The 72,089-nt window shown below is 35.9% G+C and overlaps 1 protein-coding gene across 2 annotated transcripts; it reads right to left on the bottom strand.

Annotated features, from left to right (window-relative positions):
* Positions 1 to 7,685: 7,685 nt before the first annotated feature.
* On the bottom strand, positions 7,686 to 59,908 carry LOC131153330 (sucrose nonfermenting 4-like protein). 2 transcript variants are annotated; one of them, XM_058105557.1, is made up of 14 exons: positions 58,860 to 59,905; positions 58,608 to 58,695; positions 38,143 to 38,319; positions 37,172 to 37,264; positions 35,260 to 35,367; positions 35,084 to 35,143; positions 32,885 to 32,974; positions 16,600 to 16,734; positions 10,794 to 10,938; positions 10,551 to 10,724; positions 9,912 to 9,975; positions 9,724 to 9,793; positions 9,265 to 9,382; positions 7,686 to 8,217 (listed from the first exon to the last, which is right to left on the bottom strand). In XM_058105557.1, the coding sequence occupies exons 1-14, from the start codon at positions 58,982 to 58,984 to the stop codon at positions 8,126 to 8,128; spliced, it is 1,539 nt and encodes a 512-aa protein (XP_057961540.1). In that variant the 5' UTR covers positions 58,985 to 59,905; the 3' UTR covers positions 7,686 to 8,125. The 2 variants fall into 2 exon arrangements, with proteins under 2 accessions (XP_057961540.1, XP_057961541.1); XM_058105558.1 differs by lacking the exon at positions 37,172 to 37,264 and having other exon boundaries at positions 58,860 to 59,908.
* Between the last annotated feature and the right edge of the window lie 12,181 nt (positions 59,909 to 72,089).

Below are 72,089 nucleotides of genomic sequence, written 5' to 3' on the forward strand. Positions count from 1 at the left end.
TGGGAGCAAAACAAATTTTGGATGGATAAATGATCAGTTGCAAATACTTCCCTCCAAGAACCCTATATGAACCTTTTTCTTTTGGCTAGGCAAAAGGAAGTTAGGGTGGCTGAAACTTTGAGCTTCTCCAACAACAGTATGGTTTTAGATTTATCATTTGTAAGACCGGTCAGAGAAAAAGAGGTAAATCAAATGATTGAATTTCTTAACTTAGTATATGACACACATTAAATAAAGAAGAGCCAAACTCTCGCTCATGGGGCCTTATTAGTTCTCATGTTTTCTCGGTGGCTAGTCTTTATAATTTTCTCTCTCACAAGGATTTATATTCCAAATCCAAGGCTGCCTATAAAAATTATGTGGAGCACTCTCATCCCCCGGCCTCAAGGATTTAATTTCTGAAGGGTTCCTCAAAAATCTCAAACTTGCAATTCTGCTAGCCATATGTTGACAAATTTGAAAGGAGAGAAATATGAGAATCTTTTGGGGGAAAATGCTTAAATGCATTAATGGTAATACCTTTCAAACCTGTTTCAGTGAAGCCAGACGAATAAAAATTTGTCTTCTTTAAGCTGGGAGGAGTTCTTATGTCTTATTAGATCTACGAAGTAATAGTTATCCTATTTTTGTTTAAGCTTAATTTTTATCATTGTTATTTACCCGTAAATTTCAAGCTCGTGGCTTGTGACTTCCTCTTTTATCATTGTAATGATATCACCTTTTCTCCAAAAAAAAAAAAAAAGCATTGGATGCCAAAAAGTTACACACGATAGATGGTGGGAGTGGGTAAAATATGTGGTGGTGGTGGCAGCAGACCACTCTGGAGAAACGTTAAAAAGCTGACCATTGATGGAGACATGCACATGCATGAAAATTTTTCCGCCAGCTAATTAAACTATTCATTCAGCTTGGACTACTCGCATACTAGCCATACAGAGAGAGAGAGAGAGAGAGAGAGAGAGTCGCATACTAGCCATACAGAGAGAGAGAGAGAGAGAGAGAGAGAGAGAGAGAGAGAGAGAGAGAGAGAGAGAGAGAAGCAGAGATATAAGCTTTAACAGTGGACGAAAAATAGAATGGGGTGTGTTCATCATCATGGCTTCCTTATTCCATTAATACTACTTATTCGGGTGGCAAAACTAATCAATGCATCGAGTTGTCATAAATAGATTTGAATAAGAATTAATTTATTTATTAACGGATAAATGGTACATAAATCTAAATCCGTCTGTAACAGATCATAAATAGATAATCCTTTTAAAAATATAATTTCTTTTTTTATATTTAAAAATAAATTTGACTAATCAGAAGCTAAGCTTGAGGCTCTCGAGTCCTAGTAAGGTGAATTTGTGCTTTTCTCAGGAGAGGAAAACAAATCGCTCATTGCAAATAAGCTCGAGCTACACTTGCCCTTCTTTCACATGTGTGGGCTAAGTCCCAATAGCAAGGTCAACCATGAGAGGATTACCTCACTTGACTAGAAAAGCAACGACCTACATGGACCACGACCTCCGAGCCCGCCACTCTGGCGAAACATGAAAAAGCTGACCATTGATGAAGACATATATGGGGAGGACACTCTTCATTCTTATCTGTAAATAACTCGCCTAGCTGCCCTGCCCTTCTCGCATTCTAGCCACACAGAGAGAGAGAGAGAGAGAGTGCAGTGGAAGAAAAATATTTTTTGGGGGGGGGGGGGGGGGGGGGGGGTGTGTGGGTGTTCATGATCATGGCTTCAATCCATTAATACTACTTGTAGCTTTGGCCCTTCAAGATTTCTGTGTTGCTGTCTCCACACGTTGCTGGCATATATTTATATATGAATTTTAAATTTTGAATTTATATATACTCTTGTAATCCTTGTAATGTATGGGAATTAATAGAGAGAATTATTCTTCTCCAATTTTAACATGGTATCAGAGCTAACCTAATTTTTTTTCTTCTTTCTTTTCTTTCTTTCTTGCCGCGCCGCCCCCACTGTTGTGGATCTCTCTTGCCGTCATCCTCTCCGGCCCCTTCTTCTCGACTATCTTCTACAGCAATTTCGGCGTCTCTCTACTGCAACGCTAGGTATCCTCTCGTCACTGTCTTAGCTTTATCCTACTTGGCCTTTCTCCGGCGCTCAGTTCCCCCGCTCCGACGTTAGTCGTCTTCGGATGTCCAGTTTTTTGGCATCAACAGCGTGTTAAATTGTAAAGTCATTTCTAACATTCAAAGTCTAACATAGGGGTTGTACTATTCATATGGTAACTGTACTATTTATATGGTGGCTGCACTATTCATTTGGTAGCTGCACAAGTCTACAAAGATGGTTGTACTATTCATTTGGTAGTTGCACAAGTCTACAAAGGTGGCTACACTATTCATTTGACAACTTTGAAAAGGAGGCTTACAAAACTCCTATAAATAGGGAAGTGGTGGTGAAGAAAAAGACATCATCTCAAGCATCTCCAACTCCACCTTTAGAGAGAGAAATCAAGTACTCTCCTGCAAAGTGTCTTTGTTGTAACCTGTGTTTCAAGTTTCTCCTAATTTGAGAGAAGTTGTATCATAATTTTTCATAGTGGATTCCTTTTACTCTTACCCGTGGTTTTTCTCTCGATTTGTTTAGGGGTTTTTCACGTAAATCTTGGTGTCAATTCCTATTTTCTCATTTCTTATTTTAGTTGTGTGATACTGTTCCTATCCATTCAATTTCCTAACAGTGGTATCAGAGCCGGGGTAATTTCTCCCTTTGGAAATTGAAGATGAAGATGGTCCTGAGAAAGGACAATTGCTTAGCGGCAATTGGAGACAGACCAACAAGGATAACTAACGAAAAATGGAATGAGGTGGATGACAATGTTGTGGCTAATTTTCATCTAACATTAGCAGATTCAATGTTATCAAGCATTGTAGAAAAGAAGTCGGCAAAAGAAATTTAGGATGCGCTAACAAAGCTCTACGAGGTAAAGTCACCTCACAATAAGATCTTCTTAAAGAGGCGACTCTACACTCTTCGAATGAGTGAGTCCACATCAGTTATGGATCACATCAACAATCTTAATATGTTGTTCTCCCAATTGACAACGTTAGGCTATAAGATTGAGCCAACCGAACGAGCGGAGCTTCTACTCCAAAGTCTGCCAGATTCGTATGATCAACTCATCATCAACATTACAAATAATATTCAGTCAGATAATATAGTATTTGATGATGTTGCGGCAGTTGTTCTGGAAGAGGAATCCAGGCGCAAAAACAAGGAAGACAGATCGTTTAGTTCTTAACAAGTTGAGGCACTACCAAGACGAGAGGAAGATCAACAGAACGTGACTCTAGTGGGATTCACAATCATAGTAGATCAAAATCAAGGAGTAAGAAAAATTTTAAATGCTATAATTGTGGCAAAAGGGGGCACATCTCAAAGGATTGTTGGCATAAGAAAAGAATGCAGGGAAAGCTCCTGAAGAGAACACTTCTCAAGGATGCACTGCGAGTACTTCTAGTGATGGCGAAATCCTGTACAGCGAAGCGGAAACTATCTCTAAAGGTGGTAATAAACTTACTGATGTATGGATTATGGATTTTGGAGCAACTTGGCATATAACCTCTTGCCGAGACTAGTTCCACTCTTATAAACCTGTTTCAAGCGGATCTGCATTCATGGGTAATATCAAACTGAAGATGAATGATGGTACGATTCGCACTATTCAAGGGATACGACATGTGAAGGGCTTGAAGAAAAATTTATTATCTCTTGGACTATTAGATGACCTCAGCCATAAGACCCTCATTGAAAATAGGATCTTGAAGGTTGTCAAAGGAGCGCTTGTATTAATGAAAGTAGAAAAGATCGTGACAAATCTATACACACTGCTGAGAAATACTATACAACAAGGAGACGCATGAGTTGCATCAACCGAGGAATAATCAACGATAATGTGGCATCGTAAACTTGGCCACATGTCTGAATGTGGTCTGAAGATTCTTTCCAGAGCGTAATCTTTTTCCCGGATTCATATTAGTAAGTCTACCTTCCTGTGAGCATTGTGTTACAAGTAAGCAACATAGACTAAAATTTGAAAGATCTATTACCAAAAGCAAACACATTCTAGACTTTATTCATTCTGATGTATGAGAATCAACAGTTCCATCCCTAGGAGGAGCGCATTATTTTGTATCATTTATTGATGACTACTCCAGGAGATTATAGGTGTATCCAATCAAGAGGAAGTCAGATGTGTTTCTAGTGTTCAAAGAATTCAAAGCACAAGTGGAAAAAGAATCAAGTGCTTAAGAACAGATAATGAAGGAGAATATAAAGATGGCAATTTTATTTTATGTTTCAAGCAAGAGGGTATTCAAAAACTATTTATTAGTTTACCATATATTATAGAATATTAGTTATTATAATTCAATTATGTTTTGAACAAAGACTATTTATTAATTTAAATTAACATTAAATAAATTAAAATTTTGAATTTAATTAATAATATTATTTTTATCATAATTTAATATAATAGTAATATGTTATAAATAAACATTAATAACAAGATTTTTTAATAGAAAATATTTAACTTTTAAGCAAAACAATTAAAATAATTATTAATGAAATTGTCAATTTAAAAATATTAACATTTATAATCTATAATATGTTTAAAATGAATCATATAGTATCTTATAGTAAAAGTAAGTATCCAAATATCATTTGTTTTAAACACAACTAAACACCACTTATAACTTTTAGTACTTTTCTAGTTCAGCACTTATTATCAGGTATTTATTAAATTCAACATTTTTTTTTTTTTCTGAAAAGCACATCTGCATATATGGTTTCAAATAAACTCTTAAATGGTTTTAACATTTGAAGCATAGGCAAAGTACTATTTTGGTGAGAATGAGTGAGTTAGTTATTGTTACTAGTTGTAGAAAGGGTAAAGGTAGGCTTAAATTAACATGGAGGAAAGTAATAAGAAAGGTTTTTATGGCCTTTAAGCTAGCAAAGGAAAGTGTCTTTGATTAGATGAATTGATGAATAATGATTCATATAGTTGACCCTATATAGTAGAACTTAAAGCTTGATATTGTTGTTGTATTATTTTTCTCTTTAATATTTTACTAAATATGAATTAATTTTTTTTAAAAAAAAAAACATTAGTAGATTAAAAGGATAACCCATCGAATACTGGACCCAAGCCCACTAAACTTGTTAAACAAATGGGTTGACCTCATTGTAAATAAGTGACTATACTTTAAATCTAAAATTGATTTAAATGGGAGGGTCATGATTCACTTCTTGGACATTGTCTTGTTTTGCCACCCCCTATTGCCAAGTTTTTGGTGTCAATTAGTTTTTTTTTTTTTTTTCTCTTTACTCTAATGATGGATGAACTTACTAGGAGTATCAAAAATGAAGTTCTATGGTCCGTGTTGTTTGTAAATGATAGTATCTTGATTTATGAAAATAGGGGTAGAATAGAATTTGAATTAGAATTATGACTAGAAGCTTTAGAATCTAAAGGTTTAGAATAAGTAGAAATAAGCCAGAATATATAAAGTCATGGCAGAAGGAATATTAGAGAAAAGATTAAACCTTATGGTTAGGAAATTAATAACAATAATAGATTTCGAAACTTTGAACCTATTATGCAAGTTGGAAAAGAAAATGAATAAGATGTAATACCTAAATGGAGAAGTGTTTCAAGTGTGCAGTGTAATAGTAGAATACATTTAAAATTAAAAGGAATGTTCTATAGAACGGCTTTAAGACTATGTTATATAGATCATAATGTTAAATGATTAAGAAACAATATATCAAAAAAGTAAAAGTTATCAAGATGAGAATGCTAATGTGGATGAATAGTATTACATTAAAAGGCAAACTAAGGAATAAATATATTCATTGTAAGTTAGGTGCAACTCTTATAGAAGATTAGATTAAAGAGGAAAAACTTAAATCGTTTGGACATCTGCAGCTTAAGCTAAATAGTATGTCGGAAGAGGAGTGAGTTGGTATCATGAGGGACAATAGAAAGGATAGAAGTTGACCTAATAACTTAGAATGAAAGAGTGAGCAAGGATTTAATATTACCGAATATTCGGACTTGAGAAAAGAATGACCACGTAAATTGGTAGAAAAGAATTCATGTAATTGACACCACTAGGACTTGAGGTTTGATTTTTTGTTATTGTTGAAGAAAGATAAGATGAATACATTTGCTCAAAGGAAAAAGATATACAAAAGAAATAGAGAGGAATGCCCCAAAGAACAAAATTACATAAAAGAGCAAGATACATACTTAAAAGGCCACAACATCTACCATGAACATTAAATAGAACTTTTTGGAAAATGATTTGAGTATTAAAGCTTGAGTTGTTGAATAAGAGAGTATTCCTACCTTTCCAATTGCGACTACAATGGCATTTAGGTCAATTTATCTTCGTTGCATAAAACCCTTAAGAGTAGATGACCAATGAATTTCCTGCTCCCATGTCTTAAATTGTTCAATGCAATTGACATTTTTTAATCATGACAATCAAAGATAATGCGACTTTCAATTTCCTAGACCCAAGAAAAAGGCATAATTTGAAATCACCAAGAGTCAATAATTAAAAACACATTACCTTTAGATGTAGGAACTGGGATTTCATTAGTCATATTTTTTTTAATCACACTGCTAAAAAATCTTTTTGGTCATTAGCATTCATGGCTGTCAAAAATTTCCAGAACTTTTATTAACAACAATAGGTTGATGACGAGCTTGACCTATGTTATTTGCAATTTCATACACGAAGACGGCCTATTTTCTCTGATTAATATAGTTACCCTGTGTTGGTCTGCCTCTTGCTTTGCCCATTTTTCTAATATAATACAATTAGAAAGAGCAGGCAAGAAATGACATGATAAAAATGTCTCTTCGGAATAACTCAGGGATGTTATTTTTCTACCTAAGCGCTTAAGAAAGAAACAAAGAAAATCAGACGGACGCATGCCAGGACATTAATATTCCAGTCAATAAATTGAATGGGGATTAGGCCCAAGGATTTTTAAGCATTTATTTAGGCCGGCCCTGATTGCTAAAATCAGGGTGGAAATTTTAAACTGGTAAAAACATTTATTTGTAGAGTGCTTTTAAAGGACATATTTAGAAGACCTAATCTTTCGTACGTAGTGCAAAGCTTCATGGTCCTATGATTTGAAAAGGTAGTTTTGCCTATGGAGAAGCTATTTCAAAGGAACAAGATGGCTGGGGAGAGCATCAACTTCCGATCATTTCATGCAGTCCTCCAAGAGCATAATTGGGTGCCAATTTTGAAGATTGCGGCCTAAAGATGTCTCATTTTACTCTGGAATGACATAATAATTAAAGATTACACTAAAATTTGTTCAAATCCCCTTAAATTCAAATCCAATGTCCAAAATTGATGCTCCCAAATGTAACATTTGACTCGAGGTCAGCTAAGCCCACGAGTTTTCATCTCTTACCTCTTCACATATGTACCATATTATATTAACATGCGCTTGCAGCTGCAATGAGGCATATAATGTAAAGCAGGAGGGCAAAACCTAAAAAGTAACCTTCTAAAATGAATAATAGACAAGGAAATCTAATCATTACTGAGGCAAGGTGTGGGCGAGAAACACCCACCCCAACAGCAGCTACAACAGCACAAATAGATGATATGCAGAGAGCACCAGCAACCCAAATTGAAATATCAACTCACATTTTTCAAGTACAGCCAACACCATGTGGGAAGGGTGCCTTTTTAACAGTAAACTCCCCTTCAGCCTCCTTTCCATCACCAGTTGACACAAACAATGGTAGCCGTACAGCAGATCAATTGAGAGTTGACAATAATTAGGTTATGAGGATGAAAAGAGAACAAATAAAATTAAAAAAAAAAACAAAAGCAAATCCTCTCAATTTACAGATTTTTTTTTCCTTTTTTTTAACCTTTTTAAACTTGTGTATCCTAGAAAGGTGAGGCTCATGTATGTGAAAGCACTCCAATCAAAGACTAAGGAGAAATGAGATGATCCTACCAGGAGGCCAAGGCACAAAGGGGAGGGGGCTGGAGAGAGCAAATACAACAAATGGGTTCTCTCCAAAGCCACCACCGCTGTGCCCTTCATCCTAAATGGTGGCTATCCGAGCAAAAACCTGAACACATCACTCAATGAAATAATGCCTTCCACTCGCTTGCTGCCAGCCTCCACAATCACAACTCTCCTAACCCCTGAAAACAAGCAGCAACACAGCCTTTTGTTAAATTCCAAGACGAGTGTGCAAGCACATGGGTCAGAACTCTTCGAGTTGCCTGGGTGTCAATTCTAATTGCTATCACCAAAATACATAATGGGAAAATAGAACCACAGAACTTTTTGTTAGTTACAAATGCCCCCATAAACTTTTGAAAGTGGCATTAAAATCCGTTCAACTAGCTTTTTAATTACAAAGGGCAACCCATATTAACAAAAACTATTAAATCTAACAAATTAGCATCACCGTTTATGAATAATTAATATTTTATTCAAACAAAATTGTCCTTATAAGTCTATGGAATATTGTGATTAATTAATTTTACTATGAGCCAGACAAAGAAGCCTACTCGTAAGTTTGTAACATGTCTTGCACCTATCTATTCTCTTCTCTAGTTTTTTTAATGGAATTAAATTACTGATCTATCAAAAACCAAAAGTAATAAAATTACTTACTAGCTTATCTTAGAAAGAGAGAGAGAGACAGCTCAAAATGGTTAATCCCCAAGATTATTAGCATAGAATAGAATTAGATAGTTTGCAAAAAATATAAAAGGTTTCAATAATTATATAGCAAACTAAATGAAAATACAGTCAAAAATATTAAATTAGTATAAAAAATGAAATAAAATGACATCTTGCCACTAAAAATTGCAAAATCCAACAATTTTTATTTTGATTAATGAATATAAGACATTCAAAAACAAAGCCAAATATCACATACTCCATTGAAAATTCTTCATATCGTACACTCCTTTTAAATCAATTGTATTGTAGGATACTTGTGTCTACCTTAAAGCTTATAAGGCAATTTTGTCAAAAAAAAAAGTATTAATTATTCATGTCTCATGCCCATAATTCTAGTATGTTAGATTTGAGGGTTTTTTTACTTTTAATGAAGGGGGTCTTTTGTAACTAAAAAAATTTGTTCAAGGGGTTAACAGTCACTTTCAAAAGTTAAAGGGGCATTTGGATCATGACAGATAGGTGTGGTGTAAGTATATTCTTCCCTAGAAAATATATACCTGGATTTGCCAATCGCTCCATCACTTTGTGCAGAGGATCAGTTCGCAAGCACATCTGACATCTCTGTCCATTAAAGAAGCCATGAGGAGAATTTACATCTTGTCCAAGTTGCAAAGCCTGCATGCAGAACAAAAGAAGGGGAAGGCAGTTATTTCAGTCAATCATTTCACCACAATACAGAACTTAATACATTCCACGTAAAAATTTTTAAATGAACCCACAGCAGGAATAAGAACTGAAATCTTAGCTATCAAACTAGCACTGGAACTCTTTTCTCAAAAATTTGAAGATAGAAAAGAAAAAAGACATGAATTTAATTGGATAAGGAATAAAAAAAATATATTTTTGCATTGTCTTTTCTTCATTCAGAAAATGTCATGATGTTCCAAAAAATCTGCCAAAACAATGAACAAGTGCAAAGAAAGTTGCACCAAACAAAGAAGTTTTACTAATTTTACCTGATGAATACTCATTTCATCAAGACGAATCTGTGCATATGCTCTGTCCTTTGCCAAAGCAGTGATATCGCTGTTGAATAATATAACAAGCAAATATCAATGGATTAACTATAAAGTTGAAACAAAAAGAATCACAAAAATTTATGAAGGAAAACAATTATATACATACAGTAGAAATTGGAACTTACCTTCGTGAGTATATATCCAGCAAGGAATCATTATCATCAACTATTGGTATTGAACTAACTTCAGCTACAAAGGGAAAAGTTTGATGGAATGAGAAGTTGTGGGACCCGAACTATGAAATAATACAACTTAGTAACATAGCATGAAGTCATTTTCTATCTAAAGAGAGAATAGTAATGCTTCCAACAGAAACCATGGTGCCCAAAGTACCCATAGGAGAAAAGGTTCCTTTCACCGATTGTTCATTCATCACAATATAGTTTGCACAAAATACACAGAACAAAAATATAAGCCCATTTAGCCAATGCTGGTCCCACTGCCCCTAGTGGGGGGTTAAAATATTGCCCTAAACTTTGGCCTTTTGCAACCAAGTGACAGACTCAAATTTTTACATTTGCAGTTATTATGTATACCCACAAAAAAATTTAAAAAGTGGTTTCCTAACACAGATGGTCCACACAATAATTGCTCAACTAAAAGGAATCCACCAAAAGGAATGCACCAAAATGACAAAAACCAAATACAAAGACTTAAAAGAATTCAGCCTTAAAACTGATACCCGCAATTAAAAGATTGATCTCATCTCAAGAACACAACAACCAAAACAGAAAGCATCCGATCAGGGAAGACAAGAAAGGCACCTTGGACCAGCAACAAGAGAGCAGCACTGAGTGAGGCATTCGGTCTCAACATTGCAAATGGCCGCCTATTTGACTCCCCAATTTTCGGAACCCATGTACCCAAAGGAATTGAACAAATTGGCTGTTGAAGAATCGGTAAGGAGCTAGAAGAATGTTTGAAATTCCTGCAGATACCTGATTAACAAATCAATATGTTAGTAACACATCAATGCTCAAAACTACTGAAGCAAGATACAATCTTACATTTTAATATTCCAGAAAGAGAAGCAAGATGCAGGAGCTGGGGAAATGAACCATCTGCTGAAGAGGAATGGATAATGGGAACTGTGGCAACCTTGTTTTGCAAAATTTTCAAAGCAACATCTTTCAAGGAATCATAAGGCCCAGCCTGTAAATAAAAGATACCATAAATATTAAAAAGCATACAACAGATTCCAGCATCAAAATATCAACGCAAGTACTTCCCATCGAGCTGCAATTAAAGCAAGTGATCTTCATAACTAAAATAAAAATAACCAAAATAATCGCGCGCACAGACAACAATGAAGAGTGTATCATCTCAACTACAATCATTAACCAAAATATTGCATGTCAAAGCCCTAACACTCTGCACCAAACAACTTCAGACTGTAGCCAAACAAACAGTGGCAAACCTCTGCATGTCTGACATGGAGACTTTACTTTCTGGAGGTAACTAACCAACTTCAATTAGATGGCAGAAGAGAAACTGAATCAGTCATGGTCATATAGCGCAATGTAAAAACATCATATATGCATTTGACATTTTCTTTTCCTAAAAAGTTATATTCTACTCTTTCCACCCACCAAAAAAGGCCAGGAGGCTCCCCTCAAGACAAGGCATGTGTAAAATGTCTTGACGCAAAGTCTAGAATACCAAATCCCAAAAAAAGCCAACACGTTACGCACTAAGACATATGTTCCTTTGTGCCTTTTTTGTCAAGGCTTAGGCATTTTTGGTGTATGGATCTTAAGTTAGATTTGGCCAGAAAATTTTAACGACATGTTCATATGAAACGAATGTTCCAATACGAGTTCATCTCCAAATCTATTTAACCTCAACCTTTCCAAAATAATTGAGTTGCATCCTAGATATTTAAAACAATTTCAATATTTATAGTTAACCATCTCAAGGCATGATTTACTCAATGAATACAAGTTAGTATTTTTTTTTTTTTTTTTTTTTTGAATGGCCAACAAGTAGTTTAAAAATTATATTTTATTTTTTTTATTTACATTGTATTTGAATATTTATAGTTAACCATCTTTAGGCATGATTTACTGAACAAATACAAGTTCTTTTCTTTTTTTTTTTTTGAATGGCCAACAAGTAGTTTAAAAATTATATTTGATTTTTTTTATTTACATTGTATTTGTAATTTTCTTAATTTTTTAATTTGTTTTAATTTATTAATATATTTTTATCTTAAAAAAAATCTCAAAAGGCTTACGCCTTCACTTTTATAACACATTGTTCCTCACTCTTCTTGATGCAAACCAACACTTAAAACATAGTAAAACCTCAAAGTGGTTCCCAGGATCCCAAAAACGAAATAAGAAAAACAGCCAAAGTAAACAAGATAGTGGCCAATACAACATTGAATGGTCCACAGTTTCTTCAAATCTCTTGCACATGATACAGTTAAAGCAACTAGGCACTGCCTAACCTCTATTCATCAATGGATTTACTATTACAATCTTGTTCCTCACCAATGTTCAACCAAAGATTCATCAATTGATTTACTATTACGATCTTGTTCCTCAACATTGTTCAACCAAAGACAACATCTGAAGGTGTAACCACATAATCATATACCATACCACCTTTAAAAGAAAAGAATAAGCATTCCCCACTTTTCTCTGTCTGAATAGAAAGGCTCCAAACCAGAAAGGATTTTCATCTAGTCCCTTTCAAACAAATCTTTTCCTCAAAGCTGCACTTTCTAAGATACATTGTAGTCCTCCCATGAAGTCGGAAGACCATCAAATTCCTATTCATTGAAATGTTTAATAAATCTCAGCTCCCAAGTTACCATTCCAACCTCTACCATATGAAGTCCAGTTATCCCTTCTTTTTTTTTTTTTTTTTTCCATTGTGTGGAACAAGTCCACACCACCAAAACCATCTAATTGCAAGCAAACTCATAAAGACCGATGAAATTAAATCCCATCTAACATTGTGCCTGCGCCCATCTACCCACACCCCACCCCCTTCCAAATACCCAGTGAGAGAGAGAGAGAGAGAGAGAGAGAGAGGTTTTCTTCCATCTCCTACATTGAAAGAAATGCCTTGGACACATGTAACACATTCATTTGTCAAACATGCTCTCCATAAGGTCCCCAAACTTCATTACACAAGCAACCTCCTTTTGAGCACACCTATTTCTAGACCATCACTTTCTGCCCGCTCAAATTGCTAGCGCCCATGAAACATTAAACTAGTCAGCTTTTTAACCTTTGATTTGAATGTCTCACGCCCAACCCCCACCCCAACACAGCCAAATTAAAAAAGGCAAACAAAGAGCCATCAAAGTTTGGAATTCGGAGAAGAGCATTAAACACATTTGCAAGGAAGCAACTTTTACACACTTTTGGAAAAGGAGAACAAATGGATTTCCAATCCATCAAATGATATTATGCACCCCTTCCAACAAAAATCTATTAAATAATCTGATTTTAGTGTCAATCTTTCACAACCAAATCAGACAAGGAACAAACGTCTCTCTTGGAAGTCAAAATGGAGAAACAAGGTCCCAAAAAAAGTGCTATTCACACTTGAGAGTCTAGGAAGCCATCTTAGCATCTGATATCTTTGGAAAAGAGAGGTCATTTTGATTTAACTGGTGCTATGTGTGTAAGACGGCAATAAGACCTCAAAGAACCTTCTTCATGGTGCCTTTTCTAGAATTATGGAGTCCGGTCTAGCAATGGTTGAACATCAGGTGGGTGATGCCTAAAATTATGTCCACCCTTCTTTTGCACTGGAGAGAGTGTGGCATCAATGAGAGTGCTTAGGAAAATCAGATGAATGTCCCTTATTGTTTGTTTTGGAACATTTGAAGGGAGAGAAATAGGAGAGCATTTGAAGGTAAAGAGCTGTCTGTACAGAATATGACTAGTATAATTCTGCAAAATATGCATTTTTGGAGCCCAGAAAATTTTATACTGTCTCCCTAGCATGGTTTTAAGTAACAGCCGTGACCGTTATCTAACGCCGTTACATAACGGTTTTTTGGGTTACCGATACCATTACACACTGGGAAATCGGTGGGAAGAAAAATCACGGCTGTAGCAGCCGTTACGGACCGCAACCGTTACGTAAAGGCCACTACGGCTGTTACGTAACCGCTACAAGATTGTAACACCAAAAAATTTATTTTATTTTTTACTTTTTCTTCTCACTTTTTCCCTCTCTTTCATAAATCATTCTCGATATACCATGTGGCGAGAGGGGGAAAAGATTATAATAAGGATGACAATGATACAAAATTTACTATTTCTTTAAATACTCGCAAAAGATGCATTAATTAACAATTTGAAAATACTAACTTGTTAGGAATATATTTTATTTTGATAATATTAGTGTGATATTTATGTTCTATATTTTTCAACTTCAGCCTTCTTTCTCTTCTAACTATTTTATATTTGTATTATTCGTATGTCTTATGTGTCTAATAGATTAATGGAGTGTATAATATATTTTGTTTTATTAATTAATTTAGCACACATAAGAATTTATCACGGATGTCTTATGTGTCTTATAGATTAATGGAGTATATAATGTATTTTGTTTTATTAATTAATTTAGCACGCATAAGAATTTATCACAGATAAGAATAATGAGAAGTATAAATACGCACACACGTAATTTTTCTATCAATGGTGGTTTAAAACAAACGTAAACTTGTTGCCCTTACCAAATAACTTAATTACTCGAACTAAAGGATCCAAAATACACAAACTCTTTCAACTCTTTCTAAAAAGGGCTAAAAGCTTAAAACATGCACATAGGCTAATATACAAAAGGTTGTGCGTGCTTCAAAAAAATTCACGGCCGTTACACCTGCTTCCCGTTATGTAACATTCGCTACTCCCACGTCCCGTTACACCCATTACCATTATGTTACCCTACCCACTACTACAATTTAAACCATGCTCCCTAGTGGCTGGAGAGTTTTTGGAAGAACAAAATGCTTTTTGCCTTTTGTATGTCCGTTTGGCACACCTCTTAACACAATTGTTACTTTATTTAATATATATATATACCTCTGTGTGTGTGAATAAGTATACGTTCATACACATGCACAAGTAACCCAAGCACCAAATCCAGTCAAAATTAGGGCTACAAATGAGCCAAGTCAAGCCAATATTTACCATTCTTAAGCTTGTTTATTAAAGTTCTAATTGAGCACATGCTCAAGCCAAGCTTGAATATACTAGCCCAAGCTTGTTTATTTATGCAAATGAATGCGCTAACAAGCCCTTACTGAGCCAAGCTACCAAGATGCTCACGAACGGCTTGGTTCTTTTCAAACCTCTCATTGTGAGAGGTGAGAGACTACTAGAAAAAAGTGAAAAAGGAGCTCTTAATAATAATGTCTAATGCCTCTGGCCATGAGCATTGACCCTATCATTAAATTCAGGCTATGGAGTTTGAGCTAAAGAAGCCCATGCCCAAACAGTCCCTACTTTTAATCCCAGCCTAATTTAACCTTATTAAATGAGCCCATAAACGAGCCTAATCCAAGCCTATTTAAAGAGACCAACCAAGCTCGTCAAGAACCCACTCACGAGCCAAAATGATTCAATCCCATTCATCTTCAGGTTCAACTCATTTATTAAACGGACCCCAAAATATGGCTGCGCAGTCGCTCATTTACATAATTAATGAGAGCTAAGCCAGCTAAGCTCCCAAGCTGCTGATGAGTAGGGGTGGCAAAACAGGTCAAAGACCCAAAGGGTTACCCATTACCGGCCCATTTAAAACAGGTTTCAGTTTAGGAGGAGGTGACCCATTTATAAATAGTTCAACCCAAACCCAACACAATTAATAAACGGGTTAACCAGGTTCGCCTCAAGTGCCTGCTAGGTCAATCATTAACCTTCTAAAAATTAATAAAATTTATTTGATAAGCATTAAGGAGTATAGCAGATACAGGGATTCTGAACTCATATTTTGGCTAGGGCTTCTCAGTTCTCTTCTTCGCAGCTGCAGCTCACAGCCACAGCCTTCACTTCTCTTCCCTTGGCAGCTGACTGCCATCTTCAAGCTCAAGAGCCAGGGCCACAGCAACTCGAGCCTGCGAGTTTCTCTTGCCAACTCTCTTAGTCTCCTCATTCTCTTGCCAAACTGCCGTCTCAACTCTTCAAGAGTCTGCCACAGCTGTGAGCATCTCTTGCCTCAAGTGTGTGAGTTGTGACCTGGCCGTATCTTTCTCAAATCTCAGCTCAACAGGCTTCACCATTGCAGCAGCCATGCACAGCTCCTTTTTTCAATTTTTCCATCTAGCTTTCTGCCTTTCTCTCTATATTGGTAAGGGTCGGGTTCAGGATTTTTTTGTAAAGTATTTTTTTTATTTGTTCATTGTCCAGACATCACATTTAATCATCAAAACAATTGAAAAAATCAAGGGAGAAGTACACCGTACTTAGCTGCCTGTGGAAGCGATCCTTAAGTTCCACTCATTTTTAGTAAAATCTTTTTTAAAAAATTAAAAATAAATATATTAAATATTTTTAACAGGTACACATTTACAACCTATTTATTAATTGGGTGGATTAAAATTTAGAATTTACTCGCCCATTTATAAACGGGTCAACCCAATACCATTTAAGCCTCATCCAATAATGACTCGCCAACCCATTTTAATACCCCTACTCATAAGTGGCTTGGTTCCCTTGCAGCCCTAGTCAAAATAAAGTCAATTCTTCCTTCAAGGTATGACAATAGATAATTGGTAAATATATAGAAGTTCAAATGTGAGCAAGTTGCCCGGGGCAATAGATAGGCAGAGCATCAGAGGGTACTTACATGGACAAGACGTCTCGGATATGATCTGCCATTGCCATCAATTTGCCTGTTGAGATGCAAATTTCCTTCTTTCCAAGCAGATATAGTGTGTGTCTCAAGCTCTTCCTCCGTCAAGTTTGATCCATGATTTCCAAGCTAAATTTTAAATAATTATATAGCATTACAACAAAGAATCGAGTACATGTAAGGAAAGATGTAAAACCTCATCCAAATATACATGAAATCATAACAGAAAATTTGAAATACTTATTAGTCACTTACACAGCTATTTAATTTCATTTCCTCCAAAATTGAAGGAAATATAAGTTCTACATTTATATATTTTGGTCTGGTACATGACCAGGTGGAGGAAGAATACCAACCAACCAACCACAGGGAAAATGTTCTACTCGAGAAAGGAACAAGCAACAAACATGAAAACAACATAGCTATATCAGTTGTTGAGGAGTGTTTTGATAAGAACATAGAAGTATAAACTATAAAATATGGGATGCCGCTAGACTAACAGAACGTCCGAAACATGCACAAACATTTTGAAGGGCAAGGAGAAACCTTCCAAAAAATGAAGAATTCAGCATTTTCATTTGAGAAAGGGAAGGGCTGAAGGGGGCAATTAACCAAGTTTTAGTGCATCTGCAAGGGAGGGATTAAGAAATTGGCATTGCATCCCTCAGAGTATTCAGTTGGACGCACAATCTGATCCCTTGTCACCTTTGGGTTGTGGGTGGGCTCATAAAGAGAGACTAAAATGTGTGAACCGCTCATGGATCACATTTGGGTACAGAGAGGATGGTCAAATTAACATGATTTTCAGTCTGATCAGGTTCAATTGAATTGCTGGATTAGGTTTCCCAGAATCAGCGACTCAAATGGGTTGATCTGATTGAGCTAAATAAACATAAAAATTAAAGATCAGGGTGAGAATTGGCTGCAAAAGGCTTGGGCCTTGAGCTCTTTCTTTTCTCTTTTTTTATTACTATTTTTTTTTTTTTTTTACAAAACTATGAAACAAAGGTATCAACCTAACAAAACCACCTAATCATTCAATCCCACTAGACATTCATAAAACAAACTCATTTTAAACAACCAACCAAATAAGCCCAGAAGGATGCAAGAAAACCTCTTCTCTTCAGAAGCAACAGCATAGAAAGAAATTGGAACTTAAAAATCCAAGCATCCCTCTTTAACCAAATGGCCCAAATCATTACAAAGACAGAACAATTCCATAAAACATTAGCATTGTTCTTCATCCAAAATTCCGAAAGGAATAATCATTAAAGCCTCCAAAGAGCTGAGACATACACAACATTTTCCAATGCCAAGAATCCAAACACTAACACAGTGCAAGAAAAAATGAGGATGGGATCCACTACTATCAAAGCACGTTACTATAATATCAAGGGACAAAGCTGCAGTAAATTGTGGGTGTTAACTATCTTAAGGACTGCCAAGCAAATCAAAACCTTGACCTTCAGTGGAACTTTAACACTCTAAATGCAATTCCCAAAAAGATAAGGAGTAGAAGAATAAATAAAATAAGAGTAGCACAAAGATGGAAATTCTAAGAAATCATGTCTCTGTAATATTCCAAGAAGAAAGAAATAGGAATGTCTTCATTTGAGCTTGATTAGGATATCAAATCCTGCTTCTTTAGCTGGTTGTGGCATTTTGAACAGGGATAATTACAACAAAAGAGGCAGATTCACAGGTGTTCTTAGTAGTGTCAAATGAAGCTTCTTGAAATGTCCAAGGGGTAGGGGGAGGTGGCAACAAGATAGTGGACAAGGAGTTAGTTAATAAAATCAACCATGATATCTAGTTTCTGCAAGAGGTGAGGCCAGGAGAAGTAGATACTTCCTTGATCAAAATTATTTGGGACTCCAGGAGTAGAAATTGGGTCCTCCCTTTTTTAGTGCTTCTAGAGATCAATTAGTGATGTGACACACAACAGCTGCCTCTATAAGGATTGTCTAGTAGGGCCTTTCCCTCTGCCGATTTCACTAGAACTTGGTGATTTCAAGGACTGATGGTTTACACCAGTCCATGAATCAAACTTGTCCTCCTTGCAAAACTCTTTCTTAAATGATTGATTAGTATTTTTGGGCTACGAAATCCATGTTGGGTGTTGGTGAGGGAAGGATTTCAACTTTAAACATAGCTCTAGAGATAGATTGGGGGGTCAAGGGTCCCTATCAGTGTAAGGAATTTTGATTCCTTTATACGGGAGTGTGAACTTGGAGAATTCCTTTAAGCAGCGGTCAATTCCCCCAGGTGCAGTGGTCTTGTGACAGACGGGCTTCTTCTTGCGTTAAAAAATTCCTATTCACCCTGCATGTGAAGGGGTTTTTTTTTTTTTTTTTTTGCATGGGTGTAAGACACACTTCCTAGGCCCGCTTCACATCATTGCCCTGTGCTTTTAGATTCTTCCTGGTGCATAGGATCTAGCCTTTTAGATTCAAGAACATGTGGTTAACGCTCTCCTCATTAGGGATTGTGCAAGGGACCAGTGGGGGGGAGTGCTAGGTTCAAGGCTGGAAGGGTCATATATTGATGAAATAGTTAAATTGAAGTTGAAATAATGGAACAAAGGTTTTTGGGAATGTCAAAGAGGAGGAAATTTTTATTTTGGATAGCCTAGAGGAGTGCGGTTTGTTAGATGAGGAGAATGGGGCTAGACAAACTACTCTCTATAATATTTTGGAGGTGTTGCTATTAGGAGAGGACATAAGTTGGCACCAGAGAGGATGAAGTGGGTTAGGGAATAGGATTGCAACTAGGGCTTTTTCATAGGGTGGTTAATCGTCGGAGGAGGAGGAGAGGTTTTATCAAGGAGTTGGAATTGGATTCAAGGAACTTTGTGAGATTATACTCAAATAGGAGATGAAGTTACAAACTTCTACCAGCATCTATGTGGGAAAACGTGTTTAATGACTTGTATTCTATACGTGTATAGTTAGCTATTTTAGGAAATTTTGTAACAGCCTGTATTCCTAGAATTAGGCTGATTTGGTTAGTTTCCTATTCTGTTAGAATATCCCATAAATCATGGGATATGATACAACCTAGTTAATTTTCCTTTTCTGCTGCCAGGGTTGATGTATATAGCTAACATTCTGTATATTATTCGAACAAAAATGAAGAAAATTCTTCCACGATGTGTTTCTCAGTTTGTGTCATGGTATCAAAGCCTAAAGCTTTTTTCTGGGATTAAAAACCTCTTCACACAGGCCTTCATTGCCGAGACCATACTGCTGCTTCTTTGTACCTTGTTTTACCCTGTTTTACAGTTCAAAAACAGAGTATTTTCGCACTTTTTCTGTTCAGCCTTCATTGCTGAAACTTCTTAGAGCAGTTTCCATCCTCATTTCTACATTTGCAAGCCTTCATTGCTGGTGGTTTCCGTTTCGAGTGATTGGTCTTAATCGCCAAGAGATCATTGTTCGTGAAGAATGACGGAGGTTGCAGAGATGACCGCTACAGCACAATCGGAAGGGATTGTTCGATCCCAACAACCTGGGGAAATGCAAAATATCCAGGCAGCATATAGTCTGAATGGAAAAAACTACCCCAAATGTTCTCAACTTGTCCGCGTGTCACGGTCCGCCTTTTTCACACCGTTGTGAAGGGCCGTGCGGCGCTAGCTAAAGCACTCTTGCTTAACTAGCCAGCCTTTTGTTTACCAACATCCATCCACGAAGCACTTTCATTAACATTCAATCAGATAGCAGCGGAAATTATAATCAATTCATGAAAGCCGTGGCAACCAAGCAGTAAATATTGAAGCAAACGTAATTCATTAACAAATCCTCCGTTGACATGTTGTACTTAGCGAGGGAGGCAAGTAGGCTAAGCACGTTGACAATTGCTAGTGAGTTTTACAATGATTGATGAACACTCACCCTCCCCTAAAGAGCTTTCTAGGCCATTCTCACTCTAGCACTAGGAAACATCAAAGTGACCGAGGAGTCATACTGCCTTATTTGGCTTACAATGAAAGAAATACTAGAAAATAACCCTACACTAGTATTTACATGATGGAAACCCATCCCAAACACACGAGATAAGCGGTCATAGGCAAGCATAATGCCCTGAACAAGCTTAGCCCGTGACATTCTCCCCCACTTATGCGGTCGACGTCCTCGTAGACTTTTGGCAGTAGGTACACTTCAAATTTGTCCACGAACAGTTGAATATCTTCCGCAGAAATCCAGCTGATTTCTTTGTCATCAAGGCGCTTCCACTTCACTAGGAACTTCTGCCGCTTCTTCCTTGAGGATATGAACTTTCTGCCTACAAGGATCTCTTCAACATCATGTCTGTCAGGTTGCACTGTCTTCAACTCTGCGCTGTTTGACTGACTTCTGCTCAGGTCGTTGGTGTTGGCGTTGAATGGCTTAAGGCAATTGACATGAAATTGCGGTCTTCTCTCCTGAACTGCCCACTTCCTCATCTGCTTAGAAGCTTTCTCCAGATAGGCTTGGGCAAAGTCTGCATTCTGTCTCCCTTCACTGGTGAAGATGTACGCCATAGGACTCTTTCGTCTGTACGGCTCGCTCACTGTGTGAGGTAACAGCGGCAGCTGGCCTATAACAAGCTCAAAAGGGCTCTTTTTGGTTGTTGAGCGCCTTTGGGCGTTGCCACAGAATGGAGCCACATCAAGTAGTTGCACGCCATTCTTCTGGTTGTCCTTGACAAAATGGCACAAGTACTCATCTAGCAGCTCTCTGAATCTCTTCATCTGTTCGTCTGTCTGTCGATGATAACTCGAAGAGATGTCAAGGTGTGACCTGAATATCCTGAAAAACTCTGTTAAGAAGTTGTCAGTGAACATTAAATCTTGGTCACAAATAATAACTTGGGGAAAACCCCAATGTTGCACAATAGTCACAAGGAACAATTGTGTCGTCCCCTCTGCCGAATAGTACTTTGGTGCGGCCATGAAAGTACCATACTTCTTCCGCTCCCCCTTGTCTTGTTGGCAAGTGAGACAAGTTTTGGTATAATCAACCACATCATCCCGCGTGTGCGGCCAATAATACCTCCCCAGTAGTCCTGTCATTGGAGTCATTCTCCGCGAATACCCCTTAACGAACTTCCTGCAACATCCAGTAAGGCCAAGAAAGGAACGCAACTCCTTCACTGTCGTGGGGATCTTCCGTTCTTGAACCATCCTTACCTTCTCCATACCCCTCCGGATACGACCTTGTTCAACGACTTGACCAAGGAATTTGTTGCTCCGCCGAGCGAAAGAGAAATTCTCCTTCTTCATATTCAGACTGTTTCCCTTCAGCCTGTCGAACACCTTCCGTAGATGCTCTTCATGTTTCCTCTGAAACGACACCGATGCTCCCAACGGTGTTTTGGAAGGGCGAACACATCCCACTTCCACTTCATCAAGCTGTTTCCCCAACTCTACTATCTCTCGAGGCGCAATCCGACATGGCCTTTTAGCAGGTGGTTTCACTCCTGATAACAACTTGATCTCTTGCTCCACAGTCCGTCGTGAAGGCAAATTTTGAGGCAGCTTATCTGGCAACACCTCCTTATCCTCATCCAACACCGCTTGGATGGTCGTAGGCTCTAACTCTTGGCCTACTTCTTTGTCTACCACCACCGTGGCTAGACGTGTCTACTCACCCTTACCCAATCCTTCATTGAGTTGTATGGCTAAAAGGGACTTCCCTTCGTCTCCTTTCGTTGCAACGACTTGCACCATGCACGAGTGATCTCCCATCAGACACAGGGAACCAGCCGAAGGCATCAGCACTGCCCTCGTCCCCATTAGGAACTCCGTTCCTAGAATGACTGGATAGTCATCCAATGGCACCGCTGTGAAATTCGCATGACCTTCCCACTGTCCAAGCTTTATAGCCACTTGCTTGGCTACTCCCAGAGTAGGCTGGGCTACAGAGTTAACTGCTTTCACGCGTCCTGTATCCTTCTCTAAGGATAAGTTGAGTCTTCCTGCTTCCAACTGCGAAACAAAATTATGAGTAGCTCCCGTATCCACCATAGCGCGAGTACTCTTCCCATTTATCCTCAAGTCCACAAACATTAACCCTTTTGCTCGTGTAACTTTCGGTATTTTGGCTTGCTTTTCCAATGCGTTCACTAACCGCACTGAACCCACCCTCGGGGCATCATCCTCTTCTCCATCGTCTTCCACTGCCTGTTCTACAATGGAAGCCTGTAAGGCATTAAGTGATGCTTTGTGAGGGCACTCAAAAACTCTATGAGGACCTCGACACAAGAAACACTCAATTTTACTCTTCCCCTTTCCATTGGGTGTGTTAAACCCTCGAGACGACGAAGCTTCCTGTGAGGTTGATGAACTAGGGTCGGCTCCCCCACTCTTGGGTTTGCCATTCTTGAAAGACTTTCCACCGTTTCCCTCTCCGCCAAACCGTTTGGACGAAGTGGTCTCATCACCAGCGTAGTCTGTCAAGCGTTCTGCAGCCGCTTGTGCAGTTGACAAGTCTTGAACCCTTTGTCTATGAAGTTCAGTTCTTGCCCATGGTTTCATCCCCTCTAGAAAATAGAACAACTTGTCCTTCTCCGACATATCCCGAATATCCAACATTAAAGCAGAAAATTGTTTCACATAGTCACTGATTGACCCCGTATGCTTGAGATCTCTCAGTTTTCTCCTTGCATTATACTCAACGTTCTCAGGAAAGAATTGGGCCTTGAGCTCTCTCCTCAAGTCTGCCCAACTATCAATCACACAGCTTCCATTTTCAATTTCTCTGTACTTGGTACGCCACCACAGTTTGGCATCACCAACCAAGTACATGGTCGCAATATCCACCTTTGCCTGTTCTGAGGCCATCCTCACAACGCGAAAGTACTGCTCCACATCAAACAAGAAGTTCTCTAACTCCTTGGCATCTCGGGCACCCCCATACGTCCTGGGTTCTGGCACCTTGGTCTTGCTAACTCCCGGAGTGTTGGAGTTCCCCATAGCAAGAACCATCACATTTACCTTTGCATCCAAATCTGCCATCCGGGCTTGCAAAGTTTCCACCGTGTGGCGAAAGTCCTCTGACATGTCGCCTATCAAACCTGCTTGATGTTTTTGTGATCCCCTCACTTCATCAACAAGTTCTCTCATCTGGGCCACCTCCGCGGCCATAGTGTTGGTTGACTCTTCAACCTGTGCTTCCAGCACGCTGATCCTCTCAGCATTGTTTGGTGCCATGGTCACTTACCAAAGCTTTCCAAACCCAACAACGAAGGCAATCGAATTCACGTAGCAACTCAACCTTGGGCTCTCACCAAGTGTCACCGACTTGGGCTCTGATACCAAATGTCACGGTCCGCCTTTTTCACACCGTTGTGAAGGGCCGTGCGGCGCTAGCTAAAGCACTCTTGCTTAACTAGCCAGCCTTTTGTTTACCAACATCCATCCACGAAGCACTTTCATTAACATTCAATCAGATAGCAGCGGAAATTATAATCAATTCATGAAAGCCGTGGCAACCAAGCAGTAAATATTGAAGCAAACGTAATTCATTAACAAATCCTCCGTTGACATGTTGTACTTAGCGAGGGAGGCAAGTAGGCTAAGCACGTTGACTATTGCTAGTGAGTTTTACAATGATTGATGAACACTCACCCTCCCCTAAAGAGCTTTCTAGGCCATTCTCACTCTAACACTAGGAAACATCAAAGTGACCGAGGAGTCATACTGCCTTATTTGGCTTACAATGAAAGAAATACTAGAAAATAACCCTACACTAGTATTTACATGATGGAAACCCATCCCAAACACACGAGATAAGCGGTCATAGGCAAGCATAATGCCCTAAACAAGCTTAGCCCGTGACACCGCGCCATGCTGAAGGGAAAGGGAAAGATCAGCCATCTCATGCGTATGGGGCCAAAACTAGGAGATCCTCGTTTTGAAACATGCGATGAAGAAGATTCCATGATTATGGCGTGGCAGTGGAATTCTATGATTCCTGAGATTAGTGACACATGTATGTTCTTGGCTACTGCCAAGGATATTTGGGATGTGATTCAACACACATACTCAAAAGCTAGAGATGCGGCTCAAGTATATGAAGTGAAGGTAAAGACGATTGCAGCAAAACAAGGGAGTAAATCTGTTACTGAATATGCCAACCAGTTGAAATCTTTGTGGCAAGAACTTGATCATTATAGAGTGATAAAAACCAAGTCTCCTGAAGATGCCGCTGTTATAAAGGATTTCATCGAGCAAGATAGAGTCTATGATTTTCTTGTAGGCCTTAATCCAGAATTTGATCAAGTGAGGATTCAAATTCTCGGCAAGCAGGAAGTTCCGTGTTTTAATGAGGTGGTAGCACTGATTCGATGCGAGGAAAGCAGAAGAGGTCTTATGCTTGAACCACAGAACACGGACAGCTCAGCTATGGTGGCTAGTGGTGGCAATAATTCAGTCGCAACTGTGGAACGAGCACCAGTTTTTTGAAAATGGGAGACCTGGTCAGCCAAAGGCCCAAAACCGTGATTACAAGGACAACTTATGGTGCACTTATTGTAAGAAGGCACGCCATACTCGTGAACAGTGTTGGAAAATTCATGGTAAACCTCCAAGTCGAGAGTGGGGACAGAAAGGAGAGGAGCCGAAGAACAATGGTCAGGATCATGTTGCTTCTGTACAGAAAAATGAAGCAGCACCACAGGAGTTAGGCGGTCTCAACCAAGAAGAGGTCGAGAGGATGAAATCTCTTATTGGCAATCTTAACAAACCTTCAAACTACTCACTCATTGGCATATTCAAGTGAGCTTCCTACCTCTATTGGATTAAATGTCTCGGGTGAAACCTTTGCCAACTCCTAGGTCGTGGACTCAGGAGCTACCGACCATATGACCCACTCAACAAATGGTTTTTTCACATATTTGTCATGCCCAAGCAGTAGGGAAATAGCCACAACCGATGGTTCCTCGACCATTTAGCAGGTGTACGAGATGTCAAAATAGGCCCATCACTGATTTAAAAAATGTTCTCCATGTTCCTAGATTATCCACAAACCTTGTCTCTATTCAAAAACTCACCCAAGATTTACATTGCAATGTGGTTTTTCATCATAGTTATTGTGTATGTCAGGACGAGAATTTGGGGAGGATGATTGGACATGCTAGAGAATGGGATGGACTCTACTACCTTGAAGCACCAAGTCAGTCAAGCATTACCAAGGGCTCTTTTGTTTTTTAGCATTTTTCGTCCAATAAAGAGAAAGTTTGGCTTCACCATCGCCGACTTGGACATCTGTCATTTAGAGTCATTAAAATTTTGTTTCCTTCTTTATTTAAAGGTTTAAATGTCAAGAATTTTCATTGTGAAGTGTGTAAACTTGCTAAACACAAATGTGTATTTTTTCAGTAAGTAATAAAAGAAGTTCTATTCCTTTTTATCTCATTCACAGTGATATTTGGGTCCTAATATTCCTAATATTTCTGCGGCACGATGGTTTGTGTCATTCATTGATGATTGTACTCATGGTACTTGGCTTTTCTTGCTCAAACATAAATTCGATGTCAGTACTATTCTCCCTAATTTTTTATTCTATGGTTAAAAATCATTTTGGGGTCGATATCAAAAGGTTTAGATCAGATAATGCTAGGGATTATTTCAATCAAGTCCTAACTCCATACTTTCAGAAGGAAGGGATAGTACATGAGTCATCTTGTGTCAATACCCCACAGCAATACGGCGTAGCAAAAAAAAAAAATGGTCACCTCCTTGAGTCAACCCGAGCTTTCATGTTCCAGAAAAATGTGCATAAATCCTTTTCTTTGGGGGGGGGGGGGGGGACCAGTTCTTACAGCTGCTCATCCTATAAATCGTTTGCTTTCTAGAGTCTTGGGATTCAAAAGTCCAATGGAAATGCTCTCAACATTCTATCCTTACCTACACACTACAAATAATCTTGTCCCTAGGGTATTCGGGTGTGTGCCATTTGTTCATATTCATAGTCAAAATAGGGGAAAGCTAGATCCGAGGGCGTTAAAATGTGTCTTTGTGGGTTATTCTTCAACGTAGAGGGGGTATAAATGTTATCATCCTCCATATAAGAAGTTCTATGTCTCAACGGATGTTACTTTCAATGAACAAGAGTCCTATTTCACCACTCCTTATCTTCAAGGGGAGAGTTCAACAATGGAAGATAAGGATAGGGATGTTTTACTTGATCTACTGTCACTTCCCGTATCTAAACCAGTTTCTTGTTCCACTGTGCCAAATCCTGTGTCTGAGTCCATGTTTGAGCCTGTGCCAAATCATATGTCCAAACTCGTGCCCAAAATTCCCCAAAAAAATACTGATTATGCTCTTGAGAATGTGAGATTTGACAAAGTGTTTTCAAGGAGGAAGGTGGCCGTCCCAGAATCTGTGCAAGTCCGAGACTCCAACTTGGATCCTGAGAATGAGGTGACAATTTCTAATCCTTCATTGCAAGTTGAAACCAAACCTCAGGTTAATGACCAAGAATTTCCCATTGCTGTTAGAAAAGGAACTAGAGAGTGCACAAAACAACCTTATATCCTCTCTCACATTTCTTGTCCTTCAAAAATTTTTCACCATCCCATAGATCCTTCCTTGTTAGCTTAAACACCATTGCCATCCCTACTACCTTACCCGAGGCTTTATCTAATTGAGAAATGGAAATAAGCTATGAATGTGGAGATGGAGGTGTTGGAAAAAAACATGGGAGTTGGTGAAATTGCCGACACGAAAGAAACCCGTGGGGTGTAAATGGGTTTACACTGTGAAGTATAGAGCAAATGGATCAATAGAGAGATACAAGGCAAGGTTAGTGGCCAAGGGTTATATTCAAGCCTATGGAATTGACTACCTAGAGACTTTTGCTCCAATTGCAAAGATGAACACTATTAGAATCTTGTTGTCTCTAGCAGCTAATTATGGTTGGTACTTGCAGCAATTTGATGTCAAGAATGCATTTTTGCATGGAAAGCTAGAGGAAGAAATTTATATGGAAGTCCCGCTAGGTCATAGGAATAATTTGGCTGCTCATACTGTGTGCAAGCTGAAGAAATCCTTGTACGGTCTTAAACAATCGCCACGGGCATGGTTTGGAAGGTTTTCAAGAGTTATGAGGTCGATGGGATATACACAGAGCCAAGGAGATCATACATTGTTCATTAAACATTCACCTTCAGGGGGAGTCACAACCCTCTTGGTATATGTCGATGATATAATAATGACAAGGGATGATGATAAGGAGCGAGAGATTTTGAGTCAGTGTTTGGCTAAGGAGTTTGAGATCAAGGTGTTAGGGAGGCTGAAATATTTTCTTGGGATCGAGGTGGCTCACTATAGACAGGGCATTCTTATATCTCAACAGAAGTATGTTACGGATCTCCACAAAGAAATTGGCAAGACAGCATGCAAACCAACAAGTACTATAATAGATCCTAACCTTAGACTTGGAAAGGCAGAGGAGGATGTTGCAGTAGATAGAGAAATGTACCAATGCCTGGTAGGAAGACTCATTTATCTATCTCGCACACAACCGGATATAGCTTATGCAGTGAGTGTGATTAGTCAAATTATGCATAGCCCGAAGGAAGTCCATCTGCAGGCAACTCACCGAGTGTTACAATACCTCAAAGGGGGACCAAGAAAAGGTATTCTGTTTAAAAGGAACAAAAGCTTAGTTCTTGAGGCATACACGGATGCCGAGTATGCTAGGTCGATTGTTGACAGGAGGTTGACATTTGGATATTGAACCTTTCTTAGCAAAAATCTTGTGATGTGGAGTTGTAAGAAACAAAATGTGGTGGCTCGATCCAGTGCAGAGGTAGAATTCCAAGCAATGGCTCAAGGTGTATATGAACTACTTTAGTTGAAGATTATCTTAGAAGACATGAAGATTAAGTGGGATGGTCCGATGAGACTCTATTGTGATAATAAGTCCGCAATCAGCATAGCTCATAATCCGGTACAGCATGATCGAACAAAGCACATTGAAATTGATTGACACTTCATCAAAGAAAAGTTGAAGAGCGGATTGATTTGCACACCTTATATGTCTACACATGGCCAACTTGCGGATGTACTTGCCAAGGGGTTAAGTAGTTCAGTGTTTCAGAGTATTGTATCCAAGCTGGGAATAGAAAATACCTATTCGCCAGCTTGAGGGGGGGTTTGGGAAAACGTGTTTAATGACTTGTATTCTACACGTGTATAGTTAGCTATTTTAGGAAATTTGTAACAGCTTGTATTCCTAGAATTAGGCTGATTTGGTTAGTTTCCTATTATGTTAGAATACCCCATAAATCATGGAATTTGATATAACCTAGTTAATTTTCCTTTTGTACTGCTATGGTTGATGTATATAGCTAACGTTTTGTGTATTATTCGAACAAAAATGAAGAAAATTCTTCCACAAAGTGTTTCTCAGTTTGTGTCAATCTATATATAGAGAAGCACCCAAATTGACTAATGCTAAAGGAACTTGATTGGAGTCGCATCAAGACAAGCTCAACTTAGTGGCTTGAGAAGCTTTTTGAAGAAGAAATAATCCAAAAGAGGGGAAGGGGGCTAAAATGATTATGGAGAAGGATAGGTCCAGACGAATTCACGATGACCTTTTTCCAAGAGAACTACGAGGTTTTGTAGGGGGTATTTTGACGTTTTTTGAAGAACTTCATCTTAAATGGGATGATGGGTAAAGTATGAATTCTAATCTTTTCAGCCCTTATCCCAAACAAGGACATAAGGGATTTCATGCCTATTAACCTAGTCGATAGCCTTTACAAGACTCTTTATAAGGTTTTAACCAAGAGATTAATAGAGATTCTAGGGGAGAATGATTACGGCTCTCTCTCTGTCTATTAAAGATATATACAAATTTTAGACGCTACGATAGTGGCTAATGAGGTGGTAGAGGATGTGAGGAGCAAGAGGGGGCTAATCTTTAAACTAGATTTCAAGAAAGCTAATGATGTGGTGAAGTTGACTTTTGTTGGATAGAGTGATGATCTGGTAAGGCTTTGGAGCTATGTACAGGAAGTGGTTTAGAGGCTGCTCAAGCTCAATCAAGTTGTTGGGTTATTTTCAATGGTCAACCTAGAGAGTGGTTCAAGGCCTCCCAAGGGCTTAGGCAAGGGGATCCCTGGTCTTTGTTTTTGTTTACCCTGGATGTTTTGAGTCGGATGCTCTTGAACACACATTGGAGATCTTTTAGTTGGGCAGAAGGAGGTCTTTTAGTTGCGCAGAAGGAGGTGGAGGTGTCTCCTCTTCAAACAAACTCACTATCAGCATCACTCTCTCCCTCAAGACACATTACCCCAAAAAAAAACAACTTGATCATAGCAAAGATCCCATATACATTTCCAACTTGATTAAACATCTCTCTCTAATTGGAAAATGGTTGTGGAGGTTCCCTTTAGAGGTTGGCCCAAATTGATTAAAAGTACAAAGTCCATGAGCATGGGTGGGATTCAACTGGAGCTGTTTCTCACGCAAGTCCCTAGAAGTTCCTCTCTCAGGTTGCTTGTTTCTTTCCCTTCACCCAATTCAAATCAAGTAAATGGAAACAGGTTCAGTTTTGATAGAATCCTTGGATGGGTGAAGGTTTGTTGGACTTGATGGTGCCTGGGTTGTTTAAACTTTCCCTTTTTTTAAAGTAAGTACAGAAAACTTTATTGGAAAGGCATGAAGAGGATGCCAGCCCGAGGAACAGTAGGTCAAGCACCCTGAAGGGTGTCATAAAAAACAGTCCACTAGGCTATCTGTTGACCGCAGTAAACCAGTGTTCTTTGCTGATGTGGATTGCTGAGAACACTTGCCTATTCCTCTATTTCCAAATGCATCAGAAAATTACAAGGGGAATGAGGGGCATAGCCTTTCTCTTCTCCTTTGTTGCCTGAATCTCTTTCCAGGCCCAGAGTTCCCTTCCCGCGGAGTTAGTGATAACCCACCATTGTCCAATCAGAGACAACTCCATATTCCATAGATTCCCAGACCAAGTGCAATGGAGGAGGATTTTATATACATAGTAGAAGAAGAATTCAGCAATAGAAAAAGAATATACAGCTAGGAGAATAAGACATCTTCTTAACTCCGCCTTTAATGCACATAATGTCCCAATCTTTCACACACAACTTGTCCCAAACCTAGGAAAAAGGAGAAAGGTTGCGTTAGGTAATTGATTGCCAGCGTAAAACGTATTAGATCACTATGATATGAAACCTCACCAGTTATTCGTTGGGCGCCCCCAACGAACTTATACCACCCGAATGTAGCAAAATTGTGGGCAAGGATGGGCTAGGTCATTGCCCCCAAAGCCATGCACCGTGTTGGCACCCAAATACGGTGTCAAATATGTGAAGGTTCCCGCATCATTTTGGACGTGGGTGGGTAAGAAGTTAGTTCAGGAGACTAAGATTAAGATTAGGAACTTGGAATATACGGGACACTAATGGGTAAAACCATGGAAATTGTGGATATAATGATTAAAAGAAAAATTAATCTAATCTGCCTTCAGGAAACTAAGTTGAAGGGGGAGACATCTAGATAAATTGAAAAATCCGGATTCAAACTTTGTTACACTAGAAAACAAAAATATAAGAATGGGTAGAACAAAAACTTAAAAGATAGTGTTCCAAATGTAAAAAGAATAGGATATAAAATAATAAAAATCACGATGGTCTTAGGGCAAAAGATAACAAATGTCATTAGTGCTTATGCTCCTTAAGTAGGCTTAACAGAACCTTAAGTTACAATTTTGGGAAGATATGGATAGTATTATACTAGGAATATCAAGGCCTGAGGAAATATTCATAAAAGCATAAATGAATGGACAGATTGGAAGAGTTAATAAAGGTTATGAGAGGATACAAGGAGGATTTGGATATGAAGACAAAAATAGCCTATTAGCTAAAACTTTAGTGATGATTTTATAAACATTGGAAACTAAGCTGATAGGTCTAAAATTCAATATTTTGAAGGATTTATCCTAGCTAATCGTGCAATGACGATGAATGTGCTCTACAAATTCTACATCAGCCATGCAAAGGGGGCTTCTGTTGTCAACTAATAGGCCCCGTCTTTACAAGTTATCCTGAGTCAGAATCTTACCATGTGTTGCCTCCCAAGCAAGGAAGGCAACTTTTGTGGGGGCAGCTGTCTTCCAAATCTGAGTCCAAGGGAAACTAAAGTTGCTCAACTCCAAAGGGAAGAGCTTCTTGTAGAAGGATCTAACAGTGAAAACCCCCTTCTCATCAAAGGCCCAAACAGGAAGATCAGTACTATTATGGCACTGGAAGCTGTAAAGAGCTGTAAAAGTCTATGAGCTGGTTAAGTTCCCAATCTTCCACATTTCTAAGGGGATGTTCCAAAAGAGTCCCTGATCTGAGGATTAACAGCCACGATCTGTTACAAATTAGAAGGCCCTCAATCCTATTATGTGTTTGATGGGCCATGACTCCAATGAAATGAATGCTAACCTCTTCCTTCATTGCAAGGTGGTATCCTATGTATGGAGTGCCCTCTTTTCTTTTTTTGGTGAAGCTTGGCTGCACCTTGGGTAGTGGCAGATTTTTTTCTTGTGAAATATTTGGGATTCAGTGAGAGTAGGAAGGGGGAAGTTTTATGGCGCAGTGTAGTTTATGCTATATTGTGGAACATTTGGATTGAGAGGTAAGCAAGAACTTTCAACAGTCTCACAACCTCTCCTTGTCTATTGTAGGTTAGAGTTGTATTCTTACTCTCTTTCTGAGCCCATTCCTTCAGGTTCTTTTGGGGTTTGTTGCTGCCTAAACTCATTAGAGATTGGAAGAAAGCATAATGGTAATTTTTCAGTTGTTTTCTTTTGCTCTTTGGAGTACATCTTGTCCTCCCAATCATGTAGTCCGCTGTAAATATGTTTTTCATTTCGAAAAAGTCCAGTCAACCAAACATCAATCCATGAATAGGAAGATTTGATTAGTTTTTTTTTCTTTATCTGTTATTGCATAAAAACTTAATTTGCCCAATTTTCTCACACTCAATTTTGCAAAATCTTCTAGTAATGGCAATCATAGGTTTTGAAGTTTGTCCACGAAAACATTCAAAGACAGAAAATTACTAGCTGCTATAAATGGTAGATGACAATGAATTATCAAGAAAATATCTCATCTAGGTTTTTCAACTTGATTAATTTATCTGATCAACTAAACATCAAAATTTTCATGAATTATAAAGAGCAAATTAAAACAGTTTTGTTAATATATGTAACCATACATACTTGCAACTCAAAGCAATGCCACTGAAAAGAGAAAACTGCCCCAAACATACCTCTCTCAAAATTAAAATAAAGTCTAATGCACTTAGAACTCCAACAAACTGACCCTTGCAAAAATCCCAGAGAGGAGCCACAGGAATTCCCTGAAATCAGCTTGAATTAGAGAAGGCATACATCTAATCCAACAATCAGGCATTAAAAATGATGATATCAGAACCTTACAAATATATAAAATATATATATATATATATATATATTAAAAAACAAAAAATCAGGCGGGATGGGGAGCAGGGGGGTTGGGAAATCGGCACAAAAAGCCTAAATGTACTGCTTCAAACAACATGAGCTCAATAACTGATAAACAAAAACAAAAAACAAAAAACAAAAAAGACTAATCTACTATAATGTGACAAACGGATGGTCTGCATAAAGAACTCCTAGAAAAGAATATTAATATAATCCACTAAAAGACATGGATAGCCTGCATAGAGAAATGATATAAAAGGATACTGCTCTGATCCATGGTCTTAAAAGCTAGACCAGTGACCAAACCAGTGACGCTACTGGATTGGTTGGACCAAGTGTGTTAACTCAACCTGGTGGTTCAACAGGGGACATGATACATACATCCCAGTGGTTCAACAGGGGATATATGATACATACATGAATATATATATATATATATCCTAGTATATCCTACTATAGCTGGATGACCAAGAGAATTATCAAATACCAACATTTAATAATGTAAAAGAATATTTCTCAAAATATTTTCTCCATGACAGTTTAAAAATTTTAAATGATTGGATGTTATGTTAGCCTCAACTCATTCTTATCAGGTCTGAGCCTCCCTTATTTTTTAAACTTCCTTTATCATTTATGATTTCTCCAAAGAAAACTACAATACACACACTTGGATTAGTACAAATAAATATATTTTGTTAGAAATAAATCAAATAATATTGCATTAAGTATGAAACATTTGCTTTTTGAATTCTGTAGAAAATGATGAAACAAGTCAAATAACATTTATATATGTTTTGCTCAATATAATACCTCAAAATGCTAGATTGCTCAATCACTATTACCCTCAGTGCTTAAGAGGCAGTTCAAGACTCAAACTTTGCCCACAGCATTTTTGTTTCAAAGACTTAAAAAAATCAAAGTCAATGGACTGAGTCAAGTCAGCCAACCCACTGGTTCAGGCTGAGTCACATCAATTCACAACATATCAGCTGGGTTGATCTCAGGTCAGAAAAAACTGGATTTTCCTTCTATCAGCTCTGGCCAAGTGACAGTTTCAGTCAAACATAGTTTGAGCAGCAAGCTACAATCCAGGTTTTAAACAATGCACTGATTTTAATCCCAGAGGGTGACCAGCATTTAAAAATCAAATGTCACATAACCTAAATCATGAACTATTCTAAACTTCCAAAAAATTTAATATCTTATGTTTTGGCCCAAGAATTTCCAATTTTTCAACATTCGTATTGGTTTAATATTTATCCAATACATAGCCTCAGATAGGTAGTATACCATGAATCGTGAGAAATTAAGCATGATATTCATTCAACTCTTGTTTAAATTTGCAACGAAAAAGCTCTTTAGGCTCCATTTGGAACTTGGAGATCATTGGGGAAAGGAAAGGGAAACAAGATGAATCCACTTCTTCATGTTTGGTTATCTAGGAAAATGAGAGAAAGAAAAGGATTTCTTAACAAATCAATGAACAAAAATTTAACATTTAGAACAAATTTTCATTTTGTTAACATTTAATTTTTCTTAATATTTAATCATGTTAGAAATTGTTTTCAGTTTGGATAGTATTTGTTATAGAGAGAAAATACATTGGAAAATGGATTTCTTTCTTGTTTTCCTTTCCTCAAACAAAATCCTCAATCCAAATAGAGTCTTAAAGTCAAAAATGCAGGCATGTGCATCTTTCCAAAGAACCTAAGGATGAACATCGCCTTACTTCAACAAGGATTTTTTTTTTTTGGTAAGTTCTTTTACTTTTTTAAAACAACAACACACTTTTGATTAGAAAAATCTTATGCTTTACTTCCTACTGTCTATAAAACACTGTGAGTTGGACTCATGGAAGAGAGGCAGACGTAAACCCATAGGAATAATGAAAATTGATACTCTCAAAAAAGATAGACAAACTATCAGTCAGGTTGCACATACTGCAGCAAAAATGGACTTGACATGCAGACTATGCATACCATGGCCATTCATGGCCTAACATATACCTGCTCATAAAGAATATGGAATGCTTGCTTCACTGGTAAATTAACATCCAAGGCAATGACCTGAAACATTAGACACAGTTGAGGCGCAGAGCAAGTGAGTTCATCATATTGAAACAATGAATCCAGAAAATTTTCCAAAGAAACAAGCATACAAGAAGGGTGTGAAGAATCCAAACCTTGCCCGAGTCAGGAAGCAGTTCATAAGCAGTATGTGTAGATAAGAATACAGATATACGATGACGAGAGGCCTCTAAATCAGCTTCTGATATTCTTTGAACAGAATCCTAAAGAGCACCAACATATTACCACTTCCTCGAAACAAGAATCTATACTTTATAAAAGATAAAAAAATAAATAAATAAATAAATAAAGAAAAGCCAGCCTATTTAGCATTAACATAGACAGTGATAAATAACTAATTATGCTACCCTAACCGTTCTTTGAACAAAATCCTAAAGCGCACCAACTGACATATTACAACTTCCTCAAAACAGGAATTTATACTTTCTTTTAAAGGGGAAAAAAAAAACAGCCTATCTAGCATTAGCATAGTGTAATGGATAACTAATTATGGTACCCTCACCATTCAATGTCCTAGCTTGGGGCAAACCTCTAGTGATCCAATTGTAAGCAATAGCATTTTTTGTGTATGGAGAACAAATTTCCTCGCCTAGGCCACCTAGCACCCACCTAAGGTGAAGCACCCAAGCCTGTACCCAAGCAAGGCCATGTTATTAGGCATTGCCAAGATGCTTGCCTGGGCCCAGCTACAGGTATCTCAGGCACTTGCTTCAACTGTTTTTCTTTTTCTTATATTACACAATTCCACATTATTCTCCCGACTATATGCATTTCAAAGTGGGGTACTGTCAAAAAAATAGAAAAATTTGGCAACTTTGAAGATGCATTTAGGGCTCGATACTTCCACTATAAGATACATAATAGGAGCAATGGAAGAGATAAAAGTGATGACATATGGTAGTGCCTAGGAGTTTTGATTTATTAAACTGTTACGCATCTTAGGACATTTTGCCAAATGCAACTTCGGATTTTTTTTTCATTTAATAATTCTGAGCATCCTAGGACTTATTACTGACAGTATTTTCAATAAGCCATTATTTCATCACAAGGAGATCATGTTTTGAAAGATAGCTTTTTCTTATGGTGTGAGAATTATATTTTTAGTGCTTGTCTTTACCTGTTGATGACTATTGATTTTTAATGGTTTCTACATCAGTTCTAACTTTTAGTGTATTTACTATCTTTTTAGCCAGCACCCCACTTTACTCGGGCAAGACCCTAGGGTGGCACTTAATGCCTAAGGCAATAGTAGGTCTCAGCGCCTTGGACTTCTTAAGCTTTTGACAACACCACGATACAATATTTGATTTGGAAGGAAAACATCTCTTTTTATGACCACTGGAAGAACTAGAGGTTCAAAAAACATTGGGTCAACTTTTTTTTTTTCTCCCTCTTGAAAAAAGTAAATAAAAAATCAAATCAAATCAAATAAAACTTCACAAAGCAGGGAGGAAAGGCTAGTATTGAGAAGGCAACAATTCAGCAAAAATATAAAGAGAAGAAAAGAAAAGAAAAAATGAACATAGAAAGCAATGACTGCAACAAGAACAGAAATAACTCAAGGGAAAAAGTTGACCCAAAAGTTTCAAGCATGAAACCACTTTTTTTTTTAATCAAAAAAGAAGATTTTATTAAGAAGAAGAAAAAGTACAACAAGGAGCATAAGCAATCCTCCTTAAAAAATATAAGCAAAATCAAAATAAATCAAAACAGCACAACCAACCAATTAGATAGCTCATGCTTAGTTTAAGAACTTGCATCTAAAGAAAATTTCCATTCATAACCCCAACCCTAAAATGATATTCCACTATTATTATTAATGTTTTAAAAGGCAAACAAGTAATACGAAGGGTTTAAACCATAATGAGGTGAGACAAGCCTTTTGGGAATTTGATTTTTAGAGAGAGAGAGGGGGGGAAAAAAGGGCAGCTCGATGCACAAAGCTCCCACGTATGCAAGGTCTGAGGAAAGGGCGAACCACAATAGGTCTATAATATACAGCCTTACCTTACATATTTGCAAGAGATTGTTTCCACGCCTCGAACCTGTGACCTCCAGGTCACACGGCGACAACTTTACCATTGTGCCTAGGCTCCCCTTCTGATTTTTATAGAAAATATATAAACAAATTGCATATATGTTGAGAAAATATGGGCAAATCAAGAAAGTTATAATAAAATTTGAAAAAAAAAGAATTGAATATGATTTGTAAACTACTTCTTGGTAATTCTAAGCCCACAATCTTAAATAAATTCAAGAAAACCATGCTAAAAACCTAAGACATAGTCATAATATTATAAAATTCAAATTGTTTTCATGATCCAAGGTTTTAACTCTTGATTGTTGACAAAATTCACTCTGATTAGAGCATTCATTAATCCTTCATAAATACATCTAATTAAATTTTTTTGGCCCTATTTTAGTGACCAAATTTAACTTCAAATTCACAAACATAAAATATGTAAGCCTCAACAAGCGCAAAAGACACATTTTTTAGCAAATGTGCACCACTACTGTGTTATGCCTTTATACCTCAAAAGTTTAATATTTTAAACTACGCCTCAAAGAATGTTAGGAACTCCTCAAGGCAACCCTCATTTGAACCTTTTAAAAACATTGATTATTTTAGTCACTGTTTGACATTTTAGATACATCCACAAATAGATTCAACCAGAAAAGTTGATTCTTGTTCAGAAAAGAGGGGGTCTGAACAAAACAAATTGAAAGATCACTCAACAAAATATGTTGAAAAAATAGATATAATTATAAATCATATATAAGGAAAAAAAAAATAGGTGCACAAAATGAATAAAGACGGTGTTATAAGATTAGTGATTAAATGTTACATAAAGATATGAAACAACAAAATAAACACCACAGATAAATATAATCCAATGACAAAGGATAGAACAAAAAATAGGTCCTAGAGCAGTAGATTGCAATTATAATAGGAATTTTATGTGCAAACACACACTTACCAAGCGTACAAAATTATCATCCACGTCCATGTTGGATCTATCATGTGTGTCCGGTGAAATCGGATGAATCGTATCTGATTCCCTAGCTAAGAAGACTGTGTTCACTATCCCATAACTACCACTTACATATGGTTGGTGTTCATCGTGCCGCCACTCTCCATCAACCAAAAACTTGAACTGTAAAAACGAACCAACACAAAATTATAATATTTCACAATCTTTTTTGAAATTACAAAAATGCAGAGAACTGAGAATGGTTCTGGAACAAAATTAACATGGGCGATGATTGGATGACGTTTAGACATTCCAATTGGGCCATTTCATTCTCATCAAGGTTCCATTTGGTTGGACAGAAATATCTTTTCAACAAAACTAGGCAAACTATTTTCAAATAAAAAAGTAATACTTTCCTAATTTTTCTTTGTTTGCTTGGAGAGAGAATTACTTTCACCCTCAGGGAAGTTGTTTTCTACTCTTTAGATGGAATAGAAAATATTTTCCATTAAAAAATATTTCTATTTTACATGACGCACCGAATAAAAGAAAACAAGAATAATAGTTTTCACAAACATGTATTTCACCCAACAAAATGGAGCCCAAGGCTCTGTTTGTTTTACTGACTGCCTGGATGCAACCCCAATCCAGCTTGGTGAAGATGAAAATTTCCTTCTAAATCACTGAAAGTTGTTCATATCTGCTTCAAAAACAATTTTCTCACAGGGATACTTTCCAAGTCAATGCACAGTGCAGGATAAATATTAGACAAAATTTCCATGTTTTTATATCAGCAAAATTTGAATATTTCTGAGCTATATCTAAATATTAAAAATGGTGACAAAATCTTCATATCAACTAAAAGATCTGACTGACTCCACATAAAAATTGAACTAAATCCTTATCCTTCAGTGAAATTTTGTACTACATACTCAAAATATTTTCCAAAAACAAAATAGAATCTTTCCCAGTTTCGAAACTTAAAATTAAGAAGTCCAGACAAAACTTCACAAAATTTAAGCACGTGGCTCTGTCTACAAATATTCATATTTCCAGAACCCAGACCATTTATTTTCATAACATTGAGAGGGCCAAGGGCAAACTATTTTGGTGACAATAATAAAATAAATATCTTTTGAAAAGAAAAGGGGGGAAAAAAAAAACCAAAGGCATTACAGTGCAGGGTAAAAGATCCTTTGCAAAGGAAGAAAAAAAAAATTACAAAACATGTCCACAGCAACCCAAATCCCTTCTAAATACTCGAGAAGGATAGAAACAACTCCAAAAGGAATCAACCACACAAGTTCATAACACGTCCCTTAGCCAAAAATCAGCTGGCCAAACATTCTGGAGACCAATTTATAGTAACCCAAACACTACATCGTCACACAAACAGTTGGTATCGACGCATCACCTTGAACCCAAAACTGCTTCAAGCACAAAGCTTAAGCTTCTTGTATGCCATAAAATATAAAAAATAAAAAGATACAACAACCCAACAAGGGTAAATCTATTAAAAATACCTCCTATACCAAGTTGCTCTAGATTCTCTAAAGGACATGTATTGAAGTTAAGCTAAATTTTCCCATAAGGGCAGTCTCTAAGGACATGAGACTTTCGGAGAAAAGACAACATAAACATAATTGAACCTGGTATTAATACAACAATGATCAATTGCTCACAAAGAAAACAAAAAAACAAAAAAAACAATAAAAAACGATCGTGTTCTTTTGGATGCTCCCATACTCTTTCACTACCAATAGGTTCAAAAAGAAAAAAATACATTTTCAGGGAAAACCAAAGGGCAGTTCCCCAAACTGTTTAAAAACAAAAATCATCTTTTTGCCTTTTCTTTTTCATTGGATCTTTATGAGGGGCTCGTAACTTAGATCTGTGCCAAGATTTCAAACAGAAAATAAATAAATAAAGGAGGCCAGAAAGAACATTGTATCTTAGAGCATCTCCCTTTAAGGGAACTAACCCCAAAAAAAAAAGTCCAAAAAATAAAATAAAATAAAATAAAATAACATAAAACTAACAATTGACTTGACTGACATACAGCCTTCCAGATGTCCAAATTGACTTCACCAAAACTCATTGAAAGCAAAGAGGAAATGGCTCAGCACAATCCAAGGTGCAATGAAGCAGAACTTGATCAAAAGGCTGTCCATCACTCCTAGATAAGAAGCACAAAGTAGGAATGCTCGATCACCTCTTGACCAAGTTATCGATTGCAGGAATCTTGCCTGTCACTATCTCCTTGGCAAAAGCCAACACCTTCAATGGAGAGCTAGGATTTCAAACAACCTAAAAGAAAGAAACTCACAGTAATCCCAGATAATTCCATAAATACAGATTTAACAGCATCCTACATTTGGTTCACTCTGTGTTTTAAAAGGCTCAATCGAGGCTCGCCTGAAGGCAAAGCATGCTTAAAACGCCTTGAGGCTCAATCTAAAATACCAAATTCCAAAAAGGCTAACGCATTACATGTTGAGGCTTATGCATTTTTACAAAAAGCACACCTTTTGCGCCTTTTTAAATGAGGCTGACGCATTTTGGGTGCGTGATTCTCAAGTTAGAATTGGTTAGAAAATTTTAACTGCATGTTTGTATAAAGGGAATGTCATAATATGAGTTTATTTGTAAAAATATTGAACCTCAACCTTTCCAAAATAACTGGATTTATATCTTACGTCATAAAATAGTTTGAACTTTGTAATGGTATAGCTATCTTTTGTCATGATTTATGTTATATTCAAGTTAGCAATTTTTGAATGGCCAACAAGTATTTTTTGAAGTACAGCTAGTTTTTCGTTTTTACATTATATTTGTGATTTTCTTAATTTTTACTTTATTTTAAATATATATAATTTATTTAACAAATTTTTATGTTAAAAAACAAATTCTCAAAAGGCTTACGCCCCAACGCCTTAAGGCTTATGCCTCGCCTTATAAGGGTTAAAACGCCTCGCCTTACGCCTTCGCCTTTTAAAACATTGGATTCACTTAATCAGGGCTGGAATGGAATTCAGGTCTTGATTCCAATTCCAATATTTGTTTCACAGAAATACGTATGGAATCACATTTCAGGTGGAATGGTAACTCTCCCATTTATTGGAATGGTTATTCCCCCTCTAATGACAATTATAAGCCTTCACTAAAAAATTCAAATAACACACAAAACATATGCATGAACAATTTTCTGTATGCACAAAAATGTACACACACTGATACTGCCCATTGAGCTCCATTTCTGTACTCCCCATTTGTGTACTGATATGTGTGCGTGTGAAATGTGTAAACAAACATGCCACCCATCGCTGAAACCCCAAAATCGTAACCACCCTCCACCCCCCCCCCCCCCCCCAAAAAAAAAAACTCACACACACAACACATGCAAACTCATTCCTTTGCAGAAACCCAACAACTATGCTGCCCAAAGCATCACACAATAACATACATACATAAATACATACATATATATGAATTGTCATTACATTTGGGTGATCACAGCTTGATATATACCATTGGTGACACATGATTGGCAGCTATAAAAGATTGTAATTGTGTACCAACAATGTTCTTATTTCATCATTTGTTATTTAATAATGTTCCTATAGGTTGAAATGAAATATCTCAAGTCACCTCCATTCAATGAACATCCCCATTTCTTGGTATACCATATAGGCAGTAGGTAGTGCAAAATGCTTGAATGTAGGTAAGCCATTAAGTTGTATCGATCAACTACCTAATTCTTTTCTTCTTTCAGTATATTTGTGCATCACGCACGATAAAGTGGTTAAGTGTAAGTTTTGGTACACATTAGATGGTTCATATAACTTAATGTTCTCTTTTTGCACATAGTTTCTGATCTATAGCCCAAAGTATTCAGTTCAACGCTTAATCCCTATGCTAGTAAAAAGGAAAATTATTTTCAACTATATTGTGCAGTCTCCCTATGCTATTGATATTTTAGGCAACAAAAATGGAATACTTAAATAATGGAAATCAAGATTTAGTGAAAATACAACATTATTTTGGTTGAAAATCTTGTAAGTGCTCGAACTTTTTTTTTTATATGATGCATCATGTTTCTGAAGCACATGCTCAAAGAAAATCTTTAAATTGGAGACTTTGACTTTGAATAACAGTACTATGTTAGGCATTTAGCTTATGAAAGTGACACCATCTACAAGAACCAGCTTAGGTCAAAAAGCATATCCATTCATGGTGTTGTGTTCAATAATTGTGGTTGTGGGGCTACAGCCCAAAAACACATGCTTGTGGATGAGCAAGTTGCTATGCTTTTACATATTCTTGCACATCATCAGAAGAATAGAGTTGGTATGCACATATTTGGGAGGCTGACGAGCAGCATTAGTAGACATTTTAACATATATTGAATTACATGGGGCAGTTACAGAATGACCTTTTCTAAAAAGCAAGGACATATTCTAAAGCTTCAACAGATGGAAAATGGAGAAGGTTTAAGGTAAAGTTATAAATTTAATGTCAAGTGTAATTTTTTATAGGCAACCATAGCCAATACATATAACCCAATTTTCTTTTTAACAAAAGAGAAAATTTTATTAAGAACCGAAACAATGTACAATAGGATGAGGACAAGGTGACCTCTGGGAACAATGAGCAACAGCCAAAAGGACTACAATAGAGGTGCCTTCCAATGAATCCAATCCCTTTGAGGGTTGGACAGCGATAAACCCCCACCCAAAAAAGGGAAAAAAATAAATAAATAAAAACAACAACAACAAACAAATGACTGAGCCCAAAAAGAAGCCAAAAACACCACTCAATGCCATAATAAAAAAAGGACAAGTACTGCAATCCTTGAAAGCACTCATTTTCCTCTCAATCCAAAGAGTCCATAAGATAGGTGAATACTATGCCACTCCATAGAACACAGCCTTCTACTTCAGCCAAAACCCCAATGCCTCTATGTGCAAGAGATCTCCCGCGTTCCAAGGCACCACCCAAGCTTCACCAACATAAGAGAACAAAGCATTCCAAAGATGGGATGCCACTTTACACTGTAAAAAAAAGTGAGCACTCATTTCGTTGGACTCGCAGCACATCAAGCACATGCTAGAGAGACATGTAGAGCTTTTTTATCTGTAACATATCATGCTTATGAATCCTATTCAGAGTCACATTCCAAATGAAGGTCCAAATCTCAAAGAACCCTAGCCTTCCGAGGAAAAAAATGGAAGTGTTGGATGAATGGGTCTTATGAGAGATGAGACAAAAGATTTTGAAGAGAACAACCCCGAAAATCACGCTCCCAAATTCTCTCATCCTCCCAAGTAAGGAGAAAAGCAGTCCAGCACAGAAAGTAAGGGGGGTTAAGCTCATTGACCACCCTTTCATTGAGATTCATGACAAAATGAAAGTCCCACAAAAGAGAGCCCCCCCTCAAAATAAAAATAAAAATGCACTAATGGGTGCATTATGCGAGAAGGAAGCTTAAACAAATGAGGTACTTTCACTCCAAGACCCACCCAAACACCCTCCCAAAAAAGAACCCTGTTGCCATTTCCCACGTTGAAGCAGGTGAGAGGAAAAAACTGACATGGCACCTAGGGCACAAAAACTTCCTAGTGCATGAGTGAAAAACAATCCCATTTTTCTCTAATCCCCCACCCATTTTGATGGAGCCCATATTTTCTATAATTATCTTAATTCACTTCCAAAGCAAACCTCCACAAACATTTTCCACATAGGGAGAGATGTTTTCCGGTACCACATTGCCAATCCCCAGTCCCCTTTCGCATTTGGGTCTTCTAACAACCTCCCAACTGACTAGATGGTCTTTTTATTACTCTCCCCAAAGCCCAATCATAGGAAGACATCAAGGGAACTCAAAAAACGGAGGGGAAATAAATAGGGATGTTGGAAAGGAGGCAGTAATAAGTGTAAAACGACCCCAAAGAGACAAATATGCCCTCTTCCATCCCTCCTACGTGATATCAAACAAGGGAGAATCAGCAACTAATGTTTTGGCAGTCTACTGGCAAGATGAACAGCTTACTTACGTGCCATGTTGCATGGTTGGGAGGATTTAGCTGCCAGTGGAAGGAAGCCACAAGATGCTTTGATCAGGAAAAATGGGCTAAAAAATCCCCCAAAGTGTGATATATCAAAGTGAGTTTGAATTTTTCCGGCATGCTTCTTTAATCATTTAGTCTATTAACTTGGAGTAATGACATATTAAACATGCAAGACAGTATTATCTCATTGATGTTGGATTTACTAATTGCCAAGGGTCCCTGCACCATATTGTGGCCAACAATATCATGTCAACAAGTTGAGAGTAGAATATAGACCACCCAGTCCAAGTGTTTCAGTATGCAGCGTGCAGCATCTAGGACTACTACCGAGAGGTGCTTTCATCAACTTAAGTCACAATAGGCCATCCTAATAAGTCTAGCTTACTATCCCATAAAACTCAAAATCGCATCATCATGCAATGTTCTTGCTCCACAATTTAATGAAAAGAGAGATGTCAAAGGCATTAAGGAATGTGGTCTAGAGCTTCATGATGATTGCTTAACCAGCATGGAGACTTTAAATGAGTGGACTGCTTTTAGAACCATTTTGGCTCACCAAATGTATAATGAGTGGAGGGCTAATAGGCAAAATAGATGACAATTAGAGCTTTTGGAAGCCAATATTCATGTGTTTTGAACTCTTTCATATTGTTATGAAATATGTACTATTCTTTTCTATAGAATTTTTTACATTGTCATGTTTTAAATGTTTGGTTCTTCAATTTTATAATGCTCATTCTTTATCTTGTTGATTTTAAAATGCAAATACATGCCCTTTCATATCCATTGCATAAATTGCTGGTTTCTTACTTGACTATACTAATGTTGTGTACGATAGGATATGGTCATATGGACAACTCCCAGTAGAAACGAGATCCAAGAAGAAACAAAATAAAGTGGACCTATGAGGAGGATGCAAAACTAATTGAATGTTTACTTATGTAACAGAAGTAGGTAGCCCTCAAACAAATGCGGCAAAGGAAATTGCCTCTCTCGGATTTTAGTTGAGCCACGCATTGAACCTAAGATGAAGACTTCATCATCTTATATGACATAATGTATGGAGGTCAAATACAAGGATTTGGTTTGGGCTCTAAGAAAAAATGTGTTGACTGCAAAAAAAAAACATACATAGAAAGCATACTTAAAGGTGATGATAATATAAAGATGAAAGTTTACTCAATGTTTTTTTCAAAGCAGTAAAGAGAAATTTATATTAGCAGGGCATCAAGGGGATGCCATCCCATGGTACAAAACATCAACCACTCTGTTGAGTGTCACAAACATCAAGGATTACGTTAAGATCATTAACAACTTGCCCTCTAAGCAGCTGGAAACTACAGCAATCCACTGCTCTTTGCAAATCTGAAGCAGAGTAGCTGTATCTTTGAAGGCTCTCTTATTTCTTTATTTCCAAGCACACCAAAATATGGTGAGAGGGATGAGATTCAAAGCCTTTCACTTATCCTTGGTGGTTCTGATGCCTTTCCAAGCCCAAATCTCCCTTCCAACGGAATTTGCAGTTACCCACTGATATCCAGTCAAGGATAGAACCATATTCCACATGTTCCTTGTCCAGGGGCAGTGGATAAGAATGTGGTTGACTGATTCTGCATAAATCATACAAAGAAAACATCTATTTGTGACTGTGAGCCCCCCTTTTTCCAGATTGTCAAGGGTTGTGTGGAATCTCAAACAAAAAAGGCAACCATTGAAGGGGCTGCTGTCCTCCAAATACAAATCCAAGGGGAGTTGTTGCAATTTGTTCCCATCGAGAGCTTCTTGTAGAAATATTTAAAGATGAAAACACCATTTTTGTTCAAAGACCATTTTGGTTCAGTGATTTGGAGATGATGACTGATAAGGACATTTTCGTAACAAGCCAATCTGTAGATACTATTTTCACATCACACATCAGCCAGAAATAAATGTTGGCTCCATTCCCCACATGAAATCTCACAAATTGGAAAAAATCATTCCATCCTTTCTTGATGAATTTCCAAACTCCCACTCCATAGGGTACCCTACTATTGTGTGTTATCCAACCATTATGCTCAAACCCATATTTAGAAACAATAATATCCCACTAAAAGTGGTCTTTCTCCTTCATGAACATCCATAACCACTTCCCAAGGAGGGCTTTATTGAAAGTGAGGATGGATTTCAGCCCCAAATCTCCCAAACATATGAGTTTAACCGGTCTCCATCTAACAAGGATACTGATGTAGGATGGGATGGATCGACCTATGTCCTACGATTTCAACCCTCACATAAGCACATACACTCAATACACTTTAAATTAAGAATTCAATTATCCAAACATAAACACAATAAACCAAGAGGACATTTCACATGTTTTGGGATTTTGAAAGGGTGTATGATGCTGTTCTGAAATAAGTCTCAAGAGTTCTTTCACAAAGGAATCAAGTTATATGCAACAAATATGTTATTCAAAATTTCAAGAATTTAATTTCTATTGTTAGCAAGCAATATTCCCACAATTGATTTTAAACTAGCAAGCATCAATATTGCAATCTATGGATTCAAAGGGCTTATCAAATATGGAATTTCAGATTTCCAGCAAAGGCTTCAATATAAGCAAGGGTTTACAATATATAGCAAGGATTCAAACACAAGTACTAAAATTACCAAAAGAATTGTTTGGATGACTTGACGTTGTTCAACACAAGTCTTAGACAATGCCAGAAAATTCCTTGGAACAAGCTTTGAAATACCGAGACGAACGCAACAATGTAATGGAGGGAAAGTGGCCATGTCGGGGGTATTTTGGTGTGGCCGTGTGGATGCGTTGGAGAATAGTTAGAACTCGTCTAAAGTTCTCCATGCACACTTTGAAATATGGATATGTATGTAGCAAATAAAATGATGGATTGGTGGCCTTGGGGTGTAACTTGGTGATGGTCGTGTGGGTGATGGAGGGAAGTCATGAAGGTGGGATAGGGATGGAATCGTTGGATAGAATAGTGGTCTCTCACCACCTGATCTCCGAGGAGAACAACGTAGCCTCTCACTACACAATCACAAGGATTGGACAAAGCTTAACAAGCTTCAACAAAAGAAATTTCCTTTCAATATTTCAATATTCAAACTTTTCTCTCTACATAGTTCTTACAATGAAGGGGAATATATATAGCTAGCATGGGAGGACAAAGCATTAATAAGCTTAGCTAACATGGGGGGACAAAGACATTAAACAACTAACAATTCCCACACAAGCATGGGAGACACAAATAATAAAGACACCAACTTACTAGAGACATTAATTGCTCTTACAAGTTACTAACAAAATAAATGCTCCAACTTTCTAGACACAATAAATACCAAGCACAACTTACTAACACTCCAACTCACTAGACATACTCACACAATTTCCTAACATACACATGCAAGCAAGTTGTCTTGCATGTTTACAAATTAAATACAAACAAAAGTCAAAGGAAGGCCCAATTCGTGTGGGCCCAATGGAGCCGTGTGGGGCCCACATGGATCTTGAACTCGGACTTGCTTCAGCATCTCTAATCGGGTCTTTCCCACACTGAAAAGTCTTCAAAACAAGTCTTCAAATAATCCATTCAAAATCTACAAACAATTATAGACCAATGTGGACATCGGGAGGTCGTCCACGTGTCATCATGTCAGCAAAGAAAATGTGGACATCGGGAGGCCGTCCACGTGTCACAACATTTGAAAATGACATAGGTAGGGCATGCTGATCCCCATCAAATACTCATAATATAAAAATCTTTCAAGTTAATTAATAATTATTGTGTTGTTAAGAACGTTCAGAAATAAGCCCCTTTCATTTTTGAGGATTTATGCACCATCTTTGGTAAGATCCACACAACTAGGAAGGATGCACAAGACCAACTAATATGGTTGAGGAGATGGATAAGGATTGAGATGATGAAACTAAACTCGGCAAAAATGAAATCAATGATACTATTTGGTCCGAGGTTGAGACTATTTGGTCTTTGAGATTAAGAAAAGATAATGAAAGTGAGGATGATGAGTCAGATTTCATTATGGCTGCAAAATTTTAGGGGGGAAAAAAATGAGGCCAGCTTGGCTCTTTCTCATAAAATAATCAAACATCGAAGCAAATTTGATGCTAATAGAAATCAAATTGTAGAAAAATTTTGAAAATTTGACTAAAACTACAATAGCATTGAAAAGTTGGGTGGATACTTGGTCATGATCCGAAGTCAATTGATGTTTTCTTCACCATGCACAAATCCCAATAATAACAAGGTAGGGTGGATTAAGGGAATGCCAGCCAATTATGATGCTTCAGCCAATGGTTTGGATGAGATCTAATTACCTTTTTTGTGATAGTTGTTCACCAAATATATGAATTTACTTCGTGCTCTTTTAGATTGTTATTTTGGATAGTACTTATGACTCTAGGCGCCTAATTGACATTGACTATATATTATGCATGATGATGACTTAAAAAAAGTTGCATTGACATCAATGTTTTCTATACTCAATATAGACGTTTTGATTGAAAGACTTTGATACTAGGTGGTGTTGACACTTACGTTGATACTTGTGGGTTGAGAAGAATTAAGTTTGTTTAGCTACCACAAATGGTACTTCGTAATTTACAAGTGTGATGTCAACTTCTAAGAGGAGATGTTGACAATTTATATTTCAAAAAGATCAAGTACTATGCATTTCACAAATGGGATTCAAATTTCAATAGGAGATGCTACCCTTTTTTATGTAAAACTTTAGTGTTGTGCATTGAATATGGGATGTCAAATTTTATAAGCAAATGTTGCCTTTACATATTAAAAATTAATTATGTTGTGTATAATATATAGGCAGGAGCAGTAAACCCTAATTTGCATCCCCTATCCATCTTTCTCCTGCTCGACCCTTCATCTTCTTCTCACTTCCTCAGCCCTACCTTCGTCATGGCTCTTAACACACTGGTCTGTCTACTCCAACAATTTCCTTGACCATTCTCTTTGCTTTTTGGTGCTTGCACACTTCCTCCACTTCGAAGTTGCCCTCCATTCATTCACTGTAAGGTGCTCTTCTCTTGTTAACCTTACACTTTCTTGGAGGATCGGCTATGTTTGTTCACTAACTACAACTCACAAGATGTCAATGGATGTGAAGCATACTGTGGTTGTCGAAAGGAAGTCCTTCAACCTGGTCATTAAAGGGGGAAGTCCTGACTTCCTTAGAATCACTGAATTCCACAAGGGAAGAAGGATCTCCGTCTTCCTAGGGATGGAAGAGTTTGGATGGTTCCTTGAATCCTAGGAGGATTTCTAGGCTTTGAAAAAAGCCATACCCCTAGCAACTTCACGATTTCTTTGAACAAGGAACAAGGACAAAACCGTCACTTAGCAGGTGAACTCGAACAAATTTGGAAACTACCTTGCCTTTATGGAGATGAACAATGGTGGTCGGAGAAACCTTGCATTTTTGGAAGGGTATGAATCCAAGGGCTAGATGAGGATCTCCTCCTCGGCAGTCAAGCTAGGATGTCGACCTTTTCCTCCCACCAAGAAAGGTTTAACAGCTCCAGTCATTCAACAATTCGAAAAGAAGCTTACGGCCTCCTCAATGGAAATGAACCCATTCCTCAACCGATCAGCTCCTTAGTCCCCTTGCCCTCATTTTGGCAAGCATTTTGAGTCTATTGTTGGTTGGTGGCTTGATACCCAAATCACAAGTGGTGGGGAAGATGTGTAGTCTCATGCGCTCCTTTGCAAGTGTTGTGTGGGGAGAAGTGTAGTGTTGCAAACGATTTTTTTTATTTCCCTAAGTAAGATAAAAGGCAGTCCCAAACCTTTTATCTCATTTGAGGTTGTTGGAGTGAGCCTTAACTTGGGCCTTGAGCTACAAATATAGGGATTTTTTTGGCCTAGCAATCTCACTTAACTACTTGAAACCCCAACTCAGCTCCTTTTCTCCCTTTAAGCTGCATGACGGTCCTTTTGAAGTTGCTCAAAACATGACTGCTTTGAGAAGGTCGTCCCCCTTTAGGATCTCCCATCATAGGCGGCTACAACTCGAAAGGAGGCTGTTTTGGAGTAGGAAGCCTCTCAATCTCAAACTGATGCTGAAATATTAGTCCTTGCTCTAGCCCCTAGCATTGGCTATGACACTTTGCGTGCCAATTCGAAGTTTCCAACTTTGAGGATTTGATTGATAGACCCAATTTTGATACTTTGGATGACTTGGACTTACAACACTAACTTCAAGAATCAAGTATTTATTTCGATACTTCGGAAGTTGAAATCAGTAAGCAAAACCATAGTTGTCCTGCAAAGGGTTTGAAGACAGAGCCTTGCAATTGTTTTATGATATTGAAAGAAAGAGAAGAGAGGAAATGGGAATTGGGAAGTAATCCCAAAACATCATCGAGCAATATCGGAAAGTTGAATACCAATAGGGAATTAAAGCGCTTGGAATGCATAGTGAGCTATGGAAAAACAAGGGTTCAAAAAATGACAGAGGCATGCAATAGCCAGGGCCCTTGTGTTAAATCATGTAAATGAAAATCATTTCCAAGAATGCGGGTTTCCTAACAACAAATCCAAGAGGAGTGTAACTAAGTCCTTCCTTAAGGATACAAGGGGCAATGCGGTGTGCTTGGAAAAAACTAAGGTGGAGATAGTGGAGCATCTCTTGATCAAAGACCTTTGGGGCCAAGACACTTGTGATTGGATATCCCTTGGAACAGTGGGCGGCTCAAGGGGTATTCTTGTCTTGTGGAAGCTTAGTGTTGTGGAATTGTTGGACCACTACATTAGTTCCTTCCCTTACTCTCCTATTTGTCCAAAAGCATGAATGATAACCTTCAATGGATTTTCACCAGGGCCCAGGTGAAGGACCCATTAGATCTCTTTTTTGGGATGAGCTCTTCAAGATTCGAAGTAAATAAGATGCTCCTTGGATCATTAGAGGTGATTTCAACATAATTGTTTATCCGCACAAAAGAAGCGAGAGCAGCTATGAGACCAATAGCATGAGAGAATTCCTTGACTTTATCAGTGTGAAAGCCCTAATTAATCTCCCTCTCATTGGTGGCAATTTCACTAGGTATAACTCTAGGGAGTCGCCTTCCTTTTCAAGGGTCGATGGGTTCCTAATTTTGTTAGACTTGGAACTTCACTTTCCTAGCGTGATACAAAATCTACTTCCAAGGCCCATCTCAGATCACTTCCCAATCACCCTAGACATCAAGGGAGTTAAATGGGGCCCAAACCCCTTTTGCTTCGAGAATATGTGGTTAAAGCATGATGGCTTCAGGGATTTAGTGAAAACTTGGTGGTCCTCAATTCAGGTCATGGGGATGGCTAGTTTTGTGCTTGTCTCAAAATTGAAAAGAATAAAAGAAAAACTAAAGATATGGAAACAAAAACACCTTTCGAAATGTCCAAGCAACGAAGACTGCTATCCTTAATGGCATCAAAGAACTTGATAAGCAAGAGATAATCCACGGTATTGATGATGATCAAAAAGCCAAAAGAGCTTTTGCTTAAGGAGGAATTGAATGAGGTTATTAATCTTGGGGAAATATCTTGTAGGCAAAAATCTACCATAGGTCCATAATACAAAATTATTTCATCGGATAGCAAACAGCATCGCAGAGGTAACACCTTATCCAGCATTGAAATTGGGGGAATCAACTTGACCTTTAAAAAGGTACTTGTGATTTTTATAAAGACCTTTACCCTAAACCTGAGACTTGGAGCCCTAAAGTGGATGACATCAATTTCAGATCTCTTAGTTTCTGCACAGTAGGGTGGCTTGAGAGACCCTTTGATGAAGCAAAAGTCCTTCAAGCTATTTAAAATTGTAATGGAGTTAAAGTGCATGGGCCAGCTGGTTTTTCCTTGGCTTTCTTTCAAACTAGACCCTTCTTAAGCACGATATTTTAGATGTGTTTGAGGAGTTTCATTGATCCGAAAAAATTCATCAGTTGCCTCGATACCACCTTCTCTTATTCTAGAGCAAGTTGGGGCCGTTGACACCAAGGATGGACCCTATTGGCTTGGTGGGAAGCATTTATAAAATCATTGCCAAAGAGCAATACCAGAAGTCATTAAGCAGTATCAGCATGCTTTTGCAGCTAGAAGACAGATTATTGATGCTGCCCTTATTGCTAATGAGGTGGTGGATGCCTATTTGAAGGAACGAAAAAGGGAAATAGCGGGCAAACTGGATATGGAGAAAGCATTTGATCATGTCAACTGAAACTTCCTTCTTTATCTCCTTAGGAAAATGGGGTTTTGGGGAGCTCTAATGTAGTTAGATTGCTCAATGCATCAAAAGTCCAAGCTTCTCAGTGCTCATAAATGGCTGCCCTTCTAGTTTCTTTCACTCCTCGAGAGGCTTGAGACAAGGAGATCTCTTGTCCCCTTTCATGTTTGTTTTGGTTATGGAGGTGCTTTGCCCCATGCTGATGAAAGCTATTGAAGAAGGAATTTTTAGAGGTCTCAAGGTGGGCAGAAAATGGATGGCTTACAGAAGTTTCTCATCTCCTTATCGCAGATTATACTATCATTTTTTTGCGAAAAAAGAAACCCTTCATATCCTCAACCTCTGATGTACTTTGTTAGGGTTTGAGGCTGTCTCAGGCTTGAAAGTGGACCTTGGCAACAGTGAGCTTATTCCAATTGGAGGGAACACGCGGTGGGGGTGGGAGGTGGGCCAACCTTCCTTGCTAGTCTTATAGGTTGCAAGATGGGATTCTTTCCCATTAATTACCTTGGTCTCCCCCTCAGAGCCAAATTCAAAGACAAAGGAGTCTAGGACCCCATTATTGAGAAGTCTGAAAGGAAATTGGCAGGATGGAAAAGAAATTTCTTATCAAAAGAAGGCAGACTCACCCTTATCAGAAGCACTTTGACAAATCTTCCAGTCTATTTCAGGTCCCTCCTCCCTCACCGGCCTCAGTTGCTAGGAGATTAGAGGGAATTCAGAGAAGATCTCTTTAGGGAAAGCTAGGGACAGAATTTAAATATCACCTTGTTCGATAGGGAGTGGTTAAACAACCCATATGTTCAGAAGATTTGGGGCTGAAATCTCTCCTCACTTTCATAAAGCTCTCCTCGAGAAGTGATCATGGAACTTCATAAAGAAGAAAGACCACTTTTGGTGGGAGATAGTTGTTTCTAAATATGGTCCTCCCAAGCATAACAGTTGGACAACACACAATAGTAGGGGACCCTATGGAGTGGGAATTTGGAAATTCATCGAGGGTGAAATGATTTTTTCCCAATTTATGATTGGGGCCAATGTTTACTTCTAGCATGATGTGTGATGTGAGAAGAGTAATCTTAGAATTGTCTTTCCTTCCATCTACAACTTAGCTTGTGACAAAAATGCCCTTCTCAGTCTTCGTCTCCAAATCACTGATCAGGGAATTTTCTAGAATATTCATTTTACTAGGAATATGGTAGATCAGAAACTTCATGCACTCTATGACGTTTACAAAAATCTCTATAATTTTCGTTACTAAATATCCCCAACAAACCAAAATTGGCTTTAGAAAAAAATGGCGTTTTCACTATTAAATCTTTTTATAAGAAGCTCTCCTTGCTGGGAACAAATTGCAACTCCCCTTGGATTCGTATTTGGAGGACAGCAGCCCCTTCAGAGGTTGCCTCTTTTGTTTGGGAGTGCACGCATGGAAATATTTTAGCCCTTGACAATCTGCAGAAAAGGGGGCTTACAGTCATAAATAGGTGTTTTCTTTGTATGGCTGATGCAGAATCAGTCAATCAGCAGAGAAACAACTTCAAAAATGACCACATACTCCACTTCCTAGTTCTGCAAAGCTCTATCCCACACAATGTGATCCACAACTTATCAACTAGGAAGGCATATTTCAAAGCCACCACTCCACAACACATTTCTTTCCAGACTTTGGTCCTGAAGTAATCCCACACTGCAGAAGAAAGTACATCAACTCCCCAAGCCCTTTATGATGTTTTTCCAAAGCCCAAGTCGTAAGACCAAGAAACCTCATTAAGAAACCATCCCCTTTCCAAGAGCTTATATTTTGACTCAATCACCTTTCTCTGAACACTCTCCACTTCCATTACAAATCTCCAACATTATTTCCTTAAAGAGCTATTTTTCATAAGAGCAAGAGAAAAAAACAAAAAAAAACCAAGAACAAAGAAAAAAAGGATGAAACATCCTCCAAAAACAAATGAAACCAAAACAGAACAAAATCAAACTAAACAAGCTCTCAACCACGCTTAACATCAGAGAAGCACATCCCCTTGAAGAAACCAGGGGCATAAGACAACGAAGCAGCAAAAACCATCATGTTCTGAAAGAGCAGCAACAACAAGAAAATGTCCCCATAAAAATATGTGCATTCCTCTCCAACCACGTGCAACAAAAAGGACCAAATGACAAACTTATAGCCACTTCCTCCTCAAGCCCCTGAGCTCACAAAAGCCTTTAAAGCCTCCAAGAAAAACCCCTCCAACAACATAATAATGCAAAAACAAAATGAAAGTCTTGCCACCACAAAAACACAATGCAAACATCAGGGGAGGCTCGCTGGGTCTCCAAATCTACAACTATTGGTGTTAATTCTATTAAGTACTACTAACTAAACAAAACCCCAATACTTGAAAGCAACTTTAGCGATCCAAATCAAATTAGCAAAAAATAGAAGGTGATTGAGGAGGCAAACAGATCAAATTATCATAAAAAGATCAACAAGAAAACACATCTAAAAAGTTCTGTGTCCACACTCTCTCATCCCTTCTAGAAGGATAAAATATCGAATTTCCTGAAAAGTGCCTTTCCTACTTAGGCCCCAGCAAAGAGACTCTTAAATTTCTTCCTTACACTAACACCCCCCAGTGAAAGGGAATAGGCAAATAGCCAAGCCCCTTCTCAACGCATGACCATATTTTGATTGAAAGACAAAGATCAAATCTCTACAATTTCCTTATAGCTCTTCATCAGCCCTCTACCATTCAGTGAGAAGGTACCTCAACATTGCTAACCTACCCAAAATAACATCATGCTTCTGTAGAACGAATATGGCTGCAAGTGGATGATTTAAATTAATCTACTTTTTTTTCCCAACAGAAAAAAAAAATCTACAAATGTACGAGGATGAGAAATCCTCAAAAACAAAGAAGAAAACCTACCATAGAAAAACAACAATAAGCTAAAAGCTTTAAAGTTTAGTCCAAAGTTTTATGACCTTTGTACAGAACACTTTGAGAAGAGGAAATTTTTTAGTGAAGAACACTTTACTGTGAACTTCTAAATGCTTGTCATAAAGCCAATGTGATGGCCCGCTATCTTCAATAAATTAAAAAATATATACATTCCTTTTGGAATTGTGCCAACAAAAGCAGCATTGATGGATAGAATTCCTTGCAAACCTTAAAGTGCCATTTTGCAATACTTCACAACAATCTGAAGACCCTTGTGAAGCCAACAAGAGCCAGAATATTATTCATACTGATTCTTCAAAAAACCTTCCTCTAAGGGTCTCTCAAACTATGTGACTTGCCTCTCCCAAATAAAACTCAATAAACATCTTCAAATCCAAGCTTTAAGAGTCCCTATGGGAACAAGCCTTGATCAGCAGCTTCAAGTCTCTTTAGCAACCCTATCTTTGATTATCAAGCATATATTGTGTCCCTCTTCATGTAATAAATTTCTCCTCATACTCTCACCGGCCACCTTACAGCACAATTTTAAACTGCAATACCTTCTTGACCCATCCTAACCCTCCAATTTTTATCCCATCTCACATATTCTTTGAGAAAGAGCTCTTCAAAATCATTCCTAAATATGTCTCTCTTCTTTGAGGTCACTAAAGATGTGCTCCTAAATAATCAAACTGCCTGATTCTCAAATTCAATTTCTCTATAGATTTAACCCAAAAAAGTCATGCTCCAGACTTGGAGTTCTTTTGAATTTTTTTTAATAAACACAAAAATAATTAGACAAATGTCAAAAAGATATGGAAAGAATTACAACAAAAGAAAAGAGAAACAGCATGGAGAACAATTTTTTTAACATATTTTAGTTTATGCAATTACACATGCACTTAAAACCTTCCCAACAACGTACTAAATATGACAACCAACACTACTCAAAATCAATTCTAAACAAACGGTGAGTGAGCCACATATATTTTACAACAAAAGCTAGAGGGAGGAATCATTTGAAAGGACAAAAGCGCAATAGTTTGAAACTGATATTAGCACAACTACTCAGATAATGCTCATGAAATATCTCTTCCCACAAAATATGACCTTGCAAGTTAGACAAAGCAAAAGAACTCCTAGGAGTAAAGTTGCTTAAAAAGCAAACGAAATTGTCAAACATTATCTCAATAAAATTTTTATTTTGCGCTGTTCTTGGACTACAAATTTATCAGAGTTGACTTTGTATCTTCTTGCCCTCTCTTGGGTAGTAGTTGGATCTTGAGAAGGAACATTGGGTTTCATGAGGTATAAATTCCTGTACACAGGAGAAAAGTCCTATACTCTTATCGTGATCCCTCTCACTAATTTTTTGAGTTCTGTGGAGGGAGAAAAATAGAAGAGTTTTTGAAGTTGTTGAAATGACTCCCTTAATACGAAGGCTTTATCTGCTTCGTTAGTAGGCAATACTTCCCATATTAACATGATCTTCGAATTTTGGAATTTTTTATTATCTGCACAATCTACTCTTTCTTGTTCTCTGACTCGGCACCTGCTTGGGGCCTCTAGAAAAAAAACATTGGTTTACCAAAAGAAATTAAGCCTCTGACGGCCAAAATTTTCATGAAACCAACCAATTACTTTAAAATCAATACCTTAACATCACAAAGAATCAAAGTAGATAGGTCATTCTAAGGATCGTGCAATCATGTCAAGTTATCAAGCCTATAAACAAAAGTTCACCAACGAATAATTACACATACCAAGCCTTCAGACTTTTGTCTAATTAAACAAAGCCCACAAGAGACTTGTTGATGTGTTACTGTCCAGATTCCTAGACAGCACTCCCCTTGGAACTTGGAATGCAAGGAACTCAAACACTCCATTCTCCTGTGTGTGTGTGTGCGCGCGCGCGCGCACGCTCGCAAGAGAGAGAGAGAGAGAGAGATCCAAACTCTATCATCTTATCCTAGGCAAGCCTGAACATTTTAGGAAATTCCACCAAAAAACCATACCTAATCCACTCTCGCATCTAGAATTTCCAGAACCACTCACCAAAAGAGCAATATTCAAGGCCAGTTATTGACCTGTTTCCAATACATCATCTTTACACCAAACAATACCTTAAACAGCATCTCCAATGTGTGCATATAACACCTTTCTCATTATGTCATGACTCCTCTTACTCAACTTCAGAAAACTTTATCAACACTCTGCAATGGCATCTTAAGTGAGGATGGGCAAATCTTTCAACCAAATCTATTTAATTTAGAATTTCATAATTTTTATGAACAATACCATTAAAAGAGCCAAACAGGGAATAAATTTAGGTAAGGCAAACTCCGCAGCAGTCCAGTACATAGGCAGCATACATGATCCTCAACGACAAGCCAACATAATGAAGCCCGACAACAGAGGAAATCAAGATCATTCACATTAGTTCATAGCAGATATGCTACATACTGAATTTATATTGATACAGCAATAAGGTATGATTTTAGCATCCAACGCACTATTTGGGTAACAGTCTAACACCAGTTGGATGAGGAAATACATTGAATGAAACTATATATTTTGATTCCGGAAGTGGCAACTTACCACAATAAACTCAAGCACGGATTCCATGGGAACATAAACCATGAATCCAAATGGATTAATATAAATATATCCGAATCCATTTATTTTAATAAGAAAAGAAGAATTCATTAAGGGCGCCATGGGGGTGTAACCTAAAAACAAAAACAAGGATTACAAACAGAAAGAATCAATTAAATCGATGGTGGCTTGAATCTACACAAATACTGAGCTTTAGTAAAACAAAAAAAAAAAATACAATGATTTAACCAACAATCTATTGGATTGCTGGCTGATGACTCTAAACTCGCAAAAACCCTTCTGTTTATCTCCCCCTGCAGCAGCCAAAAATGGATGTAGGGATCGACGAAGAAAATCGCTGTGTCCCATTTTTAGCAAGTAAATGATTTCGAATTAATTTTTTGATGATAAGATTAAATTAGTTATTATCATACATATCATATTTAACTAAATGGTAAGTGCATGAAAAATAATGTCGTTATCACATTTTTTGGACTACAGAATTAGATCAGTGCCTTCCAGGCTTAAGATATTTAATTTTTTGGCCAGCACCTAATATAAAAGCAGTTAACATTATTAAATAGTTTCCTATAAATAATAATACTAATTGTGGACATTATGAAAATTGATTAACCTGGTGATAACCGGGTGTTAAGCTCCAGATAACTTGAAATACAGTAGGGCAACCCTCCATAGGGGACATAGGTATGTGTTCTGACCACCTGTGCATTAAACACAACTAAAACACTTTAGAAATCAAGTAAGCATGAAAAAATTCCCTCCAAGAATGCAAAAAACCTAGTAACCACACATATTTGTATTGTACCTACCAATATTTGAAACATAATACTACAAAAAATTATTAATAACCAAAGAATTCTCTTACATGTTGAAAGAACCACAGAGAGAAACCCTTCTTCCCCCATAGGGCCACACAAACCGTGTCGGTATTAGCAAAGTCCCCGAAACCCCACTGTTTCTGTGCCCAGGATCCGGTGTAGAACCAAACATTTCCCAAAGAATTATGTATAGCACACAAAACCTATTTTCAAAAGGCAAATTTGGATACCCGCCAACTTGTCTGCTTGCCGCCAAGAAAAAGGTACAAGAACAGCTTACAACCCAACCCAACAGATCATTCGCCTCACCTTGACAAACTCCTCCTAAGAAAGGAAAACTGTTTAACTCAGAACTGGAAAACACCCCCCTGCAGAACCACAGCCAGAACCGCGATTTTTAGGTACTTCTCTTGACAGGGATCCTCCACGGAACAGCAGAGGACCCCTTAAGATTTGCACATGCAAAGTCACCACACTCCACAGACCTAAAACTCGAGAACAAACCCTAGAACACCAAGCCACAATCCTCAACCCTCACTACAAGCACATGAAAAAACCCACAAGAAACAAACACACAATCCCAGCAATTTTGTACTTAACCCCCCACTATATCATCGTCAAAATGAAACCTCCCTCAATCCCAGCTCATTTTGATCAAAAATTCAACTCAAACTTCAACAAATCAGAGTCACCAAAACCCCTCTAAATCCAACCACAAAAAATCTGCAAACATTTAGACATATAACAAAAATTCAAGCTCTGATCTGACCCAAAACACAGATTTGCAACTGTATTGAATCTAAACTCCGATATCCGAAATTGTATAAATAAACAAAATAGAATCGAATTTTTTTTTTTTTTCAATAATTTTACACTACAAAAGTGAAGAAGCAATCCAAAGCCCAAACTAGGCCCTCGGTAGAGAAACCCTAAATTTATGGAGATGAATTAGATATTATTGGCATTGTTGGATCTTCAAGCTTTGCAATTCCTGTAATTTTCCCAGTGAAGATTCCAAAGAGAGAGAGAGAGAGAGAGAGAGAGAGAGAGAGAGCAATCGGAGAGAGACACGACGATTCATTATAAGTGATGCGGTAAAAAATCGCATATGGTTAAATGGAAAAAATAAATAAATCAAAAACAAAAACAAAGAAATAATATTATTATTAATATAAATAAATATATATATATATATATCTTCACACGTGCATGTATACATGCACACGTGCTCAACACTAAAATACTATTTTTTGCGAGATTAAATATGACTTATGTGTTTTGTAAATGTAAGTATTTATTTATGCACATATGCATTACAAAATATTTTTTCGTCAATACATGCAAGTTCTATTTGTGGATAAGTTATAAACTAAAAGGAATTGAAGAAAGAGACTTTGATTTAGGGTCTAAACCCAGAAGATGATATCTAGTACGAAATTGAAATCGAATATAATTTTACGATATGAATATAAATTTGCATTTCAGTTCAAATTCATGGTATCAACTTTAAGCATTTAAGTTCTGTTTTCATCTATACTTAATTCTAAATATTATGAGTTTGAGTAAATTTTTTTGCATGTCCAATTAAACAATTATAATTAAAAATTTATAAATTATCATAATAATTAAATAAGTAAAATTAATAAATTTTGGACTAGTTTGCTAACATTTTTATTCAAAATTATTTTCAAATCCTCAAACTATTGCTTTTATATGAAATGAGCTTTATATATTTTTAATTGTAGTCAAAAAGCAATAAAATCATTTCTAGAATTGATTTGAAATGCACTTATTTTCTCGTATTAAATAATTGTATCGGTAAAGTATGATTATAAAATTCAATAATAAAACATTTCTTTCGTTCACTCTACTATTCTAATTTATGACAACTATAGTTTTTATCATATTACAAAACATCATATTGATGACATATTCGGCTTAATTTCTTACTCAATTTTTACAGTTAATGTTGACTTATTTTAGGGATATCCTGCACACGCACGTATAGAACACTGTCATACTAGTTTTACTATTTACTATATCAACAAATATAATATGATGTTATTTAATATTATAATATATATATATATATATATATTGTAGCATATATGTGTGCATGTGCATGTTTGTATGTTTTTATTAGTATTTTTTTCTAGGTATTTGTATGTATTAGTTGATGGGCAAACTTTTAATTTCAAATTTATATTTTATTTTATTTTTTAAAAAATAGTATATGATTCCAAAAGGGCCGTGACAAAAAAGGTTTTTGATATTTGTGCATCTTAATTCCAAATCTTCAAGTCGATTTTAATTAAGAAATCAAGCGTCATCAATATGTAATTTCATATAATTGAGTTGAAGTTATAATGAGTGGTATGTCCAATCAAATATTTAAAATTAAAAAATTTTGCAATTTTCAAAATAAGCAAATAAGTAAACTTAATAAATTTTGGACGAGCAATAAAATTATTTTTTCAATCTTCAAACTATTTCTTTTATTTAAAATATACACGGGCAGAGCAATAAAATCATTTGTTAAATTGATTCGAAATGCACTAATTTTATCGTCTTAAATGATTGTATCTTATGGTATGATAATAAAATTTGGAAACAAAGCATTGGTTTCGTTCACTCTACTATTATGGTTTATGTAAACTATATTTCACCAAATTTAATTCCGTATTACAATATTATGTCTGTATTCTATGTATGTCAAACAGTGTTATCGTATCGGTGATGCATTCGATTTAATCTCTTACTCAATTTTCATAGTGATGTTGACTTGTTTCTTATACTGCATACTTTATGTGTTCCTATCATACTATTCTTACAATTTATTGTTTATCGACATATATCGTATGATGTCGTTTACTATCGTAATAATATATCTTAACATATGCGAAAATATAAGTATTTTCTTTTTTTTTTTCCATGGCTGATGTTTGATTTGTTTTTGTTATAATTTACAATTATATGTCAACATATGTAATATGATGTTTTTTAATGTCATAATAATATATTTTAATATATTTGAAAATATGAATATCTAGTAGTATATATGTGATTGTGTGCATGTTTGTTTGTATGTGTGTATAAGTATAATTTTAAAAAATATTAGTATGTGTTATTTGATGGGCAAACTTGTAATTTTAGTTTTTTGTTTTGTTTTAGAGAGAGAGAGAGAGGCTATGATTCCAAAAGGGAAAAAATACAAAAGTTGTTGGTGTAAAGCTAAAATGGAATAAGATTCTACAATAGGAATAGGAATTGTGCAACCTAATTCCAAATTTTTAAATTACTTTTAGGCATTTAAGCGTTATTTATGTTTAATTTGAAATATTTTGAATCGAAGTTAGAGTGAGTGTATGTCAAATCTAACATATGAAATTGAAAATTTAGAAATTTTCAAAATAATTAAGTAAAATTAATAATTTTCTCTAGTTTGTAAATATTTTTATTAAAAAATTATTTCATAACCTTGAAACTACGAACAATTTTAATTTGAAATATGCACGAAGCATATGTTTTATATATTTTTAGTTTTAATAATGCATGGCAAGTCAAAAAAGAAATGAAAAGTACAAATATAAAACATTGTAACGAATTAACATTATTTTCGTTCACTTTACTATTCTGGCTTATGATAGTTATATTTTGTGAAATTTATTTTTTTTATTGCATATATTTTGTCTTTATTCTACGACTATTGAGTACAATTATCGTATTGATAACAAATTCAACTTCATCTATTTCTTGAGACTCTTATCTCAACAAATTAAGTTATACTTCTTATTGACTAGCACAAACTCAATTAGTTCTAATGGACCCCGAGAAAAATACAACTTGTTTAGGGTCTGTTTGGAATCATAGTTGTTTCCTATTTTCCATTTCTATTTCTCCACAATGAAAAAATAGATTATAAAAGCGCATTTATTTCTATTGTCAGTTTTCTGTTTCTATTATTGGTTTTTAGTTGTTTGCAAAAAAATTTAAAATTGATTTTAAAGGAATATTCCCCTGCCAACCTTTACTCAAGAAGCATACAATTATCAAGTCTGTATTAATAACCATAATGTTTTTCCTATGACTTTCTTCATAAAGATTTTCTCTTTGTTCTTCCCTAAGGATTTGTGATTCTGTTGGAGAACTTGATTCAGGTATTTCTTGATAATAGCCTTGAGGTATTTCAGGGCCAAAATCAACACCTTTAAGCTTAAGATTTGGTTCAACGTAAGTGTATAGACTTGAAATACTCTTTCTTCCTAAGTCAATTGGTTGTCTAGAAGTTTGTCCTAGACTTTGGCTTCTTGTGAGTAAAGGTTGGAAGTTAATTTTAACATTCCCTTTTTCTGTATTAATAATTTCATTCTCTTTTTCTTCTTATAGTACCTTTTATCATAATTTTTATAATACCTTTTGGACGGTTTGTATTTTTTGTGAATTTTCTTTGAGTGTTTTCTTGAGGGTGCTTGAATCTTTTCATACCCATACTGAGCACAAAAATCTCCAAGTTCACCTTTGTTTCTTTTGAATTCAGATTTCATCTGAGATTGCATTTTAAGCTCATTACATAATTTGAGACCTTCATGATTAATTGTACAAACAATTTGTCCGTAAGTGATTGATTCATAATTTGTTCCTAAAGTTTCTTTAACACGGTCTCTAACTCTTTGAGCAAAGAGTTTTGGTAATCCACTAATAAATTTTTCTTTCCAAAATCCAGACCTTCCATCTGGTCTACTCATAACTTTGGCAATAAAGATGTCTTTGTACCATTGGAAATCTGATAGTTTTGGACAAGTAAGGTTAAGAAGAATAACGCTATTCTTCTCATGTTGGCTACTCTGTTCACCAATGAATTGTCTAAAGATTGACCAAATCAGTGCTGCAATAGCATCACTTTCTTGAGTAGTAGTCCCATTTTCTTCCTTAATTTTCTTTGATTCGTATATTTGTCTTTTTTCAAAAGGAGTAAGATAATGATCTCACCATTCTCTAAGTGTTCCAGTAAAACCATGGGAAAGTAGTGAAACAATTTGAGTCTCACTAGCTCTGTTTGAATGTAATCTGTATGCAGTGGCTGCCATAGCCATTTGATGTAAAAAAAAATGAAGCTGATGTTCAGTAAGACCATCAATTCTCCATTCATGAATTTCATTTCCTTGGAAATTTCTTTGAGGAAGAAGGTCATTTGATTCTTCTGATAAAAGACTTGGTGGAGTTGGCTTTTTATAATAAGTTCTTTGGCTTTGACTTTTCCAATCTTTGATTTTGTTAAGGTTAAAACTTTCTTCCGTAAAGTTTGACTCAAGAGCGTTAATTGCTGCTTCCTTAGATATTGTATTAATTTTAAGATTTGAGGTTTGACCAACTAATTCATCAATTCTTTTGGTTATGATCAATAATATCAAAGTTAAAATTCTTAAGGTTATGATCAATAATATCAAAACTAATTGGTTCTTCTAACTTTTCTTTTGATTTACTTGATTCGCCTTTTTCATAAGTACTGTTATACTTAATTTCAGTAAGGTTTTCAAGTTGCTCTTCAATCCTTGTAGATTGAGTTGCTATTGACCTAAGCATTTGATTTGTATAATTATTTTGACTAATTATTTGATCAATTTCTCCTTTCCTTTTTGCTTCTTTAAAGGGTGAGGCTAAGATTTCTGTTCCTTTATAGCTAAACTTAATTGAATTTTCTGGCGGATGGATGGATTTGACAAAGTAATTATCAGTGGTTTTCCAATTTTTTGTTGGATCTTGAATAACATTAATTTCTTGTCTTTCTTTAACAAACTTAAAGAAAGGGATATTTTCTTTTAACTGATTCATTTTTTTAAACCATTCTGTCTTAATTTGTTCTCTTTCTTCATGGTTATATTTTTTGATAAATAATTTTCTATTTTTCTCATTGAGTTCATGATAATAATCTCTTTCAATTAATTTCATGTCTGGTATAAAGTCTGTATTAATAACCATAATGTTTTTCCTATGACTTTCTTCATAAAGATTTTCTCTTTGTTCTTCCCTAAGGATTTGTGATTCTGTTGGAGAACTTGATTCAGGTATTTCTTGATAATAGCCTTGAGGTATTTCAGGGCCAAAATCAACACCTTTAAGCTTAAGATTTGGTTCAACGTAAGTATATAGACTTGAAATACTCTTTCTTCCTAAGTCAATTGTTTGTCTAGAAGTTTGTCCTAGACTTTGGCTTCTTGTGAGTAAAGGTTGGAAGTTAATTTTAACATTCCCTTCTTGATCTTGAATAATTCTTGTAGCAGTAGTTTTCTGCTTTTCTGGAATAATTCGATGATCTGTTTCATTAAGGTTTGAGAATTCCCACTCTCCCCCAGCCTGAATCTCATTCCATAGAAGTTTCTTGGGATGAGAGGCACAGAATTTTCTGTTATAATTGGCTTGTAACATAAGGGTTTCTCCTTTTTCACTTGTTTGGATTGAATTTGGTAATATTGTTGAGGTTGTTGCCTTATAATAGATTTGATAAATAAGTTCAAGATTTGAACTTCTTGAGTCCATATCGTAACCTTTTGTTTGAATATCTAATGTTAATAATTTGTATAATGATTCATCATTAAGATTGACTCTAATATTTGGATAACATTCAAAGTAAATAGGTCCTTCTGCAATATTTGATTCTAACATGCCTAATAGGGAGTCATTGAATTCATGATGTCTAGCATCACGAAGAACAACACAAACTGGTTTATTAAGTCCTGCCCTTGTTAAGGGAAATAGTCCTACTTGGACCATTCCAATATGAAGTCTATCGTATTTTGATCTAAGTGATTCTAAGTCTTCAATGCTAAAGAGTCTCTTTTGTTGTCTTGCTTCACAGGTTGTTAACGAAATTGATTTATTGATAATTTTGATAAAATATTCTTCATCTTTTTCTAATGAACCTTTATGTTTGATAATTTGACTTTCTGTTTTAGTCATCTTCCAAATTTTATTTGAATCTTGACTTGGTAAACTTTTACCATTCCAATTTGATAATCTTCTTTCAATTTTGCCAAGTGATATTTGTAATTCTTTCTTATCAGACCTTTTGCTTGTTCCTACTTGTTCACTCTTTTCTTTTGCTAAGAATTTTCATTTGTTTATGATATTTTGAACTAGCTTATCCATCTTCTTTCTAGGGTTTTCTATTCTAGTTGTAGGTTTTGAGCTTTTGAGTAAAGGTCGCTCGCTGTTTGTCTTTTAGAAATAAGTATTTGTATGTATTAGTTGATGGGCAAACTTGTAATTTCAAATTTATATTTTATTTTATTTTTTAAAAAATAGTATATGATTCCAAAAGGGCCGTGACAAAAAAGGTTTTTGATATTTGTGCATCTTAATTCCAAATCTTCAAGTCGATTTTAATTAAGAAATCAAGCGTCATCAATATGTAATTTCATATAATTGAGTTGAAGTTATAATGAGTGGTATGTCCAATCAAATATTTAAAATTAAAAAATTTTGCAATTTTCAAAATAAGCAAATAAGTAAACTTAATAAATTTTGGACGAGCAATAAAATTATTTTTTCAATCTTCAAACTATTTCTTTTATTTAAAATATACACGGGCAGAGCAATAAAATCATTTGTTAAATTGATTCAAAATGCACTAATTTTCTCATCTTAAATGATTGATATCTTATGGTATGATAATAAAATTTGGAAACAAAGCATTGGTTTCGTTCACTCTGCTATTATGGTTTATGTAAACTATATTTCACCAAATTTAATTTTGTATTACAATATTATGTATGTATTCTATGTATGTCAAACAGTGTTATCGTATAGGTGACGCATTCGACTTAATCTCTTACTCAATTTTCATAGTGATGTTGACTTGTTTCTCATACTGCATACTTTATGTGTTCCTATCATACTATTCTTACAATTTATTGTTTATCGACATATATCGTATGATGTCGTTTACTATCGTAATAATATATCTTAACATATGCGAAAATATAAGTATTTTCTTTTTTTTTTCCATGGCTGATGTTTGATTTGTTTTTGTTATAATTTACAATTATATGTCAACATATGTAATATGATGTTTTTTAATGTCATAATAATATATTTTAATATATTTGAAAATATGAATATCTAGTAGTATATATGTGATTGTGTGCATGTTTGTTTGTATGTGTGTATAAGTATAATTTTAAAAAATATTAGTATGTGTTATTTGATGGGCAAACTTGTAATTTTAGTTTTTTGTTTTATTTTAGAGAGAGAGAGAGGCTATGATTCCAAAGGGGAAAAAATACAAAAGTTGTTGGTGTAAAGCTAAAATGGAATAAGATTCTACAATAGGAATAGGAATTGTGCAACCTAATTCCAAATTTTTAAATTACTTTTAGGCATTTAAGCGTCATTTATGTTTAATTTGAAATATTTTGAATCGAAGTTAGAATGAGTGTATGTCAAATCTAACATATGAAATTGAAAATTTAGAAATTTTCAAAATAATTAAGTAAAATTAATAATTTTCTCTAGTTTGTAAATATTTTTATTAAAAAATTATTTCATAACCTTGAAACTACGAACAATTTTAATTTGAAATATGCACGAAGCATATGTTTTATATATTTTTTAGTTTTAATAATGCATGGCAAGTCAAAAAAGAAATGAAAAGTACAAATATAAAACATTGTAACGAATTAACATTATTTTCGTTCACTCTACTATTCTGGCTTATGATAGTTATATTTTGAAAAATTTATTTTTTTTATTGCATATATTTTGTCTTTATTCTACGACTATTGAGTACAATTATCGTATTGATAACAAATTCAACTTCATCTATTTCTTGAGATTCTTATCTCAACAAATTAAGTTATACTTCTTATTGACTAGCACAGACTCAATTGGTTCTAATGGACCCCGAGAAAAATACAACTTGTTTAGGGTCTATTTGGAATCATAGTTGTTTCCTATTTTCCATTTCTATTTCTCCACAATGAAAAAATAGATTATAAAAGCGCATTTATTTCTATTGTCAGTTTCCTGTTTCTATTATTGGTTTTTAATTGTTTGCAAAAAAATTTAAAATCATATTTTTTATGGTTTTTAGTTGTTTTTGGCAATCTATTGCCAAAAATTTTAATATCTAGAAATAACTTTTTTTCAATAAAAATATTCATTTTATACACACTAAATTAAAATCAAATATAAATGATCATATAAATTTAAATATAATTAAAAGAAAAATATACATAAATTTAAAATAATAATAATAATAAAGTCAGTTACAAAATATTTTTACTATTTTTCAATTGTCATGTATAATACAATTTTTATTGAAAAGTAAATTTTAAAAGTAGAACAATTGAGTAAAATAATTATAATAAAACTTATATTTATTATAGTACCTTTCTAGTATGTATTAATTTTTTATTTTATTACTTTAATCATATTTTTATAATATTTTGATTTAAAGATGAAAATGAGTTTTTTTTAATTAAGTTTTTAATGTTTATTAGTTTTATAAATGTTAACCAAACAGGTTACTGATTTCTAGTTTTTAATTTCTATTTCTAATTTTGGTTTTCATTTTTTGTTTTCATTTCTTTAACTTTTAACAGTGATACTAAATGCCCCCTAGCTTTTATATGATTTGAAAAATGAAATTTGTTTTGGTAGAATGTGATTTTATACAATCACATAAATTATAGTCATATCAAGAGTGTTATTAGGATTTTTTTTTTAAATGATTTTTTAAAAACAAAATATATTAATGTTGTAAAATTACGTCATAAGATTATGCGCGCACACACACACAGCAAATAAGAAAATTAAAGAAAACACAAAAGGAATAAGAAAAACACGCATTTATGTAGTTCACTAATGTGCCTATGTCGACGGAGTCCTTACGTAATTTTCACTATTAAATAAAAAATTGTCTTTAGGTTTTATCTCACGACAATATGTAGATATAGCCTCATATAAAAATCCCAAAGTACCCTTATATGGTGTATAGTTACTAGGGGTGTACACCATTTGGTTTGGTTCGGTTTTGGCCAGAACCGAAAACCAAATCGAAATTTTTGGTTTTGGGATTTCCGAACTGAAACCGAAACTGAACCGAAATTATGCTTTAATTGAAAACCAAAAATTTGGCTATTCGGTTGCAGTTTTTTGGTTTTAAACCAATTTTTTTTTACAAAAAAAAAAAAAAAAAACCCTTTATTTTTCAGAAAGTTGTTGAAAATTTATTAAGCATTTTAATTTTTTATAAGGACTCATAATTTTAACAAAATAAAATATGTTGAACATTTTTAACAAAAATAACCTTTATTTTTCATAAAGTTCTTAAAAATTTATTGAGGATTTTTTTTTCTTTAGTGGCTATATAGCTATATTGCATGCTATATTTTTACTAGTCATATTATATATATATATATATATATATATCGGTTTTTCGGTTTTTTTCGGTTCGGTTTCAACATAAAACTGAAATCGAAACCGAAACCGAACCTTTTTATTTTTGAAAACTGCAACCGAAACCGAAAATCGAAAAACTGAACTGTTTATGGTTTTGGTTCGGTTTCGATTCGATTTTCGGTTTTTCAGTAAATTTTGTACACCCCTAATAGTTACACTGCACCTGACTCAAACATATCATATTGTATCGTACCATAGGAGACATTGTGCCCCCCCCCCTCCTCCCGGTATGCTCCCATTTAACTAGTTTAAGCAAGTAGGGAGGTATGCAGCCCCTTGAACCTCTAATTTGTAGCAATTTTCAAGTGCATACCTCATGAATACGAACCACGACCCAACAATTAATATAAAAACACATTAGCAATATTCAAGAAGAAAAAAAAAACCCCGGGCGCTAGCTTAGGTGGTAAGGGCAGACCGGACGTGCCTGTGACCTAGGTAGGTGTCCCGGGTTCGATTCCTGCCATGCTGAGCAAAACCCGATTTATTTTCCCTACGGTGATGTGGGGTCAGATCCATGGGGCGTGGGATTAGTTTCCACTGTGTTGCATCCCAGGGCGTGCTCTGCTGGATGTCGGCGAAGGACACCCGGCGATACTCAAAAATAGAAGAAAAAAAAACAAGGGAACATAAGACACGAGAGATGATATAGTAACAAAGATCGTAGTGGCGGTACTCCTAATTAAGTGCCAATTGTCAAATATGAAACTCATAAATGACAATAATGATAGTTTATTTTTAATTGCAAGAATTGATGACTTCATATTATTCAAGACATATAATTTTTTTATTATTGCACACTCAATATAGGGGTATTTAATTAAACAAATTAATCCCTTTTTAACTACTAAAAATCCTTCCGTTCCAAACACATAAAAAATTAAACTTTAAACTCAAGAATAATCCAAAGAAACTCATCATACCAACCAATAATAAACACATTTTGATATATTTATGTAATTGAATTTAATATAATTATACAAATAAATATTTTCGATACAATAATTGACGTTCTTTTATAATAAAAGAGGCTTTATATCGAAAATAAGTACAATCAATATGGTATAATTCATATAAAATGTCATGTATTTATACATGCACTAATTAAATGTATTCGAAAAGTTCTTCATGAATTTATAGACGTGCATTCAAATTTAATTTATCATGTTAATAAAATCTTTTTAATATTTGGTAAATAATATAAATAAAATTAAGATAGTACACACATATCCACGTACTCGTTCACACATATATACGCATATCCACATACACATTCTCACAAATATACTCTATTATAATAGAAACAAATTAGCGAAAATTCCCTTATTATTTTTATGGTTCTTGGTGATTAAAATTAATAAATAATGTTATGATAATTTTGATTTTTCTAAAACCTAAAATATAATCGGCAATTGATTTATTAGTTCTTAATGATTAAAATTAATAAATAATTTTGTGATACTTTTTATTTTTCTAAGACATAAAATATAATTGGCAATTGATTTACTGGTTCTTAGAAATTAAAATTATTAAATAATTTTATGCTAATTTTGATTTTTCTAAAACACAAAATATAAGTGACATTGATTTATTGGTTCTTAGTGATTAGAATTAATAAATAAACCAAACATTAAACGAAGCATTAACTAATGTAATTTAATAATAAAATAAAACTATTTTCATTCTCCTTTCTTTTAATTAGATCCCGTATCTCAATTTATGCCATTTATTTAATTTTAAATTTTCTCATATAAAAATATCCACTTATATAGTTAATTAAGATGACCATGTCTTCTTAATTTAAGATCTTTACCATATTAGCTAGTTATTGGATGTGCATTGAGCAAAAACTCGTGTTTTTGTACGTGTTCACATACAAATAGTCAATTGGAGAGTAAAACAAAACAATGAATTTAAGGGAAGGGTGTAAGTGTAATATTTACACCAGCAAGAGCTTTGTATTGTTCTAGGTGTCACAGGCCCGTACTAGATGTATAATAGGAAAATTTCGGACTTATAAAGATGGTTTGAGCTTTAACAGTATGAAACATCTTTTATAAGACAAATCCTAGTAGTCCGTGGGTCAAAGCGAAATATATTTCATCAAAATTGAGCCTAAAACTGTTATATTTGATATTAGAACTATTACGAGGGCACTTTCACGTGACCTGCTTAGAGCGCACTCTGACGAGGGCTACATAAATTAGACGGGAGAAATGTCACAATCCCGCATCGTATATGTATTAGGAAAATATTGAGTTCATAAGAATGGTTTGAGTTCCAATTATGTGAGACGCCCATTTATAATTCAAAATCCATGAAGTTTATGGACAAAAACGAATAATAACTCACCAAAGTTAGATTAAAGACCGTTATACTAGCAATTTTGTATCGTCTCTAATTAAAAATCTAATATAAATTGGAAAGAGAAATTAAATGATGAAAAATAGTAAAAGACTCCATGCAACAAAAGAAAAAAAGATAATCTCCATCATTTTTGTTGCGAAGAAAGAGAAAAATGATGATAAATCTATTTTTGGCACTACAAATGGTAACAATTCTACACTTAAAAAAGAAATGAAAAGCATAACAATCACATGTCAAATTATATTGATCATGATCTTTGATAGAACTAGTGTACTATATAAGCAACGTCTTATTTACTCCCTTGTATGCTTAGTATTATTGTGTTAGTCTCAACTTCAATAACCTATTATCCATTTTGACCGAATGAGCCTCGTGATTTTTTTCAATAAAAGACGTCTCATGAGGTTGAAACCTAAGGTATCTTTATATGGTAAAGATTGATCATCTATACA

The sequence above is a fragment of the Malania oleifera genome, chromosome 4 (assembly GCF_029873635.1).
Source record: "Malania oleifera isolate guangnan ecotype guangnan chromosome 4, ASM2987363v1, whole genome shotgun sequence".
In the NCBI taxonomy this organism is placed as follows: Eukaryota; Viridiplantae; Streptophyta; class Magnoliopsida; order Santalales; family Ximeniaceae; genus Malania; species Malania oleifera.

Excerpts from the sequence above, each read along its gene's own strand:
- LOC131153330 (XM_058105557.1), bottom strand. The coding sequence starts at position 58,984 with ATGTTTGGTTCTACACCGGATCCTGGGCACAGAAACAGTGGGGTTTCG. Across the intron at positions 37,265-38,142 it reads ATGATAATTTTGTACGCTTG|AAGGGGAGCCTAGGCACAAT; the intron begins GTAAGTGTGTGT and ends TATAAAAATCAG. Across the intron at positions 16,735-32,884 it reads TTATTTTAATTTTGAGAGAG|CTTGGAAATCATGGATCAAA; the intron begins GTATGTTTGGGG and ends TTTAAAATTTAG.